Source organism: Pinus tabuliformis, chromosome 7 (assembly GCF_031772625.1).
Source record: "Pinus tabuliformis cultivar Carrire ecotype Pingquan chromosome 7, CPIR1, whole genome shotgun sequence".
Taxonomy (NCBI): domain Eukaryota; kingdom Viridiplantae; phylum Streptophyta; class Pinopsida; order Pinales; family Pinaceae; genus Pinus; species Pinus tabuliformis.
Window position 1 is genome coordinate 2,010,671,143 of NC_142293.1, and position 72,089 is coordinate 2,010,743,231.

Sequence of the window (72,089 nt, forward strand, 5' to 3'; positions counted from 1 at the left end):
TACTAGGTTACTTGGTCCTAGAGATACGCGTATGCAGAGGTGGGTCAAATTGATGGTTGGACATGCAGGTCAGTCAACAATCATTTTTTCCACTACATTCTTCTGTTGGCTCGATCAACAACACATTGTCATTGAGGAGCATACATACTCAGGGATGGATTTTTGTGGAGATCAAGACATTATTTTACCAGTTGGAGCACAATGGGGTGATATAGGTAAATAGTTTTACCAAAGTGTTTTTTGAATTTTCAAGTTTCTACATGTTTTTGTGTTTTTAATGTTTCCAAGACTAAACTAAACTCATTTTTCATGCAAACCTTTCTTAAATTTAATTTTTTCACTTGAAAAGAGGATTACATCTTGAGAGATTTTTCCCAAATTATGTTTGGTAGATTCCAAACTTTGATGGATCCATATTGATTTTTTATAGCCTTGTCATATTGACCCAACAAGAGAATCTATTGACCATGTTTGGTTAACGTATTCCTTTTTCGTAGTTAATCTATCTCAGCCTGAAAAAGGGTTAGACTTATACTGAGAAGATGTCATTTCCAATCTGTTAACGAGCTAAAAAGGAGAAGTTCTCGGTAATATTTTCATGTTTAGAGAGTCTAAAAAGAGCTTAAAGAGGACTCCAAGGGGGTTCCTTTTTCATTACTTAACAGAGCTCGAAAAAGAGATAAAAGTATGCTCTATGGTCAAAGGTAAAATTTACAATCGATCATGTCAAATTCTATAAGTCAACTGTAAAACCTGCTCAAAACATCACCAAATGGATTAAAAATACTTCTTTCATAGGTTAAAATAGGAAAATACTAATCTTTAGTTGATTAATGAACATGAAATAAACATAAACAAGTTTCTACCATGAAATTTTTTAGTTTGAGACTTACCATTCAGTTTTGTGCTCTGGGTTAGTTTTTTACCTTGAACTTCATCATCTAATTATGAGAGATTCTGTGGACCATTTCTCGTGCCATTCAGACCAGGTAGGAGATCTACCCCTCCTATTTCTTTTCAGGTCATTGTTTTACTATTTCGTGCAAATTTTAGGGTTTTTGGGGCCTCTCGGGTTTGATTTTTTCGCCCTGGGATCAACGCAAGGTTTCACATTAAAAAATGCACTGAAGAGCACCCTGATATAAGGTTTCCTGCTCTGCAGCGCACTATCTCTATCCCTAGGCTGTGTTGGGCGAGTTTCCCGAATTTGATTTCGCTGTTTGATACAAAATTTTCCCTATTTTTTGTATGGAAAGGATCCTAACTAAGATTATGACTGGATTTCAGGATTTCATCAGATCAGAATGTTGATTACATGGCCAGAAAGAGAGCATGAAGAAAAAGACATGGTTTCCCTAAACAATCCGGGTACAGTTGAGGCCCTCAAAAATTGTGGGTTAGTCAAATACTTCAGGTTGTCCGGAATGAGGCAACAAATAGAACTATTGCAGTTCCTTGTTCATGCGTGCGATCCGACAGATCAGAATTTTCACATAGGGGAAAAGATGGTCCTTATTACCATTGATGATATTTACTTTCTTACCGGACTGTCGAGGCGAGGTTCCCCCATCTCACTTTCTGGATTTGCCCGTGGAGGTGAATTGGTGAGGGATTACATTCGACAATTGTGTTGTTCACATACATAGCCTAGAAAGGATGGGAAAATAAACATCAGGGATGTAGGTGATTTGCCTTTGAGAACGATCCTCTTCACAATCGTAGAGTTGGCTAGCAGTTTGACTCTTCATCTGGCGAACAAATCATATATGCAGTATGCACTTGAGTGTCTAGAGCCAAAAGTATTCAACTGGTGTGAGGCCGTGCTTTCTTCACTACAAGAAAAACTGACCAAGGTAAAAAGTGGTAAGATGAAGAATTTCTACTATGGTTCAATCTTAATCACTTTTACCTTAGAGAGAATCCCATTGATGCAACCACAACATGTATTACTAGGTTACTTGGTCCTAGAGATCCGCGTATGCAGAGGTGGGTCAAATTGATGGTTGGACATGCAGGTCAGTCAACAATCATTTTTTCCACTACATTCTTCTGTTGGCTCGATCAACAACACATTGTCATTGAGGAGCATACATACTCAGGGATGGATTTTTGTGGAGATCAAGACATTATTTTACCAGTTGGAGCACAATGGGGTGATATAGGTAAATAGTTTTACCAAAGTGTTTTTTGAATTTTCAAGTTTCTACATGTTTTTGTGTTTTTAATGTTTCCAAGACTAAACTAAACTCATTTTTCATGCATGCAGATGTGGGTATTGTTCGACCTGTGGGACACCAACAGGGTGAAGGTGGGCCAACGTGGAGAAACATGGGGAGAGCGGTCCTCTAGGACTTGGATTTGCCTGAGACCTTGGCAGAGTTGCAGGATCACATAGAGGGATTAAGCCTTGGTATTCTGAATGTTTGGATCGAGGAGTTACCTATGATGCTGCAGTGCCACACTATTGGTGTTCCTAGTCTCTGGATGAGGCTTTTGCGCATGACAACATAGACTGTGACTTATTATCATGAACATCACTAGGTCTACTTAGGATGCTTTTGCGTGCATTTTGAGTTTTTGGGTCAGATGACCAAACTTGTCTTGGACACAAATTTTGTAAAAACTTTTAAAACACCTATCTATTTTATTTTTAGAGTTTTCTATGGTTATGTTGCACCATCGGCGTAACTAACAAATGGTTCTGAAGAGTCCAACATCTGCAACAAATGTAAAGCAGATTACTAACCTGATAAAAAAACTCTAAAAGACACACACTAACACACACATATGCAATGAAAGCATATATATATATTGAGTTTTACTATACTCAATTAATCATAGTAACGTTTGAGGTACAGCCCATTTCGGGGCTGAGACAATGGAATCCATCATAATCTACTAACTCGTAGGCACCTTTTTCCAAAACATGCTTGAAAATATAAGGACCCATCCACATTGGTTCAAATTTCCCTACTCCAAGTTTATCAACTTGCTAATCATAAAGTAATACTAGGTCTCCTTCTGAGAAGATATGAGGCTTGACATTTCTATCATATTGCACCTTGATTCGTTTCTTATGCGCTTCGTTAACCAATGCAGAATCACAACGGGTTTCATCCAAATGGATAAGTTCTAAGAAATGCACTTCTTCTTCAGAAGTGTCAGGTAACAAGTCAATCGTGAGTTTGAGAGATGAAATTTCACATTGTATCAATAAGATTGCTTCCAAACCGTACACCAACCGAAAGGGTGTGAATCTAGTTGCATTTCTCACTGAAGTTCGATATGCTCACAAGGTAGAGTACAAGATTAAATTCCAGTTTCATTTATGAACCCATATCATTCTTTGCAACATTGGCTTCAGGACTTTGTTGATGGCCTCAGCTTGTCCATTCGCTTGTGGATAATAAGGGGTAGAACTATCATGTGATAGTCCTAACTTAACAGTTAACTCAGCCATCATGTGATTGCGAAAATGCAACCCATGATTTGTAACTATGGCTTGTAGTACACCAAAATGGGTGACCACGTGGTTGAAAAAGAAAAGAACAGTTGTTTCGCCATTGTTGTTTAATGTTGGCATCGCCTCAGCCCATTTGGTAAAATAGTCAACAGTGACTATAATATATCCATGCCCCTCGATCGAGGTGGGGTTACATGTCATGAAGTCAATGCCCATTTGGCTAATGGTCGAACAACAATGACTGGATGTAATGGTGCAGGTGGTAATCTAGTTTTGTGGTCATATATCTGACATGCATGAGAGCTTCTAACAACAATATTACAATCTTTGAATATAGTTGGCCAGAAGTAACCGGCACGGAGAATTCTCTATGCGGTAGCATATCCAGATAATTTTCCACCACAAGCACCTAAATGGAAATCATTCAAGGCTTTCTCGGCTTCCTCATGTGTGAGGCACCTCCGTAAAATTGTATCGATACCATGACTGTAAAGAGTGTCACCAATGATCAGATAATCTTTGGCTTGGTATCGGATACGTCGTTGTTGCAAGCGAGAGGTTTCAGGCCAGAAAGATTGGGTCTGAAGATAGATCAATATATCTCCATATGACGATATCAGAAATAGAGACTAATCCAAAATCAATGGTTCAAATGTTGAATCAATGGAGGTCGAGGGAAGGTCACAAAGTAACTCAACGAAAACGAGAGATTTATTTGATTTGGAATTGATGAATTCCAGATCAAACTCCTGCAAAATGACTATGCATTTTGAGTATTTTGCCCTCAGCAATTTATGTGACAAAATATATGTCATAGGGTTGCAATCTGAATTGACGGTGGTCTTCCAGAGTAGGATGTAGTGGCGAAATCTCTGAATAGCTTACACTATTGCAAAATCTAGTTTCTCAACATAAGAGTACTTACTTTCTGTATCATTGAGATTGCGGCTCAAATAATATATCATATGTTCAATCCCATTTTTCTCTTGGACTAAAACCATGGCAATGGTTGTATCTGCAGCGACGAGATACAGGTAATAGTCATTTCGATAATTTGTAGAATACATTGATGATGCTCTAATCAAGGCATCTTTAAGAGCATCAAAGGAAGCTTGTGCAACAAGATCCCAATGGAAGGGTATCCCCTTTTTCAAAAGACGTGTAAAACCTTTAGCCATTTCAGTGTAATTAGGAATGAACCTCCTCAAAAAGTTAGCCTTCCCTTGGAGTCTCTATAGCTGTAAAAGATTTGAAGGTGGAGGCAACTCAAGAATTGGTTGAACCTTTAATGGATTGAGTCAAATTCCATCTCTTGACACTACAAAACCAAGCAATCGACTAGAACCAACACAAAACACACATTTGTGCAGATTAAGTCATATCTTGTAGTGTTCGCACCATAAAAATATCGCTCTCGAATGTTGCAGGTGATCAGTCTGCTTTTGTGAATGAGAAGGTAAATCGTCAAGGTAAGGTTGAAAAATGTGCTTGATGTTATGAAAGGCATAGTTCATTTCCCTCTGAAATGTGGCCCCTACATTCTTCAAACCAAATGGGAGTTTCCTATAGTAAAATGTGCCCCATTGACATAGAAAAGCTGTTTTAGATTGGTCCTGTGGACAGATATTGATTTGATTGTCTTCGGAAAAACCATCCATAAATGAGAAAATTTTGCATTCAGAACATTCACCAATAATCTGGTCAATCCTTTGGACATGCCTCATTAACATCCCTATAATCGATGCACACTCAAATTGTCCCCTGTTTTCTCATCACAAGAACAATGTTGGAAACTCAGTCAGTAAAAGGTACAGGGTAAATGAATCTAGCATGCAAAATCTTTTCAGCCTTTGCTTTAATGGCAGCGGATTTCTTTGGATGAATAGGTTGAAGCCATTATCATACTAGTTTGACATCAGGATACATTTTTTGATGTTTAACAATACTAGAGTCTATACCTATCATCTCCTCGTATGACCATGCAAATATATCTGGAAATTCACGAAAGAGAGTACGGTAATTATCAAGTTTTGATGGAGAAAAATATTTTCTGACATGAATGTTTTCTACAACATTAGGTTTGCACAAAATATCAATAGAAATCGTTTCTTCAATATTTGACAGGTTTCACTCGGAATCTACTATGTCTATGAAAACATAATTCAAAAGGAAATCAACAACTGAAGGGTGGTTAAGTTCCTTTGAATAATATTGGATGTCATCTGTAAGATGGGAATGATGATGATAATCTTCCCAAGGTTCTTATCCTATCATCATTGATTGGACAATTCTTTCATCTGTAGAAAATATACATGAAAAAGAATCTGAAGAAGTACCATATTCTAATGAATGGCCTACCCATACTATTGGTGAAAGTGGATTTGGGTTTGCCGCTCAAGCCAAAAAAATTGATTGCTATGCAAGCTCAATGGGGATTAGCGGCATAACTTCAGTATTACTATCAAATTAAGAATTGTTGGTAATCCTCCTTAAATTAGATGAGGTGGAGGAAATCATGTTGCAAGTCTCTACTCTTGCCACTTTCGCCAAATCAGATGGTGATGGTAGCATAAAAGTACCCATTAGGGAAGGATCCTTAAAGAGACCTACACCAACACTTTGAAGTGATAGCGGGGGTCGGTGTACCAACAGAATGCTTCCAGTCGCCTGAGAACTAGATGCAAAGAAGGCAAGTTGATCAATACTTGTGATTCCACCTTTATGAGGGAATGAAATTGTACGCAAGTACGTGGAAACCACAACAACTATAGCATATACCCATGGCCTTCCTAGTAAAATGTTGTAGTCGAGGGATCCATCAACTACCTGAACTTCAATAGTAACTATTTTCCTCCCTAGTTCAATTTGCAGGTTACTCAAAATCCCACAAGGTGTATATGTGCATCCGTCGAAATCTTTTAACATTGTTGGTGATCTTGACAATGGCGGTGAACCATGAGTTTTCTAGTAGCTCATTGAAATAATGTAAGTATATTCCCCCTCATACATAATAGTTCAGTGAACATTCTTATTAAGAGCCTTTACTTGAATTAGGAAAGCTAATTGTGCCCGTAACTGTAGTGTATATCCCGCATGGTTAAAAACCACAAGATTGGAATCTGTAGGGTCTATTCCACCAATTTTTGACAGCAAAGCCTGCTTCTAGGAGGGACACTTTTGTAACACCTCGGGTGTCAACATAGCAAAAGGTGATTGAGAAAGGTCGTATACTATGTTATAGTTCTGATCTGCTGGAGCTCGAGGGCTAAATGTCGATTTATGCACAACTCCCTTTGGTGGTTTTATTGTCAATTCTGGCACAATAGGTGGTGGAATCTTTTCAAATGAAGTTGAAGTCAAAGGATTAGGTTGATCAGTGGCCTGATTATTCAAAGACGACGATGGATTTCCATAATATTTATTTCGTTTGAGGCTTTGTAATGGACAGCATAAGTACTTGGGATATGGAAGCATGGTGTGTCACAACCAAATGTGTCTTCGGGTTTGGAAATGGATCAATAAACACTGCAAATGTGTTAGAAGTCTTTAGAAGCTTATAGACTTCTGAGTGGCGTGGAAAATTGATCTGAAATGGGGCACTAAAGGCTTCTTGTCATGCTTACAAGAACCTCTCCCACTCCAAAGCTTATATATCCCCAAGATCTATGGTTATGATTGATAATTTGCAGAATTAAAAGAACTTGAAATAGGTGTATGCGCGTGTTTGCCTTTAACTATTAAGTGCTTATGTTCATTTGCTTAAACTGATATGAAATGCATATAACAGTAAATAAAGCAGCAAATAAGAAAACCACAGGAAACAACGATATAATATGGAGTTCACCCTGATATCTTGGGCTACATCTCCTTGGACTCTAATCAACTCATTTAGACTCTTTGGGATTATGGCTAAATTCTTTTACAAGATCCACACTCAACTCCAATAGGTTACGACTAAACCATGGGCTTAGAATACCATTTTTATCCCTGGCTGTTTGGCTCTCGGCTCTTGGCTCTAGCTCTCGACTCTCAACTCTGGCTCTCAGCTCTAGCTCTCAGCTCTGGCTCTCGGCTCTGGCTCTCAGCTCTTGGCTCTCGGCTCTGGCTCTCAGCTCTAGCTCTGGCTCTTGGCTCTAGCTCTGGCTCTTGGCTCTCACTTTGGATCTTTGTAAGGGGAATAACTGCCTCCAACCTCTGGTGGCTTCTCTCTATTCTCCTCTTACTGGCTTGAATTATTTCCAATGTGTGAGCTCCCCCTGAGCCTCTACAAAACAATGGGATTTATCCCTCCGATGGCTCGAACTCCTCGAGTCCACAAGAATCATGCCTCTAGATCCCCTGGATGGTTACCAAAACCTCTTTGGTTCCCAAAAACGCCTTCCTTTATGCTGGACCCTTTTGTCCATCTCTTCGCCTTCTCTTATATGTTCTAATTTGTGTTTTCATGACACGTTTTGTTTCATCATTTCTCTGTGGCTCTGCATCTCTTCGACTGGCCCTCTGGCTCACTGGCTCTGCATCTGGCCCTCTGGCTCTGTGGCTCTGCGTTTGGCCCTTTGGCTCACTGGCTCTATGGTTCTGCATCTTCTATAACGCATTTCTATTACAAAACACTCGCTTACAGTGTGGCACAGGTGAATAGGAGCCGTTACAAAGAAAATACACAGACGGCCTTTCTTCGGGCAAATTCCCAAAAATGGAACATAATAACCAATGCATAGGAAATTCATGGAAAAATAGATTAATTCAGATCTCAAGGAATAATAAAATCGGCACTATAACATCATCGTGTCCGCCCATTGCAATCGCATGTCGCATGGTGGATTGGCCCCTTTGCATTATCACTGTCCGATTTACCGATCTTTGATCACTTCAATCGTCGCCTCATCAGCTATCGACATTATCGCTATATCGCTTATCAGCAGTCACTGCTTCCATGGTCTGCATCCCTTAAGCTCCCCCGATTAGCAATCTTCGATCAGATCCTACCTGTTGATTCCTTTTCCGATCCAATGGCTCAAAGTGCTCATCTCCATTAGCCTATCACACATCGCAATACGTAATGGCATGGGTCTTGGTGCTATGCTCCTCCAATCACTGATTGTATCGGTGTATCGCTGTCATTGATCGCACATCGCATCGTCATATGTCAACGACCCTTTGTATTGCACTACCCGATTGGTGATATCGGTGCATCACATATCAGCCCTTGGCAATGCTACGGGTCCTCCCCTTTGGTTATGTACGATGCGATATTGCGATGCGAAATTGGTTATGTCCTCCCTTAAGTCACGTTTAATGAGAAATTGCCTCCTTTTCTAAGGACATTGGGCAAATTTAGTTTTACAATAACTCCTTCATCTAAAGCCCATTTTAGCCCATTCAAATTGCATTAGATTCAAAATGAAGAGATCTACGCAATGATACTATTTCCAAGAGGAATATTTTCCTCTATGAGGAATATTTTTAGACTTAGAGTCTATACTAGATCCATTTTGGATCATGCCTTCCCACTAAAAATATTTTGCACTCTGTTAGTGTCAGTCTTTGTAGCCTTCCTCTAGTGATCAAACATGCTCTTACAAAGTGATTTTAAGGTGTCAAGGTCAAATTTTGTCATTTCAGTGAGTCTTCAAGAAAAATTTGGTCACTAGGTATTAGGTCTGGGGTTTGTTTTCACTCCTTTCAAAGGTTTCCAAATGTCAGTATGTGTCACCATTTAGCTGAGTGTACCATCATTCAGAGGGTTTTCATCATCATGTTAGGTTCCAATGGATCATTTTACACCTTGTTCATGCTTCAGTTGTGCCTAGGTAAGGTTCATTTCCCTCTCCTAAGGTTTTGAAGGTAATTTCTCTTGGATGGTCAAATCATCAGCAAAACTTGTATCCTAATGTTCATACACCTTCCCCTATCCTTAATGTATCATATTAAACACTTCCCATCATTGATATCCCTCAAATTCCTCATTTTTGCACAAACCCTAGTTTCTTGCTACAATTGGACAATTTTCTAGGCTAGGCCTGTGTTTTGTCCTTTTGGACCCCTTCCCCTAACTCAATATTTGAAATTCCACTTTCCCCTGCTTCTTAATATCCCTCCTTACTTCTCAAAATTTTCTCAAGAATTTGGAAGCCCCTTATCCCCTTCATTTCACTTCATTTCGACAAATCCCCTATTCCACACATCGGGATAGGTTTTACTCCACTGCTGTTTTTGAGAAAGAAAAGATGAATTTTGGAAAACTGAGAGATTTTTTTGTCAATAATAGACCAAGGAAGAAAAACCTCCTTCACTTTTTACATAGGTGTCATGGTTTTAGAGAAATTTCGAAAATACAGTTGCCTCAGGAGAATTGATGCACCTCTAAAGTGACCTTGGGAAAATCAATATTTCTCCTAGCTTGGTTGGCCTAATGACTTGCTTAATGAGTCAAATGATAACTATACACAAGGATATTTCCAATGAGCCATCATGATCTCAATTTGGGGTTGAGGAAGACCTTCAAAAGTTGACTGCAACAGCACTCTGCCTTTAGGCAACCTCATTTTGCACATTTTGACCAGTCTTGGGAGATTTGACCTTTTACAAGGAAAATGAACTCCAAATTGAAAATTTCAAGTTGGGTTGGAAATTATACTCGATAAGCTTTTCAAATATCTATCCCGTGCACAATTCAGACATCGGGAAGGCCTCCAAAACTAGTCTGCAAAAAGGCACGGCGCACCTGGGTAGTGACGCGGCGCATCAGTGGTCCGCACCTTTAACACAGAGAAAGTGCGGTCAGGTGCATTGGAGACATGACCATTAGGTGCGGGACTGCAGGTAATAATAAAATAAAGTGTGGAACTAGAAATTTTTGGAGCAAAATAGGTTTTTTCTGCCCGATGCACCGCGCCACTTAGCACTCACTTTTGATGGAGACATCCTTTTGAGGAAAACTCAGCATATTCGGATTTTTCATGAAAAAATATGCATGCATACCAATGGCCAAGAAATTTTGACAGGTTTTGAGCTTCCAAAAAGGTCAAAACCACCTCAAAAATGACCTTTCTGCCCCTTTTTGGACACATAGAAAGCAGTGTTGGGAGAACTCAGTTTTCGAGGGGCAAATGGAGGCAAAATTCAAAAATTCCACTTGTTCTAGAAATTAGACAGGTAGACCTTTCCAACAAGCCCACTTGGAGAAAATGTGGACACTGGGAAGGCCTTCAAATTCAGATACAAAAAGGCACTACGCATAGGGAAATCAGCGCGGTGCATTGGAGGAATTTTGCTTAGTTTGACCAAAAATACTCTATTTTTCGCCTAGTTTCTTGACAGTTTGACTTTTCTCATTCTAATTGTCAAACTCATGATGTAATTTAATGTGACTTGATCAATTTTGATGTAATTATGCTAAATTTTCACTCATAGAGGTAGATTCATCCATGAAAAGGTAGCTTGCAACTGAATGAATCAGTTCCCTAGTTTTTAGACGCAAGTTGTTCCATTGCCTACTTTTTAGTTCTCAATTTAGAATTTGTTGGAACAGCTCCTAAACTTATGAGGTCGACCCCTAGAGGCTAGTATGAGTTGTCATTTGCCTATATCCACTAGTTTTTCAGTCATTAGCAAAGGTTGAAATTTTGAGAAAGCTTGGAGCTTCATTGCATACACATTTCAGCAGTTTGGCTAAGGAATAGACTAGGGTTTGCAGCACTCTATGGGATTCATGTGGAATCTTGCTTTGGTATTGTTTTTCCTCCTTTAATTGTAAGTTTACTTGTGTTTTATGTATGCCATCATCTCTCTTTACTTCATCTTAACTAAAACAAACAAGGATAAAGGTAGAATCCATTGAAATTGCAGTGCTCTACCTAGGGTTTGCTTAGTTATTTATGTTTTCAGCTGTTTGAAGAGGATCCTTGAGATTTTCTTGCCCTCTTCAACTCCTCACTTGTCAAATCTCTCCATTTCATTCAATTTGAAGTGCAAAATCGGTTTCCTACCTTGCCCCATAGAGATCTTTGCAAAACTGAGCCTCATTCCCCAGACCCAAATCTGCCTTTCCATTTGAGCCACAAAACATCATCAAATTCAACCAAACTCTTCTGCACACATACCTATCCTAAAATCAATCTTCACATCAGTCATCTCAAGCCTCATTGATCATATTTTGTTGAGATTGACTAGGAGAGAGCCCTCTCCCGACCTGGTAGAGCTAGCTACCAAGTTAAGCGTGGTTTGATGTTACCCTAGATCCTAGCTTTCTCAACCTGAGGTAGATTTAGGCACTAACACACTCCAAAAGACTGATATAGTGATCTGAACAGTAAATGAGAGTACCTCACCCTCTTCTTTCATCCTCCATACACTTGCCTTGCATAGTGCCTCTGAACCAAAGCCTTTGAACACTTCCTTCCTGGATGTGCATGTCCTCCTGGGAAGAGTTGTCTTCCTCCTTGACTTCCTGCAGAACTCCTGCTGAGAAGGTCACAGAAGGTAGTTTGAACTTCTATGCCTTGATCATTGATCCAAGGTGACTCAAACCAATGTGAAGTTATATCTGCTTCACAAAATTTTCATTTGTACCTGTTTGACATACTGTCAACAACAACTGTTAACAACAATAGGATTACGGACAACAATTGGATGGCCTAAACTCATGCTTCAACAAAAGAAACAGATTTTCACATCTTGTGAATTACCTCCATGTTTTTACATCTGCATACAAATGATTGAATAGATAACAAGTCAGAAAAACATGCCTTTAAAACAATTGACCCTTTAAGTCGAGCATGTAGAAAAATAATTCTATAGTTCTTTTTCAAAGATGAAACACTTCATCAACATCTCCATCTTGGAGACCATATCAACTTTTCTCAAGTCAATATTGCATTACATGCATGTTTACAACAAAGTAATCAAACCTTCAAGTTAATCACACATACATGTTCAAATACAAGGAAATCGTCAACTTCCCTGTGTTCATGCACATCATTCTCATGCATGCATTTCATCCTTCAACTTTCGCTTAAGCACACTGTACTTTTGAAGCTGAAATGAATATAACGTTGCAACAATAAAGTGAGTCTCCTACTCAACTTTTCCATTCACCTTCCTAGTAAAAACTTGCAACTTGATTTCCATTAACAAAGAAATGCATTCTATTGATTTGATGCATTTTCAAAAGACATGCAACCTTAATTGGATAAGAACTCTAACCATTTCTTACCAATCCATTTCAAAGGTGCTACCTTTGTCTGCACATCAACACCAACATGTGAATCATCCTGAAACACATCATTTATGGAATCTTTCTTTCCATTCCTGCCATTTTTTCATTCCACCTACTTCAAGTTTCGTGGAAGCATTGTTGGATTCAGTCCAACATCTTGCAGCAATATGTCCTTGCTTATGGCAGTAAGTTTAACACATGTGCATCTTCTCAACAACATGATTTGCCTTGTCTAATGGACCTTTGGCTTCTTGCTTCTTTTCGTTTCAAATTTTCCTGCATGTGGCCATCTCCTTCCAACAGTTAGAAACATTATGGTTATCCAAACCACAAAAGGAACATGCAATTTTTTTCTAATGCTTATATGGAAATTTACCATGCTTTACATAATCAAAAGGAATATTATTAGAACCAGATTTATACCTTTCTTTTTCATCTTTATTACCTTCATGAGGAGGTGAGTCAAATGAAGAAGTGGCTCCCTTTGGAACACCATAAATCTATTCAAGGTTTTTAGAGTTTCCACAACTCTCTAGTTCAAGTGTATGCTTATGAAACCTTTGTCCTACAAAGTATGTTTCAAACTATTGCATTCCCCTTGGATACAATCTTTACACTCTTGACGTATAAGACCTGAAATGAAACTCCTTCTTGGAACTGTTTCAATTGTCCTCATGGCAGCTTTGGAACTTTCTCTATAAGATTGTCCATATCCAAGACCCAAATACTTAGGCCTTTCCTCAACCATTATTGGCTCAACAATACCTTGTGCATGTTTTCCCAAGCCTTTTCCTTCATAGCCCATCTTGGACATTAACTTGGACCCTATGCCTCTGGTATGTTTTTCGAAAGAACCAACATAAACATTCTTAGAGGAATTCGAAGACAAACTGGAATTTTTTACCTCTTATTCAAGCTGACACTTGACTAAGGCTTCTTTGGTAACAAAGAGCTGTGTCTCCAACTCATGCACCCTTTCCAGGTTCATATTTGTAATATGAAATTGGCCTTCCACTTCCTACAATTAGTTAGAAAGCAACTGCTGCTCTTCCTTCATGGAATTCAACTAATCTTGAAGTCCAACACTCATTTCTCTCACCATATCCATCATGATAAACAAGTCTTGCTTCATATCTTCATCAAAGAATCTTGTGATGAAGGAAGGATTTGAGGACTTACTTGTAGAAGTAGTCATTATCAAAATGAACAAAAGAATTTTAAACAAGATTAACAAAGATCTTATTCAAGCAACCTTTTTGCAACAAACCTCTTATGCTTCAAGTATTGCTCTGAGGTCCTTGGGGATAGAAATAATGCCTTCAACCCTTATTCCTTCTTGTCCTCTCCTAGACTTAGCTATCAATAGCTTTCCCTTCCCCTTTTCAAACTCACACAACAGTCAGTTTACAAACAATCAAACATCTAAATCCTTTCTACTGTTTGAACACCTTTCAATTCAAACAAGCATATAGATTGCACTGTCAATCAAGCATTCTGATCTGACACGACTTGCATCATGATACAACCTACTCTGGTATAACTTACTCTAATATAACCAACTCCGATACCACCTTCTTTGAAGGTGGGGTTAATCAACCTGATGCTCTGATACCACCTGATTTGAAATAGAGCACTAAAGGCTTCTTGTCATGCTTACAAGAACCTCTCCCACTCCAAAGCTAATATATCCCCAAGATCTATGCTTATGATTGATAATTTGTGGAATTAAAAGAACTCGAAATAGGTGTATGCTTTTGTTTGCCTTTAACTGATAAGTGCTTATGTTCATTTGCTTAAACTGATATGAAATGCATATGACAGTAAATAAGGCAGAAAATAAGCAAACCACAGGAGACAACAATATAATATGGATTTCACCCTGATATCTTGTGCTATGTATCCTTGAGCTCTGATCAACTCGATTAGACTCTTTGGGATTACGGCTAAATTCTTTTACAAGTTCCACATTCAACTCCAATAGGTTACAACTGAACCATTGGGTTTAGAATACCATTTTTATCCCTGGCCATTTGGCTCTCTGGCTCTCAGCTCTCGGCTCTGGCTCTCGACTCTCAGCTCTCGGTTCTGGCTCTTGGCTCTGGCTCTCGGCTCTATCTCTAGCTCTCTCTCTTGCTCTTTCTCTTGGCTCTCGCTCTAGATCTTTGTAAGAAGAATAACCGCCTCCAACCTCTGGTGGCTTCTCTTTGTTCTCCTCTTACTGGCTCAAATTATTTCCAATGTGTGAGCTCCCCCTAAGCCTCTACACAAGAATGGGATTTATCCCTCTGATGGCTCAAACTCCTCAAGTCCACAATAATCACACCTCCAGACCCCCTGGACGGTTACCAAAACCTCTTTGGTTCCCAAAAATGCCTTCCTCTGTGCTAGACCCTTATGTCCGTCTCTTTGCCTTCTCTTATGTGTTCTAATTCGTGTTTTCATGACATGTTCTATTTCATCATTTCTTTGCGGCTCTGCGTCTCTTTGATTGGCCCTCTGGCTCACTGGCCCTCTAGCTCACTGGCCCTCTCGCTCTCTAGCTCTGTGGCTTTGCGTCTGGCCCTCTAGCTCACTAGCTCTATGGTTCTGCGTCTTCTATAATGCATTCCTGTTACAAAATGCCTGCTTACAGCGTGGCATAGGTGAATGGGATCCGCTACAAAGAAAATACACAGGTGGCCTTTCTTCAGGAAAATTCCTGAAAACGGAACATAATAATCAATGCACAGGAAATTCATTGCAAAATAGATTAATCCAAATCTCAAGGAATAATAAACTCAACACTATAATCTCGTTGGGTCCACCCATCTCAATCACATGTTGCATGGTGCATTGGCCTTGCATACTCGCAATCTGATTTACCGATCTCCGATCACTCCGATCAGCGCCTCATCGGTTATCGACATTATCACTATATCGCTTATTGGCGGTCATTGCTTCCATGGTCCGCAACCCTTAAGCTCCCCCGATCAACGATCTCCAATTAGATCTTGACCATTGATTCCTTTTCCAATCCGATGACTCAAAGTGCTCATCCCCCTCGGCCTATCGCATATCGCAATGCTCAATGGCATGGGTCTTGGTGCTATGCTCCTCTGATTGCCGACCGCTGATCGCATCAGAGTATTGCTATCACTGATCACACATCACATCATCGCATGTCAATGGCCCTTTGTATTGCACTACCCAATTGCTGATCACCGATATCGGTGCATCGCATATCGGCCCTTCGCAATGCTACGGGTCCTTCCCCTTGGGTTATGTGTAATGTGATATTGCGATTCGACAAATCACAATCGTATATCACTGTGTCCTTCAACCTGTGGTAACTCCGCTCCTTTGCTTTTCATTTGATGCGATTCACTCTAAGGAACATGTATTTCCCTTAAGTCCCATTTAATGAGAAATTGCCTCCTTTTCTAAGGACATTAGGCAAATTTCTTTTTACAATAACTTTTTCATCCAAAGTCCATTTTAGTGCATTCAAATTGCGTTAGATTTAGCATGAAGAGATCTATGCAATGAGACTATTTCCAAGAGCATCCTTTGACTTTCATTTTCCTTTGTGAGGAATATTTTTAGACTTAGAGTCTATATTAGATCCATTTTGGATCAACAATCCCTTGTAAAATGCTTGTCATTACAGATTAGACATGGATGACGAGGTTTCATTGTTGAAGTAGAGGAATCAGATGATTTCTCTTGAGGGGGATCATCTTGATTCTTCTTATTTTTCCCCTTCTTCTTGGCTCCTGATTGCTTTTTATTCTTGCTCTTATCAGATGACACGACATTGACTTCTGAAGCAAGAGTGTTTTATGATGCATTGGAAGTTCAATTAAAAATGGAAAGTGTTTGACCAGATGCTCTACCTACCATTTTTGTGCTCAAATAACCAATCACTCAGCCAAAATCTAATCAGGAACATAAGTCTTAACCATTCGATGACGACGCCGCCACTAATGAATATGATCTGATATATGAGTAGAAGTAGTTTGTTTAAAGTTGGTGAGAGTTCTGTTCCAGTCTCATATCTGATAGCTAATTGGAAGTGGGTTAAAAATGTGGTGGCTAAAGTCATAATGTTGTCAAAAGAATCTCGTGGTAACTCAATGTACCACTTCGTAGCTGAACTAGTAAGCATTCTTTGGAAAAGACAGAGTCTAACTGAGTCATTATTTAAGGAGTTTGATGAACACCACAAATGAAAAGTCATGACATGATTTGATGGGTCTTCTCCAGGATTTCCATTGAATTTCAGAATGTCACAAGGTAACTTATATAGAATTACCGGCCACTAAGGTGCATATAAAATTGGATCATTAGTGAGCCGGTTTAAATCTGGTAATTCAAGAGTTGTTACAAACGGAAATTGTCGATTCAAGTTAGGTTGAGCATACCCAGGATATGATGGAATTTCCTGAGCAATAGGTCTTTGCATACCAACATAGGGCATCTGCATTTGGTAACCTTGATAAGGTGGTTGTTGATAACCAGGTTGAATATGCGGTTGTCGATAAATGGCAAAGCCTTGTTGACCAGGACCTTGGTAAGCTTGATATTGTCCAAACCCAGGTTGCGCTTGTTGGGTAGGTCCAAATTAGGGTTGGAATTGGTGGAATTGAGGCTGTTGATATTTGGGTTGTCATGGTTATTGAATCAACTGTTGTTGTTGTTGGTACAACTATTGTTGATTTAACGGTTGTTGTTGCTCAGCAATGTAAGGTTGACCAGGTTGTGAATAAACTATACCAGTGCAAGCCCGAGTCACTCTGAATAAAGGTACACTAACCTGAGGTTGTTGGACGCTAGACACAAGTGGTTGTTGTATAATAGCCTGAGAAAATTGGGCCTCCTAACCTAAAGCTTGTGCTTGCGAGGTGGAAGGACCAGTTTGTACAGGTTGAGATACAACTGTTTGAACATGTGACTGTGGTACAGTGGTAACAACATGTGTAGTAGGAATAGCTGACATAGCTTGCAATGGTTGTGTTGGATACAGAAGCCTTGGCTGAACTGGCATTGTTGATTGCCATTGACAGACTCGCATTCTAGGCTGACCTGAATACAACAGGATACTACCATATGATGGTCCTCCATGATATGGAGGATAAGAAGAATAAGCATATTTCTCTCTATATGGTGGCAATCCAGTATGTAATGGACACTGGGGCTTCTCTGGGGGAGCAATACCATACCACGTGGGTTCATATTGGGGGACATTTATTGAGGATAAAATCACATAATATATTGGGTGATATATCGGGGTTAAAGGGTTTTTATACTGGCAGGTATAAAAAATGGAGCCCAAAGTTAATGAAAAAATGGATACCTCCAATATCTAGGGAAAGTAGGGGTTTTTAAATTAGGAAGGTGTATTGGGTTCACATTGGTAGGGGGTTAAATAATGTGTTTTTTAGAGGTATTTTCAAATATGTACTCAAATTAAGGGTATTGTTTAATATGCCATGAATGCACATGATATGTATGAGGTTCATTGAGTGAAACCCTTATGGTAATGGATACATAGGTTGTTGTTGACTAGATTTCCCAATTTGATATTGATATGCAAGATCAAACTGTTTAGTTCCCGTAAATGAAGAACCAGGTAAAATTTCGGTTGAGGACATGGGTGATGACCATGGTGTAGAAGCAACCCCTAAGTGGGTTCCAGATAAAGATTCGTAACCAACCGGGACGGATGATTCACCATATAGGTGTGACTCAGGAGTAGTAGAAAACATCGAAGAGGTTGCGACAAAAGATTCTGCCGCAGCTGCATCAGTTGATACAGTCTGGGATGTTGACGGTTGTTTAGCCATAGTTAGCTGACCCAATAGATGTCCTAAAGAATCAACATGTACTTGAAAAGAAGCAAGATCAAAAGGAGCAGTAAAATGAGGAGTATGAGGGTAAAGATAAAGCCCTGTCCCAAAATGGAATGGAGTTTTAGGTGTAGTATCTTCTTCAAATTCTTCCTCAACAACAATTAAACTAGGTGGAAGAACTTCACTGTCTAGTTCGTAATAGACTTCTGGTGTTGGTAAAGAGGAAGTTTCAGTAGTTACTGATGTCTGAGGGTTAACCAATTGATCATTTTCCAGTAACGGAACAACTTCTAAATGTTCAAATTCGAAGTCTGAATGTTACAGTAAAAGAACAACAGCTTCAGGGAGAGGTTCCTGAACAACTTCAGGTTCAGAAGTAACTTTTGATTGAACTGTGATAGGTTCTGGATTAACTTCTGGTTGAACTGATTCAAGTTCAGAAGTAATTTCTTGTTGAGAAACTTCAAGTTGTGGATCAACTTGTTATTGAACAACTTCGGTTATTGTTTCACTAGTATCAGTTACAATGTCCTCAGGTAGTTGTGAAACTTCTTCTTCAGTAATGGATGTACCAGAAATAGTTGGAGTAACTAGAGTCTTAGTACTTACTGAAATGGATGATTATGGTAATTTGGATGAAGAACCAGGATTTATTGATGTACTTGACTCAGTTAAGGGAGACCGTTTTAACCGAATAGGTGTAGCTTCGGGTGGCAAAGGCGATTTTCTTGCTGCTCGCCGTGAATGGCGGGGTAAGGGTTGACGTTCCTCCACGATTTCTGATTAATTTTATTAACAAATGGAAATAAACAAAAAGGGATAAGTGATGCAAAATGTTTACCAAGCAACTGTGAGCTACAAAATACCTCCTAGTGAACCAAGAAGTACGAGCAGGAAATATCCCCGAATGTTGTGTTCAGTGTATCATAGTGTACAAGGCAACTGACTCGGTTACCTAAGGATGGATAGCAACCTAGTGTTGTCCTCCCATATATACCTGAAAGTACATGGAGGCCCAATCCATATAAGTGCTATCTAATGCAAAACCACATAGTGAGAGCGTTCCCATATACTTTGCGTACTGTAACACCGCCCTATATACTCGAAGGTATGTGGACGGGCTATGTTATACTCACGTAAGTGGAATGAGGTATCACACTTAGGATGTATTGCAGACAAGTTAGGGACAACTGCTTTGTTTTATGACGCCGAAACACGTCTCTAGCCAAGAACCACTAAATGTTTTTCGTTAGATGACAATGCTCCATTAGGTAAATTGAGGTTAATTTTAAGTTGATCTTGCTTAGGAATTTGCCTTTCAAGTTCACCACATGATGTATTCTGAAATTCCTAGGAATGCAACTATTATGATAAGCATTCTTTCCATTCAATTTAACAATTAAAATCTTAGCTAATAGGGATAGAGCAATCAGATTTCTTTCGATCAAATAGCAAAGAGCACAATCTAATGCAATTCCCCCAAACTATTCCTCTGAGCACAAACAAACTTTTTCAATGCAAAATTCATGTATATCTTTTCAATTTCCTTAATGTGATTATGAACAAAAAGGAAGCTAATGCACATACAATCAATCAATCTTTAACAATAACAAAGACTTTACGACCGTTCTATTTCGAAGGAAAAGAAGACTTTTACGACACTTTCTTTCGCACAAAGATTAATCGCCTATAATCTAACTTTGACTATGGATCAATAATGACAAAGAAAACATTTAAGAAACATTAATCAACCAAGTCAAATTAGGGCTAGCAAAGGAGATAAACATGTTTTTTCTGAGACATGACATTCATTGATCAATCAACAAGAAATAAAACAGAAGAAAGTTGGTAAAAACGTAATCCAAAGTTGGGAAACTGACCCTAGGAGGATTAGCGCAGCCCTGAATAGGAGATAGTGCACTGTCCATAAGCCAAGGGTGCTCTGCAGTGCATTATGTCCCTCATAAGCCTATGCTGGTGACAGTAAGCCATTTCAAGAGGCAATTTGACACAGTTTTTGACCAAAATTCAATGCAAAAGAACTGAAATACAATCAGTGAACACAAGTAGGGTCTGCAAGAGTGTCCTAGGAGGTGGATAAGCTACTAGGAAAGATGATCTTCCCCAATGGAGTCACCAATTTGTTTTGGAGAATTTGGTATCTACGGATAAATACTAATTCCGTAGTTAAGTAGCCATATCTAGAACAACAGTTTAAAGCACTTTAGCCATTTCCTATAAGCAATAGATAAGACAATGAAGATGAGAAGACCTACTTGTAGTTCCTATTTCCTGTTGTCTCCTTTGTATCAATCCTGTCGCTCCTTCTCGTACTTAACATGCTTGAGAAGTACCTGTAAACACAAGCATAAGACAAAGAACCGTTCAAATCAAAATATCTATTGAATACAAGTAAATGGAATCAGATACATTCACACATATAAGCATCATATAACAAGATAAGCATATGGGAAAAAGTATCAAAAACTTTATTGAATAGAAGAAGGAATTATAACCATCAAGTCTGATTTGAAGTCACTCCTCCAGCTTGGATCCCATCCACATCACATCAAAATCATGACAAACTTGTAGCATAACAATACTTGTTTCAAAGTCAATTCCCATTGAGACATTATCTCCTTACAATTCAACATAGTCAAGCCCCTTGATCACTTAGATGAGTGCTCGATTTCTAGGAAGATGAAGGAGGTTATGTCATAAATGGGGGTATTGACTGGCCTTCCATACTTAGAATTGGTTCCATGGAGGAAGGGATGAGAGGATAGGATGCATATTAACTCATTCATCATCCATTATTGATCTCATAGGTGTTGATAAGTGAGGGGAAATTCTAGATGACTCCAAAAGATAAGAATATTTGCTTGATTCCTCGCTTGATCCCTCTCTCCCTTGACCGATCTCGCTGCTCCTTTCCATACTGAACTCGCTTGGAAAGTACCTATGCAATTACAAAAACAAAGACCCATCAAAGCATAATGATCTATTATTCATAAATAACATAGAATCGAAAGTATGATAAACATATGAATGCATTGACAGATTACACAAACATAAGGGAAAAGTCTTGAAAAGCTTTATTGATAGAAAGAAGGATTACACCCCATGAGTTCGATCCAGCATCATCCTTCCAGCTCCAAACCTTCTTCACCTCATGCACAGCAAGACATTCCAACATTACCACAATACTTAGACTCAATACTAAAACCATCAACATCTCTTTACAACTCAGAACTATTCAACCTCCTGATCTCTCAGATGAGGGATCTATTTATGGATGAGTGAAGGAGGTTGGTTCAACAATGATGATGATGAATGCCTTTCTATTTTTAGAAATTGGTTCCATGAAAGAGGGGATATGAGGTTGATGTTTCCTAATTCCTTTTGTCATCCTTGGGTGAACTCAGAGGGTCAGGTGGCACTTGAGAAGCGTCTAGAGGTTTCCCATGGATAGGGAATCTTCAAACCTTCTCGGAACTTTGCCCAAGTTCACTCATCGCAGGCTAAAGAGGGACTAAGTGTGATGCATAGCACTTAGTTAGTGTGGCACCTGCAATGCATTGCAGCCTGATAAAATGTTTCCAGCAATGATCTCTTTAGAAACATTTTTTGGTTGTATTTTGTGAAGGAAGTTCTTTGGGAGTGAGGCATTCTGATGACTAAATTCATTGGGGCATGTAACAACTATATTAGGGGTTGATGATCCCTAATAACATCAACATGTAAGTTGGGGTTGATGTTCCCAAATAAATCTGTAACAGTTGCCCCCTAAAGTATGAGGTCGTAAATATCTATGTTGGGTGAAATGCTTTATCATTGTTAGGTAAACTTGACTCATGATAGAGTCAAAGTTGACCAGGTTAAATAGTGATGGTTTTGGGGCACATGGTATTGTGCACCCATGGTATTATCCCTGTGGTATTATATGTAATGGAGCTTATAAAAAACTGGAAGGACTTCATTGTAATGCAAGAGCTGGAGGTGAGCGGTGAAGGCTCACTTGGTCGGATTGGTCAGGGTTATGGCCAATGCTAATGATTTTGGCCAATGCTAATGAGCTCTTATTAGGTTGGGTTTTTCCCCGAATTTGGGGTTTTCGCGGATAAACATTTGTGTTTATGTGTTTATGGCTGTTGCTGGTTATTTTTATATTTATTCCTCTCAGTAATTATTTATGTTATGCAGTAAATTTCTTAACAACTGGTATCACAGCCAGAGATTGGCTTCAAAGGGATTCTTTAATGCTAGGGGTTTATTGTGATATTTACTGTTTTGGAACATGTTGACGAATTGTTCGGGATTCATGTGGCTATTTAAAGAAGGTCAGTGCAAGAAAATTGTTCATGCGGCTTCGAATTTTTTTTGTTTTCTACTATGTGAAGCTATTGGTGCTGGAATCTACGAGGTTCTCGTCGGGCTCGCAGTTGGAGTGGTTTGATAGAAGTTTCTGAGAAAATAAAATTGAGAGAGGATGGATCAGAATTGCAACAGCAATAAACAAAAAAAATTAATGAAGTCAAAATTATTGCATGTAAATGGGCATACTACTGTAAGACCTAGTAAGGCATGTGTACCCCTCGGTGATCACCAGTAAAGTCTGGGTTAGACCTAAGTGATAGGGGGGATGTCGGGTTAACAATACCCCGGGTAAAAACTCTGAGGGTGGTAAGAGCCAGAGTGAGCAGGATTGTCTCACATAGCAAATTTGGCTGGAGTTAGTCAAGGAACCCCAAGTCAAGTTTAAGGGGGAAATATTGTTAGGTAAACTTGACTCAGGATAGAGTCAAATTTGACCAGGTTAAACAGTGATGGTTTTGGGGCACATGGTATTGTGCACCCATGGTATTCTCCCCGTGGTATTATATGTAATGGATCTTATAAAAAACTGGAAGGACTTCATTGTAATGCAAGACCTGGAGGTGAGCGGTGAAGGCTCACTTGGTCGGATGGGTCAGGGTTTTGGCCAATGCTAATGAGATCTTATTAGGTTGGGTTTTTCCCCAGATTTGGGGTTTTCCCGGATAAACATTTGTGTTTATGTGTTTATGGTTGTTGTTGGTTATTTTTATATTTATTCCTCTCAGTAATTATTTATGTTATGCAGTAAATTTCTTAACAATCATGAGGATAGGGAGTTTTGAAATGTAAGGCGACCTGCATCAATTACAATACAATACATCATGATAATTTGATTTTTCTCATGAACTAGCTGAGGGAGGCATTCCCATGCTCAACTTATAAACTTTCATTACATGTACATAGATCAAATAGTCGTCTATAGATATAGACTTATGATTCTACAGATATAGATTTGTGATCCATGATTAGGATGACCATCTGTGTAAAGCCTTTGTACATTTGATTTGGTAATCCTGAATATATCGCAACCCGGATGGATGAAACTAGATCTGGGGTCTTCAATCTCGTTCAATCTTCACTCAATGTACAAGTCTAACCATGTGAATAGATGTTCTGAGGTCGAACATGGAGAGACATCGCCTGATTACTAGCAAATGATGTAAGTTGTTAATAGACACAAGAGGGATCACCGATAATAGTGATGATCCTCAAGGTACTACAATACATTTCACATGGTGTGAATAAATGATTTGATGTCAAACACCATGCAAAATCTTTCAGTCGAAGGCCATTGATATCAACCTGTCGCCGAAAGCGAGAAACCTGCCATTGATGTATGCAAGATTCAAAGCACTGAAAGGGTGTTTCTAAGTCAACTTCTTGGATGATGAGCTGACGTTGAAAAGAAATGACTCATTGTAGGAGGGCCTTGATGTATCCCACATCTACGACACGAAATGAAGTAAATGATTTTGGAGATGAGAATCAACTGACGACACAAGGTTCAGGAATGGTGGTCATGAAAATGAAGGTTCACAATATTGCAATGGATGAAGATTTAACTCGATGACTTCTCTTGAACATATTGGTGACACTGAGATGAATTGGTAGTGTTCACCCAAAAAGTGATGGATGGTGTGATAACCATCAAGTTGAATGACCCAACCCAAATAGTCACGGAGATGAGGTGAAAGTTTCATGTTCAAGAGCGACTTGCTACCATAACTTTTTCAAGACTTGTCCCATTTTCCCTAGTCATTGTTGACCAGTACCTATTTATTTTTATCAAGCTTGAGGAGGATAACATATGCTTGTTCTATAATTCACCCTTTAGGCGAACCCATCGCTATTTGATGTTTTAACGAGTCTAGCGAAGGTGAAACTTGGTGTTGTCTAGATGGACAAGTTTGTCGCTATTATGATATTTTAACGAGTTTAACGACAAAGATAACCCGGTCCTTTTCAAGTTTAGAGAGTTTGAAAAGGGATGAAAAGAAATCTCTATAAGTTCTTTTTTGTAAAATAATCCCTCAAGTAAGAAAAAGCATAAAATCATACAAGAGAGATGTCGTTTCAATCCTTTAATGAGTTGGAATGGACAAGCGCTCGACAATCTTTTCATATTTAGAGAGTCTGAAAAGATCTTAAAGAGGACTCCATTTTGAGGAATGAGTGGTGTCTAGGGTAGCAACTAGTTCTGGTGATGTTGGAACTTCTCAAAACATGTTGATTTATGTTAGGAGGTTGGCTAATAAGACCACTCATTGCAGCTATTCCTCAAAAAGGGTAAAACAACTAAGTGAAAGCATATGAACAGCCAAAGGGATGGTGGTGATGGGATAAAAACAAACAAGGCTCATTTGATGAAAGAGGCTGATAGAATGGAAATTATGAGGGTTAAAAATGAAAATGGGTTCTTTTTTATACAAGCTTGAACGATAGGGAACTATGCTTTTTTTATACAAGCTTAAACGATAGGGAATTATGCTTGGATTCAGTTTCATGTTTACACAAGATTGAAATGAAAAACTATTCTTGGCTTCAGTTTCATTTTTACACAAGCTTGAAATAAAAAACTATGCTTGAAAATGGTTTACATGCCCCCAGCATGATGAAATGGAGAGTCTCCTGTAACCCGATGGAAGTCACTGCGGTGAAGCAGGATGGTTATCCAACACCTTTTTGGCTTCGTCCAGATAGGGACAAAGGTGAATGGGGTGGTTCCCTTCACATAACCTACAGGGAAACTTAACTTTACCACTAGGTGCATGCCCCCCAAGGTTCATTACATTCACCTAAGTATACTACTCATGGCTATCAGGTGGATGGCATGAAGGTTCTTTTACGAGATCAATTGAAAGACTCGACTAGGATTTTACGAGATCTACTCAAAGACTCGACTTGGAACTTTTCTCCAGGGGACCATGTTTCATTTTTAAAAGAGATTGACACAAGACAAGGAACTCTGCTCTGATTCCTTATTTCATTTCTTAACGAGCTTGACACAAGACAAGGAACTATGTTCATGAACCTGTTTCATTTTTTAATGAGGTTGACACAAGACCAGGAACTTTCCTCATACTCCTTATTTCATTTTTTAACGAGGTTGACACAAGACAAGGAACTATCCTCAAAGTCAATCACAACTCATAAGAGGTCATGAAGGAGAAATATAGTTCCAATGCCTCCAGTACATGATGTACAACTTCACTAAATTAATTGTCAGTGGATGTAGGTATGGAACATGTTGCCACATAATTAACCCGTGGTGGGGATGATACCATTGGTATAAAAGGACCACTTAGGGAAGATGGTTGACTAGAAACCATATTTGGACCAAGAAATGAAAGCTAGTCAATAGTGACAATTCTACATTCATGAGGGAAACAAATCACTCGAAAGAGTGTTGAAACAATAGCTCCCATGTCATAAAAATAGTCGCACCCAAGAAGTAAATTGTAATCTAAAGGTCCTAGGACTACCATCACGTTGTGATAAACGTTTTTTTTCTCCCAAAGTGATAGGTAACTATGGAAGGATCCATAATGGTTTACTGGTTCCTCTGTTAAAACCCAACAAATTCTGCGTAACAAGCACAAGCGGTGGCGAACCAAGCGCTTGCCAAGTAGTTGAGGAAAGGATACTCATTGATGCACCTTCATATATAATAGTGCCAGATACAATCATATTACAAACTTGTACTATGATCTGAAAAGGCACATAAGAAGGAAGGTTGAATCCTGCCAGTCAATTCCAATCAAAGGAAGTGACTAGACTACTTGGAGGGGGTACCGCAGAAATGGGAGAATTAACCCCTCGAGTTATGAGAACTGGAGGATTTTCCTCCTAACTTGATGGAACAGATGGATTTCCCCCAAGCTCATTTGAATCTAAAGAAACAAAAGGAACCTATGTGTTATCATGTTCACTCACTTCGGGAAAGGTACGATTTACTGAAGGTGGAATCGGATCAACTGTTGCCTCAAACTGTTGATTTGGGTCAGATATAGACTCATAGGATTCACTTTCAGAGAGAGTGGGCTTGACCGATAGTTGATTTTGGTCAATTAATTCATCAACTAGTGAAGGATTAAGGGATAGTTTCCTGTAACTAGACGGAAGTCGTTGCAGTGAAGTAGGACAGTTATCCAACACATTTTTTGCTTCATCTAGATAGGGACAATGGTGAATGGGATGATTCCCTTCACATAACCTACATGGAAACTTGACTTTTCCCTTCTTTCCATCTAGTTGATGGTATGTCACCAACATGATCTCTAGAAGTTGATGACACAGGATGATGTGAACAGGAAGACCATTCTTCTAAGATCTGAGGAGTATCAGGACAATCGAAGAATATTGTCTCCCGCACAAATTTTGCATGGATATCGAACTTTGTGAGGCTTGATGGACGACTTCTCGTCAGATGTTGCATTCAAAGCAATGGTTGCTTGGTTTCCCTTCTGCTGAATATGTTTCTTCTTCTTCTTCTTCTTCCCTTCTTCTTCTTAGCCACTTGGTTACTAGTACTAATACTTTCACCAGGCGAAGAGGAAGAAGGGGAGGAAGAAACAAACGAGGAATAAGGAAAAGGGTCAACTAGAGGTTGATTTGGTCCAGTTGGAGGTGTACTCAATTACAGAGAAATCATGACATTTTGAACCAAGGAGGTTGAAAACAACCATATTGGCAAGCCAATGGTAAATCCTAGAAGGGACAATGTAGCCATATATGGAGCACCAATATTTCCAAATGGAGGAAAAAGACTAGGATTTCCATCAAAAGGAATTCCTTGATTGGTGGACTCCGGATTTGTTGCCATATGTTTCAACCTAAGATCAACTAAGGAGCGAGTGTGGAGGATGTTATCCACAGTCAATTAATTTTTACGACACTGGAACACAACTTTTCATTTTCATTTTTAAAGAGTCGAGAAAAAGCAAAAGATAGCTCTAGTCACCTTCCATGTTTAATGAGCCTAAAGGGATAAGTGCTCAAATGATCCTTTTACCTTTAAAGAGTCAAAAAGGAATGAAAGTGACAACTCTAGAGATTCTAGACAAGAGGTTTTACCAAACTAATCGCAAAACTGCAATATACACCTTGGTGATAAATGAAGGAGAAATTACCAAGGACTTTACATACAGTAGTCAATCTTCCCGAATGCTATGTTTGATGCGTTTCGATCGGTAAGGCGGCAGACTCGGCTTCCTAGGGATAAAGGATTTCAACCTATTGGAGTCTCCCACTATATACTTGACGGTACAGGGAGCACAAGCATGTACTAGTACTTATCGAATCAGAGAGAAGGAATCACCCAACCTCAATGAAAACGACAGCCACTAGGTTTTAAGACGCTGGAACACATCTCTAGCCTAGACACCTCTAGATGTTTGCATTAAATTCCAATGCGTTATTAGGTTAATTCAGATAAATTTTAAGTTGATCTTCCTTAAAAGTTTTCCTTTGAAGATTCACCACAAGATGATTTTCGAAATTCCTAAAAATGCAAATAGAATGAGAAGCACTATTTCCATTTAATTTCAGTAATGAAAATCCTAGCTGTGAGGGATAGAGCATACAAGTACTTTTTGAAAAAGAAACAAAGAGCACAAAGTAATAAAATTCCCTAAACTATTCCTTTCAAGCATTCAAACTCAAGCTCTAAAATGAAAATGCATGTATTTCTTTTCAGTTTCTATTAATGTGAATGATGCAATAAGAAAAACTAATGCACAAATGATTCAGAACTCTTTTCATACAAAAATGATGATTGCAACAATTTCTTTCAAAGAGAGGGGAAGACTTATATGAACTTTCAATTTTGAAGAAATGAAGCTTTTCGACACTTTGAATGAAAATCAGATCAAATGCACAAAGACAGATTGATAAATAATCTATGAAGGAGGACTTTACGACACTTCACTTTTCGACAAAAAGGACGACTTTATGACACTTTTCAATTTGACATGACAATCGATCAAAACTACTTTTTGATAATAGATTGCAAATGATAAAACAAATACACAAAACATTATACAATCCAGTCTATGTGAGGCCAAACTAAGGAGATGGGAGGTTGATTTCAAAAATGAGACATCATTTATATCCACTAAACAACCTAAAAAATAATGAAAATTGACAAAAACTTCAGTTCCTAGAAAAAATATGGTCGGTAACCAATTGGTATGGATGGATAAAGGGGATTTGAACTTCAAGGTCACTTACATGATTTGCCTCAATGTTAAGAAAATTTGCTTCTGAAATGGACCGAGGTAAATTAACATTCACAGAAGATCATATTCAAAATTTCTATATGTCCTTAAGATTAATGAGTGTTTAATATAAGGATGTGGCATGTAAATTATTTTCTGACGCTTTTGAGAATAAAGCTTCCACCTAGCATTATAATCTTCGGGTGGTTTCCATTATAAATTGGGAGTAATTTCAAAATGTGTTTATGGATAAGTTTGGAGAAGAGAAAATTTCATCTACACTATTAAAAGATCTAAGTGTTTTGAAAATGGAGAAAAAATATAAAGTTAAATATTTTGACGAACGCTTCACTATGAAATTGAATAAATTCATCGCCAATGTACACCCTCATTATTCAATAACTATTTCATATTATACATTAGCCCTACATTCTAACATAGTAATGTTTGTGAAAAGCGATAATAAGGCAGTCAAAAAATGCATGCTCTCTATTGGTGTACATCACATACAAGAAGATTTGAAGGCTAGTGGGAAGAAGCCTTAGGAAACTGCGAATAAACAGGCTTAGAAAGAGGCTAGTGACCTAGTGAGTGTCATTAAAATGATGAAGAAGATAATCAATGAAATTACAGATTTGAAGAATAGTGTTGGCGAAAGTTCTTCAAGCAATAGATATTTCAAATTCCTTTCTTAAGCATAAAACAACCCCCTGGCTAAATCTACCTAGAACTCTAGTGTAAACATGAATGTTGAAGAGCTTGGGTTGGATAATTTCTATTTGGATCATCAAGCAAGTCACTTGGAGAAAACTTGTGTACAATGGATTAATTTTATGACTTTGGTAATAAATAAATTGTTGGATGATAAATCCATTGAAGATCAATCTGAACAACAGGTGGAAGAAGAATCCAACCCCGCATATGATAACTCTAATGTAGGATCAACTATGCCATTGTGGGATGTAGTGGTTGACAAAGAGTAAAAAACAATCAAATAAGTTTCAGTTGGAGAAAGGCCTCCAAATCTTACAACATACGAAGTAAAAGGCTAGTAGATTGAATCTAATCCTCAACCATAGGGTAAAGATTTATTGAGACAGATACTTCCTACAAGGAACAATAATCAAAATTCGCCTTCTCAACCTAAAAGAAGTCAACAAACCAAAGATGCATACAAAAATACCATAGAAAATCCAAAAGCTCCTGAAGCATCTGTGCAGTTGTGCCGAGTATGTTTGGTTATGCATTCGCCAATTCTGGCAATACCACATCAGTTGCTCGAACCAAGGCTACATAAACTAACAAGGTTATAATTAATGAAACGAGTATTGGAGTTCATTCTAGATCATAAAATTTAACTTTTCTATTTACTTTTGCGATATTTAATCATAATGTTCATAATTGTCTAGTATATTTTGGTGCTTCAACTAATGTTATCCCATGGTCAATTTGTAATAAAATAAACACCACACTCGAGAAAAACAATTCCAAAATTACACAACTAGATAGGACTGAAGTACAAGTAATTGGTGAACTCAATGTACTCATTCGATTATCATCAAATGCGATGGTTGTCCAAGCTATCGATATAGTGGTGGTTAACATTCCTGAAGCCTGTGGTATTATTTTGAGTGGATATTGGTCAAAGAAACTTCAGGAATAATTTGATATTGATTGGTCTCAACTGTGGCTCACATTCAAAGGAAACAATAATCAAATAACAATTGATAGTGAGCCACACATGAAGTATATAGTGAGGGAATTAGAAGGACCCAACATACCCATCAATTTTTCTCAGGATATTGTGGGAAATTTATTTTCGGAATCAAATATTGGTTGCTACACAACATATCCATCATCGAAACTTTCAAGAAGATAGTCTGAACTCCTTCCCTATAATCTCACTGTTGCAAATGAAAAACATATTATATATGGGAATAGGCTTAGTGAAGATAATAACAATGATGTAAATAATAATAGTATTTGGACTCTATATTATAGCGGATCTAAAACAAAAGATGGAGTTGGTGCAGGTTGCATCTTGGTGGACCCAAAAAATAAGATGCTCATCTCATCTCACCTAGAATTCAAATGTGTAAGGAGATAGATTCTATTGAAAATAGCAACAAGAAATGATAAAAATAGAATCCATAATATTCCAATTTTAATTTTTCCTTGAATTAAAATTGAGAATTAAAATTCGAATTTAGTCTCACCAGCTACTTGAAAAATAATTAATTAATTCATCTTGGATTAATTAGTTGGAGAACTTCAAGCTAGAAGTCCTTGTGAAGTCATGCAACAGTTATCCCTTAAATTAAGGAGATTATCCCTTAATTAAGGAGATAAGATTGAGTTGTATTTGAGTTGTAATTAGTTAGCCTAGTTAACTGAGTTATGTCCAGTTAGATTAGTTCCAAACTGTTTGAGGAAGTAGTTGTGAGTTCAGCCAGTTAATGCATGCATGCATCGAACTAGTGTACTCTAGATAACTGAAGATTCTTTCATAAATAACTCATGCATGTCTATTCAGAGAAAGACCCAGTTGAGATTAAAGACAGGGACATTGTACTATCAGTTGCATGAGTTTTCCTATAAAGGAAACTCATCCATGCAGAAGGTGAATGTTCCTTCAGGATTGCGAAGCTTTAGAGGGTGTAAGGTGAGTGTGAGTGATCAGTGTTACACATGGTAATAGTAGGATCACCCAGGAAAAGCTGCACAAGGAAATAGGAGCTTGGAGGGCAGAGGAGAAGGCTTGTGAGAAGATTTGATTGCCTATGAGCATCTAGGAGGATTGTACTGAGAGTTGGCTAGCTGTGAGAGCTAAGGCTTTGTATAATTATGATGTATTTCCAGCTTGTATGATAATACAAATAGTGGGGTTTTTAGCTAAGGCTTTCCCCTGAGAATTTTCTGTGTTTCATGTGTGATTGAATCTTCTTTTCTGTTATATACACGTGTTATGTATGATCTTGCTAAAAATCGATTAAGCTTCCGCAAGTTTGATTGTAGAAGTAGATTAAGTATTTTGATTTAGTACATTGCATAATCAGTTTAATCTACAATGAGAATTTCTACAGATTCAAGTATGCAAAGTGTTTTCAAGAATTTGATAATGAGATTCCACATCTTGAGTGGGGATCCCTATACTAGATCAATGAGTGTAAGAGAAAGGCAAATGAATTTGGTTTATCCCTAGAGTTAATCAAATGTCCGAGTTGATTCTTGCTTCCTTAATATTTAGTGTTATGTTGTATATTTTTTATTGTGTATTAATGGGTTATTTGCTGAAGTTCATATATGAATCATTATATAGATATGTGGTCAAAATGGGATAAATATATGAAGCATTATATAGATGTGTGGTCCAAATGGGATAATGAAGTGTTGTATGTATCTTTATTGTTGAATCTTGTACGTTAAAGTTGAATGTGTTTATGGAAATGCTTTCTTGAGTATACTTTGATATGAATCTAATAATTTAGAATAGCCTTATAAAGAACTTTGTTATTTTGTTTTTGCAATTCAAATAAGACCATCTCCATTTCCTAGAAATTGAAAATATTGATATTTATGGGCTAGTTGTTCACCATAATTTAAAGCCTCAAGTTAACAAAACCCTTTTCATAAAGTTTGACAAATTTTATATTTTTAAATATTTGGTATTACAAACTATTTTATACAATTTGTTTGTTATTCTATTCTATTTATTTTGTTATTCTATTCCTTTTATTTGTTTTTGTATAATTAAAACAAAAACAAAAAATTAATTAGCTGGTAGTGGTAGATGTTGTTTATTTCTCTTATTAAAAAATAAATAAATAAAAACTAACGGGATTAAAAAAAAATAAAAACTAACTTTATTGAATAGAAGAAGGAATTATAACCATCAAGTCTGATTTGAAGTCACTCCTCCAGCTTGGATCCCATCCACATCACATCAAAATCATGACAAACTTGTAGCATAACAATACTTGTTTCAAAGTCAATTCCCATTGAGACATTATCTCCTTACAATTCAACATAGTCAAGCCCCTTGAACACTTAGATGAGTGCTCGATTTCTAGGAAGATGAAGGAGGTTATGTCATAAATGGGGGTATTGACTGGCCTTCCATACTTAGAATTGGTTCCATGGAGGAAGGGATGAGAGGATAGGATGCATATTAACTCATTCATCATCCATTATTGATCTCATAGGTGTTGATAAGTGAGGGGAAATTCTAGATGACTCCAAAAGATAAGAATATTTGCTTGATTCCTCGCTTGATCCCTCTCTCCCTTGACCGATCTCGCTGCTCCTTTCCATACTGAACTCGCTTGGAAAGTACCTATGCAATTACAAAAACAAAGACCCATCAAAGCATAATGATCTATTATTCATAAATAACATAGAATCGAAAGTATGATAAACATATGAATGCATTGACAGATTACACAAACATAAGGGAAAAGTCTTGAAAAGCTTTATTGATAGAAAGAAGGATTACACCCCATGAGTTCGATCCAGCATCATCCTTCCAGCTCCAAACCTTCTTCACCTCATGCACAGCAAGACATTCCAACATTACCACAATACTTAGACTCAATACTAAAACCATCAACATCTCTTTACAACTCAGAACTATTCAACCTCCTGATCTCTCAGATGAGGGATCTATTTATGGATGAGTGAAGGAGGTTGGTTCAACAATGATGATGATGAATGCCTTTCTATTTTTAGAAATTGGTTCCATGAAAGAGGGGATATGAGGTTGATGTTTCCTAATTCCTTTTGTCATCCTTGGGTGAACTCAGAGGGTCAGGTGGCACTTGAGAAGCGTCTAGAGGTTTCCCATGGATAGGGAATCTTCAAACCTTCTCGGAACTTTGCCCAAGTTCACTCATCGCAGGCTAAAGAGGGACTAAGTGTGATGCATAGCACTTAGTTAGTGTGGCACCTGCAATGCATTGCAGCCTGATAAAATGTTTCCAGCAATGATCTCTTTAGAAACATTTTTTGGTTGTATTTTGTGAAGGAAGTTCTTTGGGAGTGAGGCATTCTGATGACTAAATTCATTGGGGCATGTAACAACTATATTAGGGGTTGATGATCCCTAATAACATCAACATGTAAGTTGGGGTTGATGTTCCCAAATAAATCTGTAACAGTTGCCCCCTAAAGTATGAGGTCGTAAATATCTATGTTGGGTGAAATGCTTTATCATTGTTAGGTAAACTTGACTCATGATAGAGTCAAAGTTGACCAGGTTAAATAGTGATGGTTTTGGGGCACATGGTATTGTGCACCCATGGTATTATCCCTGTGGTATTATATGTAATGGAGCTTATAAAAAACTGGAAGGACTTCATTGTAATGCAAGAGCTGGAGGTGAGCGGTGAAGGCTCACTTGGTCGGATTGGTCAGGGTTATGGCCAATGCTAATGATTTTGGCCAATGCTAATGAGCTCTTATTAGGTTGGGTTTTTCCCCGAATTTGGGGTTTTCGCGGATAAACATTTGTGTTTATGTGTTTATGGTTGTTGCTGGTTATTTTTATATTTATTCCTCTCAGTAATTATTTATGTTATGCAGTAAATTTCTTAACAACTGGTATCACAGCCAGAGATTGGCTTCAAAGGGATTCTTTAATGCTAGGGGTTTATTGTGATATTTACTGTTTTGGAACATGTTGACGAATTGTTCGGGATTCATGTGGCTATTTAAAGAAGGTCAGTGCAAGAAAATTGTTCATGCGGCTTCGAAATTTTTTTGTTTTCTACTATGTGAAGCTATTGGTGCTGGAATCTACGAGGTTCTCGTCGGGCTCGCAGTTGGAGTGGTTTGATAGAAGTTTCTGAGAAAATAAAATTGAGAGAGGATGGATCAGAACTGCAACAGCAATAAACAAAAAAAATTAATGAAGTCAAAATTATTGCATGTAAATGGGATACTACTGTAAGACCTAGTAAGGCATGTGTACCCCTCGGTGATCACCAGTAAAGTCTGGGTTAGACCTAAGTGATAGGGGGGATGTCGGGTTAACAATACCCCGGGTAAAAACTCTGAGGGTGGTAAGAGCCAAAGTGAGCAGGATTGTCTCACATAGCAAATTTGGCAGGAGTTAGTCAAGGAATCCCAAGTCAAGTTTAAGGGGGAAATATTGTTAGGTAAACTTGACTCAGGATAGAGTCAAATTTGACCAGGTTAAACAGTGATGGTTTTGGGGCACATGGTATTTTGCACCCATGGTATTCTCCCCGTGGTATTATATGTAATGGATCTTATAAAAAACTGGAAGGACTTCATTGTAATGCAAGACCTGGAGGTGAGCGGTGAAGGCTCACTTGGTCGGATGGGTCAGGGTTTTGGCCAATGCTAATGAGATCTTATTAGGTTGGGTTTTTCCCCAGATTTGGGGTTTTCCCGGATAAACATTTGTGTTTATGTGTTTATGGTTGTTGTTGGTTATTTTTATATTTATTCCTCTCAGTAATTATTTATGTTATGCAGTAAATTTCTTAACAATCATGAGGATAGGGAGTTTTGAAATGTAAGGCGACCTGCATCAATTACAATACAATACATCATGATAATTTGATTTTTCTCATGAACTAGCTGAGGGAGGCATTCCCATGCTCATCTTATAAACTTTCATTACATGTACATAGATCAAATAGCCGTCTATAGATATAGACTTATGATTCTACAGATATAGATTTGTGATCCATGATTAGGATGACCATCTGTGTAAAGTCTTTGTACATTTGATTTGGTAATCCTGAATATATCGCAACCCGGATGGATGAAACTAGATCTGGGGTCTTCAATCTCGTTCAATCTTCACTCAATGTACAAGTCTAACCATGTGAATAGATGTTCTGAGGTCGAACATGGAGGGACATCGACTGATTACTAGTAAATGATGTAAGTTGTTAATAGACACAAGAGGGATCACCGATAATAGTGATGATCCTCAAGGTACTACAATACATTTCACATGGTGTGAATAAATGATTTGATGTCAAACACCATGCAAAATCTTTCAGTCGAAGGCCATTGATATCAACCTGTGGCCGAAAGCGAGAAACCTGCCATTGATGTATGCAAGATTCAAAGCACTGAAAGGGTGTTTCGAAGTCAACTTCTTGGATGATGAGCTGACGTTGAAAAGAAATGACTCATTGTAGGAGGGCCTTGATGTATCCCACATCTACGACACGAAATGAAGTAAATGAATTTGGAGATGAGAATCAACTGACGACACAAGGTTCAGGAATGGTGGTCATGAAAATGAAGGTTCACAATATTGCAATGGATGAAGATTTAACTCGATGACTTCTCTTGAACATATTGGTGACACTGAGATGAATTGGTAGTGTTCACCCAAAAAGTGATGGATGGTGTGATAACCATCAAGTTGAATGACCCAACCCAAATAGTCACGGAGATGAGGTGAAAGTTTCATGTTCAAGAGCGACTTGCTACCATAACTTTTTCAAGACTTGTCCCATTTTCCCTAGTCATTGTTGACCAGTACCTATTTATTTTTATCAAGCTTGAGGAGGATAACATATGCTTGTTCTATAATTCACCCTTTAGGCGAACCCATCGCTATTTTATGTTTTAACGAGTCTAGCGAAGGTGAAACTTGGTGTTGTCTAGATGGACAAGTTTGTCGCTATTATGATATTTTAACGAGTTTAACGACAAAGATAACCCGGTCCTTTTCAAGTTTAGAGAGTTTGAAAAGGGATGAAAAGAAATCTCTATAAGTTCTTTTTTGTAAAATAATCCCTCAAGTAAGAAAAAGCATAAAATCATACAAGAGAGATGTCGTTTCAATCCTTTAATGAGTTGGAATGGACAAGCGCTCGACAATCTTTTCATATTTAGAGAGTCTGAAAAGATCTTAAAGAGGACTCCATTTTGAGGAATGAGTGGTGTCTAGGGTAGCAACTAGTTCTGGTGATGTTGGAACTTCTCAAAACAGGTTGATTTATGTTAGGAGGTTGGCTAATAAGACCACTCATTGCAGCTATTCCTCAAAAAGGGTAAAACAACTAAGTGAAAGCATATGAATAGCCAAAGGGATGGTTGTGATGGGATAAAAACAAACAAGGCTCATTTGATGAAAGAGGCTGATAGAATGGAAATTATGAGGGTTAAAAATGAAAATGGGTTCTTTTTTATACAAGCTTGAACGATAGGGAACTATGCTTTTTTTATACAAGCTTAAACGATAGGGAATTATGCTTGGATTCAGTTTCATGTTTACACAAGATTGAAATGAAAAACTATTCTTGGCTTCAGTTTCATTTTTACACAAGCTTGAAATAAAAAACTATGCTTGAAAATGGTTTACAAGCCCCCAGCATGATGAAATGGAGAGTCTCCTGTAACCCGATGGAAGTCACTGCGGTGAAGCAGGATGGTTATCCAACACCTTTTTGGCTTCGTCCAGATAGGGACAAAGGTGAATGGGGTGGTTCCCTTCACATAACCTACAGGGAAACTTAACTTTACCACTAGGTGCATGCCCCCCAAGGTTCATTACATTGACCTAAGTATACTACTCATGGCTATCAGGTGGATGGCATGAAGGTTCTTTTACGAGATCAATTGAAAGACTCGACTAGGATTTTACGAGATCTACTCAAAGACTCGACTTGGAAATTTTCTCCAGGGGACCATGTTTCATTTTTAAAAGAGATTGACACAAGACAAGGAACTCTGCTCTGATTCCTTATTTCATTTCTTAACGAGCTTGACACAAGACAAGGAACTATGTTCATGAACCTGTTTCATTTTTTAATGAGGTTGACACAAGACTAGGAACTTTCCTCATACTCCTTATTTCATTTTTTAACGAGGTTGACACAAGACAAGGAACTATCCTCAAAGTCAATCACAACTCATAAGAGGTCATGAAGGAGAAATATAGTTCCAATGCCTCCAGTACATGATGTACAACTTCACTAAATTAATTGTCAATGGATGTAGGTATGGAACATGTTGTCACATAATTAACCCGTGGTGGGGATGATACCATCAGTATAAAAGGACCACTTAGGGAAGATGGTTGACTAGAAACCATATTTGGACCAAGAAATGAAAGCTAGTCAATAGTGACAATTCTACATTCATGAGGGAAACAAATCACTCGAAAGAGTGTTGAAACAATAGCTCCCACGTCATAAAAATAGTCGCACCCAAAAAGTAAATTGTAATCTAAAGGTCCTAGGACTACCATCACGTTGTGATAAACGTTTTTTTTCTCCCAAAGTGATAGGTAACTATGGAAGGATCCATAATGGTTTACTGGTTCCTCTGTTAAAACCCAACAAATTCTGCGTAACAAGCACAAGCGGTGGCGAACCAAGCGCTTGCCAAGTAGTTGAGGAAAGGATACTCATTGATGCACCTTCATATATAATAGTGCCAGATACAATCATATTACAAACTTGTACTATGATCTGAAAAGGCACATAAGAAGGAAGGTTGAATCCTGCCAGTCAATTCCAATCAAAGGAAGTGACTAGACTACTTGGAGGGGGTACCACAGAAATGGGAGAATTAACCCCTCAAGTTATGAGAACTGGAGGATTTTCCTCCTAACTTGATGGAACAGATGGATTTCCCCCAAGCTCATTTGAATCTAAAGAAACAAAAGGAACCTATGTGTTATCATGTTCACTCACTTCGGGAAAGGTACGATTTACTGAAGGTGGAATCGGATCAACTGTTGCCTCAAACTGTTGATTTGGGTCAGATATAGACTCATAGGATTCACTTTCAGAGAGAGTGGGCTTGACCGATAGTTGATTTTGGTCAATTAATTCATCAACTAGTGAAGGATTAAGGGATAGTTTCCTGTAACTAGACGGAAGTCGTTGCAGTGAAGTAGGACAGTTATCCAACACATTTTTTGCTTCATCTAGATAGGGACAATGGTGAATGGGATGATTCCCTTCACATAACCTACATGGAAACTTGACTTTTCCCTTCTTTCCATCTAGTTGATGGTATGTCACCAACATGATCTCTAGAAGTTGATGACACAGGATGATGTGAACAGGAAGACCATTCTTCTAAGATCTGAGGAGTATCAGGACAATCGAAGAATATTGTCTCCCACACAAATTTTGCATGGATATCGAACTTTGTGAGGCTTGATGGACGACTTCTCGTCAGATGTTGCATTCAAAGCAATGGTTGCTTGGTTTCCCTTCTGCTGAATATGTTTCTTCTTCTTCTTCTTCTTCCCTTCTTCTTCTTAGCCACTTGGTTACTAGTACTAATACTTTCACCAGGCGAAGAGGAAGAAGGGGAGGAAGAAACAAACGAGGAATAAGGAAAAGGGTCAACTAGAGGTTGATTTGGTCCAGTTGGAGGTGTACTCAATTACAGAGAAATCATGACATTTTGAACCAAGGAGGTTGAAAACAACCATATTGGCAAGCCAATGGTAAATCCTAGAAGGGACAATGTAGCCATATATGGAGCACCAATATTTCCAAATGGAGGAAAAAGACTAGGATTTCCATCAAAAGGAATTCCTTGATTGGTGGACTCCGGATTTGTTGCCATATGTTTCAACCTAAGATCAACTAAGGAGCGAGTGTGGAGGATGTTATCCACAGTCAATTAATTTTTACGACACTGGAACACAACTTTTCATTTTCATTTTTAAAGAGTCGAGAAAAAGCAAAAGATAGCTCTAGTCACCTTCCATGTTTAATGAGCCTAAAGGGATAAGTGCTCAAATGATCCTTTTACCTTTAAAGAGTCAAAAAGGAATGAAAGTGACAACTCTAGAGATTCTAGACAAGAGGTTTTACCAAACTAATCGCAAAACTGCAATATACACCTTGGTGATAAATGAAGGAGAAATTACCAAGGACTTTACATACAGTAGTCAATCTTCCCGAATGCTATGTTTGATGCGTTTCGATCGGTAAGGCGGCAGACTCGGCTTCCTAGGGATAAAGGATTTCAACCTATTGGAGTCTCCCACTATATACTTGACGGTACAGGGAGCACAAGCATGTACTAGTACTTATCGAATCAGAGAGAAGGAATCACCCAACCTCAATGAAAACGACAGCCACTAGGTTTTAAGACGCTGGAACACATCTCTAGCCTAGACACCTCTAGATGTTTGCATTAAATTCCAATGCGTTATTAGGTTAATTCAGATAAATTTTAAGTTGATCTTCCTTAAAAGTTTTCCTTTGAAGATTCACCACAAGATGATTTTCGAAATTCCTAAAAATGCAAATAGAATGAGAAGCACTATTTCCATTTAATTTCAGTAATGAAAATCCTAGCTGTGAGGGATAGAGCATACAAGTACTTTTTGAAAAAGAAACAAAGAGCACAAAGTAATAAAATTCCCTAAACTATTCCTTTCAAGCATTCAAACTCAAGCTCTAAAATGAAAATGCATGTATTTCTTTTCAGTTTCTATTAATGTGAATGATGCAATAAGAAAAACTAATGCACAAATGATTCAGAACTCTTTTCATACAAAAATGATGATTGCAACAATTTCTTTCAAAGAGAGGGGAAGACTTATATGAACTTTCAATTTTGAAGAAATGAAGCTTTTCGACACTTTGAATGAAAATCAGATCAAATGCACAAAGACAGATTGATAAATAATCTATGAAGGAGGACTTTACGACACTTCACTTTTCGACAAAAAGGACGACTTTATGACACTTTTCAATTTGACATGACAATCGATCAAAACTACTTTTTGATAATAGATTGCAAATGATAAAACAAATACACAAAACATTATACAATCCAGTCTATGTGAGGCCAAACTAAGGAGATGGGAGGTTGATTTCAAAAATGAGACATCATTTATATCCACTAAACAACCTAAAAAATAATGAAAATTGACAAAAACTTCAGTTCCTAGAAAAAATATGGTCGGTAACCAATTGGTATGGATGGATAAAGGGGATTTGAACTTCAAGGTCACTTACATGATTTGCCTCAATGTTAAGAAAATTTGCTTCTGAAATGGACCGAGGTAAATTAACATTCACAGAAGATCATATTCAAAATTTCTATATGTCCTTAAGATTAATGAGTGTTTAATATAAGGATGTGGCATGTAAATTATTTTCTGACGCTTTTGAGAATAAAGCTTCCACCTAGCATTATAATCTTCGGGTGGTTTCCATTATAAATTGGGAGTAATTTCAAAATGTGTTTATGGATAAGTTTGGAGAAGAGAAAATTTCATCTACACTATTAAAAGATCTAAGTGTTTTGAAAATGGAGAAAAAATATAAAGTTAAATATTTTGACGAACGCTTCACTATGAAATTGAATAAATTCATCACCAATGTACACCCTCATTATTCAATAACTATTTCATATTATACATTAGCCCTACATTCTAACATAGTAATGTTTGTGAAAAGCGATAATAAGGCAGTCAAAAAATGCATGCTCTCTATTGGTGTACATCACATACAAGAAGATTTGAAGGCTAGTGGGAAGAAGCCTTAGGAAACTGCGAATAAACAGGCTTAGAAAGAGGCTAGTGACCTAGTGAGTGTCATTAAAATGATGAAGAAGATAATCAATGAAATTACAGATTTGAAGAATAGTGTTGGCGAAAGTTCTTCAAGCAATAGATATTTCAAATTCCTTTCTTAAGAATAAAACATCCCCCTGGCTAAATCTACCTAGAACTCTAGTGTAAACATGAATGTTGAAGAGCTTGGGTTGGATAATTTCTATTTGGATCATCAAGCAAGTCACTTGGAGAAAACTTGTGTACAATGGATTAATTTTATGACTTTGGTAATAAATAAATTGTTGGATGATAAATCCATTGAAGATCAATCTGAACAACAGGTGGAAGAAGAATCCAACCCCGCATATGATAACTCTAATGTAGGATCAACTATGCCATTGTGGGATGTAGTGGTTGACAAAGAGTAAAAAACAATCAAATAAGTTTCAGTTGGAGAAAGGCCTCCAAATCTTACAACATACGAAGTAAAAGGCTAGTAGATTGAATCTAATCCTCAACCATAGGGTAAAGATTTATTGAGACAGATACTTCCTACAAGGAACAATAATCAAAATTCGCCTTCTCAACCTAAAAGAAGTCAACAAACCAAAGATGCATACAAAAATACCATAGAAAATCCAAAAGCTCCTGAAGCATCTGTGCAGTTGTGCCGAGTATGTTTGGTTATGCATTCGCCAATTCTGGCAATACCACATCAGTTGCTCGAACCAAGGCTACATAAACTAACAAGGTTATAATTAATGAAACGAGTATTGGAGTTCATTCTAGATCATAAAATTTAACTTTTCTATTTACTTTTGCGATATTTAATCATAATGTTCATAATCGTCTAGTATATTTTGGTGCTTCAACTAATGTTATCCCATGGTCAATTTGTAATAAAATAAACACCACACTCGAGAAAAACAATTCCAAAATTACACAACTAGATAGGACTGAAGTACAAGTAATTGGTGAACTCAATGTACTCATTCGATTATCATCAAATGCGATGGTTGTCCAAGCTATCGATATAGTGGTGGTTAACATTCCTGAAGCCTGTGGTATTATTTTGAGTGGATATTGGTCAAAGAAACTTCAGGAATAATTTGATATTGATTGGTCTCAACTGTGGCTCACATTCAAAGGAAACAATAATCAAATAACAATTGATAGTGAGCCACACATGAAGTATATAGTGAGGGAATTAGAAGGACCCAACATACCCATCAATTTTTCTCAGGATATTGTGGGAAATTTATTTTCGGAATCAAATATTGGTTGCTACACAACATATCCATCATCGAAACTTTCAAGAAGATAGTCTGAACTCCTTCCCTATAATCTCACTGTTGCAAATGAAAAACATATTATATATGGGAATAGGCTTAGTGAAGATAATAACAATGATGTAAATAATAATAGTATTTGGACTCTATATTATAGCGGATCTAAAACAAAAGATGGAGTTGGTGCAGGTTGCATCTTGGTGGACCCAAAAAATAAGATGCTCATCTCATCTCACCTAGAATTCAAATGTGTAAGGAGATAGATTCTATTGAAAATAGCAACAAGAAATGATAAAAATAGAATCCATAATATTCCAATTTTAATTTTTCCTTGAATTAAAATTGAGAATTAAAATTCGAATTTAGTCTCACCAGCTGCTTGAAAAATAATTAATTAATTCATCTTGGATTAATTAGTTGGAGAACTTCAAGCTAGAAGTCCTTGTGAAGTCATGCAACAGTTATCCCTTAAATTAAGGAGATTATCCCTTAATTAAGGAGATAAGATTGAGTTGTATTTGAGTTGTAATTAGTTAGCCTAGTTAACTGAGTTATGTCCAGTTAGATTAGTTCCAAACTGTTTGAGGAAGTAGTTGTGAGTTCAGCCAGTTAATGCATGCATGCATCGAACTAGTATTGAATGAAAGGGGGGGCTACTCAGGAAAGGGGGGGCTACTTTGTATTGAATGATGTGGTTAGATACAAGTTGGATGAAAAGAAAAATTTTGTTGAATATTCAATCAAACCAAATCCCAATCCCAATCCCGTCTCAGAGCCAGAGCCAGTTGTTAACTTTCAACCATTCGCTGAAGCTCAAGCTGAGAATGGTGCGATTGAGCCATCCACGGCGGTGGTGGAGGAGATTGCTGATGGGGTTCACGAAAACGAAAATGACATGCCGCAGAGTGAAGTCCCACAAGAATCAACAATTGAACATTTTCAGAAATTCATGCCCAAGAAACTCAAGAAGAAGGAAACTCCAGTTGCAGTTCAAGAAGAAGAAACTCCAGTTGTAGTTCAAGAAACTCCAGTTGCAGTTCAAGAAGAAGAAACTCCAGTTGTAGTTCAAGAAACTCCAGTTGCAGTTCAAGAAGAAGATGCAGATGCAGCTCAGAATGGAGGGCCAGCTAAAACTCCAGTTGTAGTTCAAGAAGCACCCAAAGAGTCCTATGCTTCCATTCTTAAGAAAAATGCAGCACAACAACCGACTGTTGCAATTAAGAAACCACCTCTTGTGAGAACCATAACCAGAACCAGGGCTCAGCCAAATTCTGCTCAACTTTCACCAAATTCTAATTCTACTCCTGTCAATACGCCAGCTAATTACAGCACTGCAGGTGGAAACGGTAAATGCTCTGTTTTTATCGACAACTTACCTCTGAATATTACTCCTCCCCAGGTTGAAGAAGAGTTGGATAAGTTTGGGGCCGTAAAACCTTGTGGCGTTCAAGTTAGGAGTAGGCCAGGAGGTCGACCTTGTTTTGGTTTTGTCGAATTTGTAGAAGCAGCTTCAGTCCAAACTGCACTACAGTCTTCCCCTATTCTAATTCGAGGATGTAAAGTATTTGTCAGCCAAAATGAAAAACCAACTGGCAAGTCCACTCCTTTCAGATTCAGTGGTAGTAATTACAACATTGCAAAAGGAACTGGCCAGTGTTCTGTTTTTGTCAACAACTTGGCTGCAAAAATTACCCCTTCCCAACTCGAGGAAGAGATGAAAAAGTTTGGCGCAATAAAGCCTTCTAGTGTCCAAGTTAGGAACAGGCCAGGAGCCCAAGCCTGTTATGGGTTTGTGGAGTTTAAAGAAGCAGTTTCGGCACAAACTGCTATACAAGCATCTCCTATTCTAATCAATCATCGTCGAGCTTATATCTATAAGCGAGAGAATGGCCAAAAATAGTATAGGGAGAAGTGATTTTGCAAACAACAACAGAGCTGTAGGAGGTTCCTTGCCTGCACGTCAAACAATGGCTACATAGTGTAATAATAATTACTTTTATTTATGAATTTTATTTTATTTTATTTGATGGTGAGACAAATGTTGAAGTGAAGTGAAGGAAGGGTAAATGAAAAGTTAAATAAAAATTAATAAGAAAAATATATACGATTATTTATATAGTTTCAAAAAAATTTAAAAGAAAATTGATTTTATTATAATTCTTTTCCGCGCAGCCAATTGGATTGATAGGTTTGAACATTTAATATATATTAACTACATTTACTAACGACATTTCCTAAACTATTTATATTAATATATTATTAATCATATTTTAATTTTGATTCCAGAATCTCACTTTCAATTATACTCATTTATATTATTTTTCATGTGAGAATCTGTATTGTTAAATGCTTGAGATCACATACTAGCTCAATGCTATCTCTAATTAAAACTATGACAACTTTAGTCAACATACATGTGGACTAGACTCAAATCCAATTCCCACCAAATTCTCACAAAATGAAATGTTCCATTATTTTTCATTGGTTATGTTGCAAATCATTCAAGAAAGATATGAATTCATTATGATTTTCGTGCCTTGTTGCACAAACTAGCAAGCCTTGTAGAGAGGCAAAAACTAGAGGGCACAACAACACCTTAATGCTATACACATTACATTAAAACGTTTATAAAATATATCAAAAATAAAAATATCAAATGCATATATTCTATATAGATAAATGTAAAATTTATCTTAATTTAATTTTAAAAATGTCAAAATATTTTCATATGCAAACCTTTCTTCCCTCATTATGTTTGGTAGATTCCAAATTTAGATGGATCTATATTGATTTTTTATAGTCTTGTCATATTTGTTTGTGAATGCATTTTAATGTTTAAAATTAATATCTATGATTTTATATCAATTTTACAGAGAAGTGGGCAAAGTAATGAAGGGGATGTGTGGCATAAATGAAATATTTCAATATCAAATATATATATATATATATATATATAGAGAGAGAGAGAGAGAGAGAGAGCGCACAAATGAATAATATTTTTAATGATAAAAAACAAAGTGGAGGATATATAGATCTATGTGGGTTAATAAAATAAATAATGTTTTAAGAATACAATATAATGTGTTGAGTGAATAGTTTATAAGTTTAGTGATATTTTTCTAATTAGTTAACTGATACTTAATTTTTATAATATAATTAAATAAATTATATCAAAAAAGTATGTGCGGGTCATTTTTTTTTGTAAGTGGAAATTTTCTATTAAGTGCTCAAAATATTACATTGTGGTTGGTTCTCTGTCAAAATATCTCCAACCTCATTCCGACCAGACTTGATGGCTTGGAGATAATGATGAAAATACATAGACCAAAGCAAGATAAAACTAGTTTATCTCATGCCTTCAACCTATAGTAGACAAAATTTATCCAATAGATCCTGCCTATCTGGAATCTGCTTCTGCCTGTGTCAGAGAGAAACCAATCTATCCATTATTTTTCATTGGTTATGTTGCAAATCATTCAAGAAAGATATGAATTCATTATGATTTTCATGCCTTGTTGCACAAACTAGCAAGCCTTGTAGAGAGGCAAAAACTAGAGGGCACAACAACACCTTCAGACAGAGGGCCTTTGTCCCAAGGTGTTGTTGTGCCCTCTAGCTTTTGCCTATTCACACGGACTGCTAGTTTGTGTAGCAACATGCTTATCTTGTGCTAGTGGCTCAACCATATGACTAATATGACTTAGCTAGGCTTCAAAAGAGTCAAATGGGGGAGGAAGGTCCACCCTACTAGGGGATATGTCCTATCAGTTGGCTTCTGTGCCTTGGGTCCCACTGGCTACCCAGATGCATCACTCCAATGCCTCAATGGCCGACACCTCTACATGCCAAACCTCTCCACTTCTGCATCATTTTCCAAATTCTCCTTTGAACTTAAGCTCCACATGACCCCCCTTCGTGGACTCCCTCGAATTCATCTCACAAACATCCCAATCCTTGGACCATCACTGTCACACAAACGTCAAGCCCATACCCCACTTCACCCTCGACCTTCCTAACTACTCACTGTTCCCATACTATAAGGCATAACAAGCTCACACCGCACAAAGCTTCCCACACACCCAGGGCCACTAGACCCCACAACATAATTCCACCTCCAATACCACTGCCTTTCAAGACCGACGCCCCCAAAAGGACTCCCAAAAATCAACAATATATTAAAGTAAATTAAAAAATTGGTAAAATTAAGAAATTTATATGCGTTTAGTTCATTTTACTCATATACAATGATAAGTTTGAACTCCTTTTTTGTTATATGTCATCATAGTTTGTGATGATTGTGGTATATCATTTAGTTTGAACATGTTATGCATAAAAATATGACCAACCATGGAAGCTTTGAAATGGTGTTCGAGTCTGCAAAAATGATCATATATGTGGATCGGCACCCCTACCCGCTCGGCCTCTCTGCATCTGTATCGTTTTCCAAAGCCTCCTTTCAACTTAAGATACAAAGGACCCCCCTTCACGGACTCCCTCCAATTCATTGCACAAACATCCTAGTCCTTGGACGAACACTATCACACAAGTGTCAAGCCCATACCCCATTTCAGCCTCGACCTTCCTAACTTCTCATTGTTCCCATACTTGAAGGAATAGCAGACCCACACCACAAAAAGATCCACACACCCAGAGCCACCGAACCCCACAAAAAAATGCCACCTCTAATACCACTACTTTTCAGGCCTGACGCCCCCAAAAGAACCCCCACAAATGAACAATATATTAAAGTAAATTAAAAAACGGAGTTGTCTATAATGCGACTTTTTGGAGATTCCGGTGACGGAATCCGGCGGAAGAAATTGAGGTTAAATCTTGATTTCTTGCAGTTAAAATGGTTTTTTAACTGCATATTTGGATTCAGCACCCTCGAAAACCCCTGGGACGCTTTCATTGTGCAGAAACTAGCTATCAAACTTGTGATTCCAATAAATTCCTGTCGGATTTCGACCGGAAAAACCCGCCGGAAAAGCTTTCAAAAAGTCACGTTATAGACAACTGCTTAAAAAACTGGTAAAATTAAGAAATTTATATAAGTTGATTTCATATTTCTTATATACAATGATAAGTTTGAATTCCTTTTTTGTTATATGGCATCATAGTTTGTGATGACTGTGGTATATCATGAAGTTAACCCTGCAATGAAGTTCATTAAAATATGGGTCCATAATGGAAGGAATTACTGGAGGTTATAGTGAACTATGATATAACCTCAAAATGTCCCTTTTAAAGGAGTTTTTCCATGTAGTGAGAATTGGTGATCTCAGGAAAACTAACTATGATTCCTTGGAAAGTGTAATGATTTCCTCCCTATTAGAATATCATGTATGACTTCTTCAAGTCCGTGGTGATGGGACCTAGTGTCTGCAGTGATTCAAACACCAAAACAATGTCACAAAATCCCATTTCAATGGAAAACATGTATGATTTCAAAGGGTACTTACCAATTTGAAGGCACACTTTTTTACAATGACCCCCACATTTCATGTATCTTGTTGGTCAACAAGATATCTTCACATGAGAATGGCATTAATTTCTCTTCTTGAGGTATCACACTCCAACCAAATGTTTTAGTGAAGTTAGGTAGAGCCAGGGTGGGTGTTAGACACACAACATCCTTCAATTCTTGGAAAGCATGATGTATTATTGCATTACAACTAAAAACATCTTTCTTAAGCAAGGCGGTGAGGGGAACAACAAATTTTCCATAATTATAAATAAATTGTCATGTGTAAATTGTTAGGCCAAGGAAATTGTGTGTACTTTTAAGACTTGTAGGATGGGGCCATTCCTTCTTAGCTTAAATTTTCTTATGGTCCACTTATACGCCATCCTTTCCAAAAATATGGCCCAAATATTCTACTTATGAGACTCCAAAGGCATGTTCAAATCAAATGGGAAAGAGTTAATGATGAGATAGTAGTTGTAAGACAAGATCCACATGGGTAGCATGATTCTTTTAATTTTCACCGTAGATACAGATTTCATCAAAAAACACAATTACAAAATGAAATAGAAAGGGTTTAAATATGTGATTCATGAGATGGTGGAAAGGGGGGGTTGTGGATTACAAATGACATAGGGCATCACCAGTAACTCATAGTGGGCCTCATGACTATGAAAATTTGTTCTGGGAATGTCAACCTTCTTCATATGAATTTGGTGATACCCTAATTAGAGATTGAGTTTGGTAAAAAATTGAGCACCTCTGGGTTCATCCAAGACATCATCAATGGTTGGAATAGAAAAATTATGCTCGATAGTGATTATAGTAAGAGCATGAAAATTAGGACACATGCACCAAGTTTCTTCTATTTTTAGTATAATGACAATAAGGGAGGAACAACTACTTGTACTAGGACGGATGCAACCCATAGCTGAAAATTCTTGAACAATAATTTCAATTTCATTTTTTTGAGCAAATGGTTGATGATAAGGGTAGACATCAGGGGGGAGGCTACTAGGTATGAGTGAAATATAATTATCATGCAAATCACCAGGGGTGGAAGCCATTCGGGGTTTCAAAAACTGCTTGGTGTTTGGACAACACTAATCACAGGTCATACTTAATCGGTTAGGAAGGGTTTGAAAGGCTTTAGTGCCATTGAACTGTGATATAACCTCAAAATGTCCCTTTTAAAGGAGTTTTTGCATGTAGTTAGAATCGGTGATCTTATGAGAACTATCCATGATTCCTTGGAAAGTGTAATGATGCCGTCCCTATTATAATATCATGTGTTACTTCTTGATGTCCATGGTGATGATACCTAGCGTGTTTAGCCATTCAAACCCCAAAAAAATGTCACAAAAACCCATTTCAACGGTAAACATGTATGATTTCAAAGAGTACTTACCAATTTGAAGGCACACGTTTTTTATAATGACCCCGTTTTTTGTTTTTCAAATGGTAAACATCCTTGTCTAGCTCTACGTTAATAAGGTGAATGTTGTTACAATTGTAAATAATTGAAAGTAGCTTAGTGCATCACTCTCTAGTAGCTTAGTGCATCTCACATCTTATTAGTGCCACGTTGTACATCTTCCTAACACATCAAAGTGCATCCTTTGATTCTTAGTGCATCGCCTTTAATCAGTGCCTAAGACATCTCACAAGATAGTAATTAATTTGCATTAAACCCCTTCACATGTGCGAAAATATATATAAAAAAAGTTCAATAATTAAACTAAACGGCTTAACTTTGCGGCCTTGTTAATAGTTCATAAGGGATAGTTTAGTTTCCCATTCAATGTAAATTGTAAATTATTCCATTCAATGTTCAAATTCTTTCGTGAGTGAAACTAAAGAAAAAACTTGTTTTTTTAATTAATATTATAAACCATATATATATATATATATATATATATATATATATATATATATATATATATATATATATATATATATATATATATATATATATATACATTAAAACGTTTATAAAATATGTCAAATAAAAATATCAAATGCATATATTTCTATACAACTAAATGTAAAATTTATCTTAGTTTTGAATTTAAAAGATGTCAAGATCTTTTCATATGCAAACCTTTCTTAAATTTAATTTTTTCACTTGAAAAGAGGATTACATCTTGAGAGATTTTTCCCAAATTATGTTTGGTAGATTCCAAACTTTGATGGATCCATATTGATTTTTTATAGCCTTGTCATATTGACCCAACAAGAGAATCTATTGACCATGTTTGGTTAACGTATTCCTTTTTCGTAGTTAATCTATCTCAGCCTGAAAAAGGGTTAGACTTATACTGAGAAGATGTCATTTCCAATCTGTTAACGAGCTAAAAAGGAGAAGTTCTCGATAATATTTTCATGTTTAGAGAGTCTAAAAAGAGCTTAAAGAGGACTCCAAGGGGGTTCCTTTTTCATTACTTAACAGAGCTCGAAAAAGAGATAAAAGTATGCTTTATGGTCAAAGGTAAAATTTACAATCGATCATGTCAAATTCTATAAGTCAGCTGTAAAACCTGCTCAAAACATCACCAAATGGATTAAAAATACTTCTTTCATAGGTTAAAATAGGAAAATACTAATCTTTAGTTGATTAATGAACATGAAATAAACATAAACAAGTTTCTACCATGAAATTTTTTAGTTTGAGACTTACCATTCAGTTTTGTGCTCTGGGTTAATTTTTTACCTTGAACTTCATCATCTAATTATGAGAGATTCTGTTATCACTTAAGAATTCTAATTTCAAAACCGCTCACATTAGTTTGATGGTAAAAAAAAAAAAAATTCAGTGCTAGTCTAGTTTTGAGTTTTTATTTGCCTTAGAGTCTGAGTCTAAGGAGTCCACTATGCATCCTCATTCACCACTAGTCTCATAATTTACACAATTTCCATGTGTCAACTTTGTTCAAAGGTTATTATGTGCTACAAAGCTCTTTAGGTGATTTCGTAGCGCATAAGTCAGTTTTAGTTGTTTTCGTAGCACAACATGTTTCTGGTGATTTCGTAGCGAAACACGGTCTAAGTGATTTTGTGCTGATCCATAGCAAATCTCACCCAGCTGTCATACTTATCAGAATCCGCTGTGTTTTAGATCGTTAGGTGTCGTGGTACTGGCACATGTTGCAGTTGTTGCTGAGAAGGAGACAAAGTGTTCTGTTTACTATCTGAATGCATTTAATGGAAAGTTGTTTGCTGGCATCAATCAAAAGATTCAGTTATACAAATGGGAGCTCCGTGATGATGGTTCAAGAGAATTGCAGTCTAAATGTGGCCATCATGGGTACACTGCAGCAGCAGAGGCCATAATATTATTAATGTTAACAATACCTGGATTGGACCGCCTGGGAAAGGGCCTCAATGCGGTGGCCCGGAGCGCGTTGAAGCCATTATTGACTGGGGTGCCCTTCTGCCTATTCCTGTTGATGGATATCTACTGAGAATTCGAGACTCGTGCTCAAGAGAAGACCCAATGGCCATGAATTCATGCTTTAATTCTGATCTTCAGCAACAATGCGAATGCATCAAAGATATCTCACAGGCTTCTTTTCCCAATAGAGCATATCTTCGGTTTTCTAGATTGCTCAATGAAAATTCAGAACGGAGGAAAAAATACCAGAAGCAGGGGAAGTCTGGTTCTCTAAGTTGCATTGTGTGTGGCAGGTATTCAAAGGATTTTGTTGATACTCACAGCCTTGTTATGCATGCGTATTATTCTCAAGAGGCTGATCGGTTGGCAGAACACAAGGCACTATATAAAGCTGTGTGTGTCCTTGTGGGGTGGAATCAAGATGTGCCACCTGATAATGCAAAGTCATATCAGTCGTTGTGTTTGATTGAAGCAAGAGCTAAACAAGAAGACCTTATTTTATGGCCCCCATTAATTATTGTAAATATTCAGACGTAGAAACCTCTAGGCGGTACAAGATGAGAACTTTTGCCGATGATAAGTCACACAGCGATGCTCCCTCGAGATCACAAACACATGGTGGATCTCATTATATGCACGACTACCCACCTGAAACATCTCTGTCTAGGACCGGTGTTGATAGATGTACAAGAACAGGCACTAAAAAGGATTATTATACAAGGATCCCAGAAATGAAGATGAATACTGATCAAGGGAAAGAACAAAGAAGATTTGTATCTACCTATGAAAAATATCCAGAGGCAGAATCTCCAAGTTACCGAAAGAAGAGATCTTTCCATGATTATAGTTCAGGCAGAGTTTGGACTTCAGGCCTATCAATTGATAATGGATCGGATCATGTGCTTGGACAACGGTCTGAGAAATGGGTGTCTTGCATTAGAATTAGCAGTCCTTCTAAGGGAAAGAGGGGCAGTCATCTGCTATATGATGATGATTTTGTGGGGGAGATTGAGAGAGAACAAAGTTGTTACTATGAGAATGAAAGTAATGATAAACACATGCCATGGAATGAACATTCTGCAAAATATAGTTCTTTGCCTGGACACAGTAAACCTATTGGGCATCCTGATTTGAATGAGAATAGGCAGCCTGATCTGGACGAGAATTCTGAGGAATTCAAAAAACGTATGTAACAAAGATCCGTTCTCAGAAGGTGCATGCTTCGATTTTATCAGTAAGGGTAAATGTGAAAGAGGTGCAGAGTGCAAGTTTCGCCATAGTTCAGATGATGGTTGTTCCCATACCTTTGTCCAAAGCACCAGCTGTGTGAAGTGAATTTTTAAAGGCAGGGAAGAAGTTAGGATTTGAGTTTGATGTGATTAGACCTGGAGAGAATGATATTGATGTCAGAATGTCATTGAAGAAAGTATTACATGGAGGAATGTGCTAGTTCTTTGTGGAGCTCCCAGAGGGAACTATATTAGCACATCCCCTTGCACCTGAAGAGAAGATGCCTATACAATTTGCACGTAAAATGATCAAGGGAGTAAGGTGCTTAAGCCATGAACAGTGGCGATCATTTAGCTATGAAAGGAAGACTGTGTTTTTGAAATTACACAGCAGTTTCGTAGCGCGCTACGAAACTGCTGTAGCTACATATTACAATTGAGTTGATCAATTATGATTGACAAAGCAGCAAATCTTTTTGAAAGGTTTTGTCATCACACAGGTACATGGGAAAGGCTTACAGCACATCAAGGATGTGGCAGTCTGCTCCATTTTGGGTAATTAAAGGATAAAGGACATGCTTCTTTGGATTCGAATATCTTTGAGGAAAACAAAGGCATAAAAACAGGGACAGTTTCCTGTTTCTCAGCAGAGGTAAAGGGATACGACATTAAGGACTAGTAAGAAGCTTCGAGCACCTACCACAGCCAAACTAAAAGAGACCACTTGTCAGGGAATCAATCCTGATTGTAATAAATGCTACATTCAGCATGATGTAGAATTAGAATCCTAATTGTTTTAGGATTCTAGAGCTGTCAATTAGTAGTCAGTTGTATTTATTAGTTAGTTAAAGGGTTAATAGGTGTCAATAGAAGTAGTTTTCGAATTCCCCTCATGCTGGAGGAGGAATCTCGATCAGTTAGAATAAGAAGCTCTATATATAGCTGAAACAGCAATGTAATCAAGGTTGGAAATTTTATGGAAAAGCTTGTATTTGGCCTATGTAAGACTCATTTTCAGTAATACATGCTTGACTTTACATCTCAGGATTCATGAAGGATTTTTTATGTTCAGGATATGTGATGTTGTCCTTTTCTTAATTCTTACAGTGGTATGGATGTATAATCACTCAGAATTCACTGAATATGCTCTGACTTCCTGTATACATTTATAAACTGTGTGGTCCCATATGAGTTTATGTTCTGAATGTTTAAATGCTGAATGCCCTGACTTCCATGTAAGGTTGAGTTCATTGTTATATTGAGGTGTTGTTGACTCCATAAGCCCAATGGATAGTTTTGTTTAATGTGTTTCCACCATTCATATTTTTCACAGTTGTTCTATAAGAGTTAGCCATCTTATCTTTAACCAAAATCATTAATCCATCAAGAGAGAGCCCTCTCAGGTTGAGGAGGCTAAACCTCAGCCTAAAGTCGGTTTGAAATAGTTACTTGAAGTCTTCCTGGTCTGCAGCCTTCCAGGGCCTGATTTTGAGATAACAGATTCTGTGGACCATTTCTCGTGCCATTCAGACCAGGTAGGAGATCTACCCCTCCTATTTCTTTTCAGGTCATTGTTTTACTATTTCGTGCAAATTTTAGGGTTTTTGGGGCCTCTCGGGTTTGATTTTTTCGCCCTGGGATCAGCGCAAGGTTTCACATTAAAAAATGCACTGAAGAGCACCCTGATATAAGGTTTCCTGCTCTGCAGCGCACTATCTCTATCCCTAGGCTGTGTTGGGCGAGTTTCCCGAATTTGATTTCGCTGTTTGATACAAAATTTTCCCTATTTTTTGTATGGAAAGGATCCTAACTAAGATTATGACTGGATTTCAGGATTTCATCAGATCAGAATGTTGATTACATGGCCAGAAAGAGAGCATGAAGAAAAAGACATGGTTTCCCTAAACAATCCGGGTACAGTTGAGGCCCTCAAAAACTGTGGGTTAGTCAAATACTTCAGGTTGTCCGGAATGAGGCAACAAATAGAACTATTGCAGTTCCTTGTTCATGCGTGCGATCCGACAGATCAGAATTTTCACATAGGGGAAAAGATGGTCCTTATTACCATTGATGATATTTACTTTCTTACCGGACTATCGAGGCGAGGTTCCCCCATCTCACTTTCTGGATTTGCCCGTGGAGGTGAATTGGTGAGGGATTACATTCGACAATTGTGTTGTTCACATACATAGCCTAGAAAGGATGGGAAAATAAACATCAGGGATGTAGGTGATTTGCCTTTGAGAACGATCCTCTTCACAATCGTAGAGTTGGCTAGCAGTTTGACTCTTCATCTGGCGAACAAATCATATATGCAGTATGCACTTGAGTGTCTAGAGCCAAAAGTATTCAACTGGTGTGAGGCCGTGCTTTCTTCACTACAAGAAAAACTGATCAAGGTAAAAAGTGGTAAGATGAAGAATTTCTACTATGGTTCAATCTTAATCACTTTTACCTTAGAGAGAATCCCATTGATGCAACCACAACATGTATTACTAGGTTACTTGGTCCTAGAGATACGCGTATGCAGAGGTGGGTCAAATTGATGGTTGGACATGCAGGTCAGTCAACAATCATTTTTTCCACTACATTCTTCTGTTGGCTCGATCAACAACACATTGTCATTGAGGAGCATACATACTCAGGGATGGATTTTTGTGGAGATCAAGACATTATTTTACCAGTTGGAGCATAATGGGGTGATATAGGTAAATAGTTTTACCAAAGTGTTTTTTGAATTTTCAAGTTTCTACATGTTTTTGTGTTTTTAATGTTTCCAAGACTAAACTAAACTCATTTTTCATGCATGCAGATGTGGGTATTGTTCGACCTGTGGGACACCAACAGGGTGAAGGTGGGACAATGTGGAGAAACATGGGGAGAGCGGTCCTCTAGGACTTGGATTTTCCTGAGACCTTGGCAGAGTTGCAGGATCACATAGAGGGATTAAGCCTTGGTATTCCGAATGTTTGGATCGAGGAGTTACCTATGATGCTGCAGTGCCACACTATTGGTGTTCCTAGTCTCTGGATGAGGCTTTTGCGCATGCCAACATAGACTGTGACTTATTATCATGAACATCACTAGGTCTACTTAGGATGCTTTTGCGTGCATTTTGAGTTTTTGGGTCAGATGACCAAACTTGTCTTGGACACAAATTTTGTAAAAACTTTTAAAACACCTATCTATTTTATTTTTAGAGTTTTCTATGGTTATGTTCAATCATATTCAACTAATGATGTGAATTGAAAATGTTACTTTTACATGTGTCACAAATGTCTATTTAACACATAATTTGCTAGATAATCAGTTAATGTGTTAAAGTTTCTGGAAATATGTTGATATTGAATGTATTCAAAATTCATTTCCAAAATATGAAATCTAAGGAACATACTAAGAATTGTTGCATTTTGGATGGTATACACACTTGTAAGTTATAGTACGATGAGTTGTGAATCTAGCCTAACGATGATTCGGCCAATGCCAAGTGAAATGAAATCAGAGAGAAGTTCGATCAATGCGCTATACTCAACTATATTATTTTTCGATCAACCGATACAAATCCCTTGAAAACTCACTAACTTGCCACTTGGAGAGAAAATAACCCATACTGCAGAAGATAGGTTCTGTATATTACGACTAGCACCATCGGCGTAACTAACAAATGGTTCTGAAGAGTCCAACATCTGCAACAAATGTAAAGCAGATTACTAACCTGATAAAAAAACTCTAAAAGACACACACTAACACACACATATGCAATGAAAGCATATATATATTGAGTTTTACTATACTCAATTAATCATAGTAACGTTTGAGGTACAGCCCATTTCGGGGCTGAGACAATGGAATCCATCATAATCTACTAACTCGTAGGCACCTTTTTCCAAAACATGCTTGAAAATATAAGGACCCATCCACATTGGTTCAAATTTCCCTACTCCAAGTTTATCAACTTGCTAATCATAAAGTAATACTAGGTCTCCTTCTGAGAAGATATGAGGCTTGACATTTCTATCATATTGCACCTTGATTCGTTTCTTATGCGCTTCGTTAACCAATGCAGAATCACAACGGGTTTCATCCAAATGGATAAGTTCTAAGAAATGCACTTCTTCTTCAGAAGTGTCAGGTAACAAGTCAATCGTGAGTTTGAGAGATGAAATTTCACATTGTATCAATAAGATTGCTTCCAAACCGTACACCAACCGAAAGGGTGTGAATCTAGTTGCATTTCTCACTGAAGTTCGATATGCTCACAAGGTAGAGTACAAGATTAAATTCCAGTTTCATTTATGAACCCATATCATTCTTTGCAACATTGGCTTCAGGACTTTGTTGATGGCTTCAGCTTGTCCATTCGCTTGTGGATAATAAGGGGTAGAACTATCATGTGATAGTCCTAACTTAACAGTTAACTCAGCCATCATGTGATTGCGAAAATGCAACCCATGATTTGTAACTATGGCTTGTAGTACACCAAAATGGGTGACCACGTGGTTGAAAAAGAAAAGAACAGTTGTTTCGCCATTGTTGTTTAATGTTGGCATCGCCTCAGCCCATTTGGTAAAATAGTCAACAGTGACTATAATATATCCATGCCCCTCGATCGAGGTGGGGTTACATGTCATGAAGTCAATGCCCATTTGGCTAATGGTCGAACAACAATGACTGGATGTAATGGTGCAGGTGGTAATCTAGTTTTGTGGTCATATATCTGACATGCATGAGAGCTTCTAACAACAATATTACAATCTTTGAATATAGTTGGCCAGAAGTAACCAGCATGGAGAATTCTCTATGCGGTAGCATATCCAGATAATTTTCCACCACAAGCACCTAAATGGAAATCATTCAAGGCTTTCTCGGCTTCCTCATGTGTGAGGCACCTCCGTAAAATTGTATCGATACCATGACTGTAAAGAGTGTCACCAATGATCAGATAATCTTTGGCTTGGTATCGGATACGTCGTTGTTGCAAGCGAGAGGTTTCAGGCCAGAAAGATTGGGTTTGAAGATAGATCAATATATCTCCATATGACGATATCAGAAATAGAGACTAATCCAAAATCAATGGTTCAAATGTTGAATCAATGGAGGTCGAGGGAAGGTCACAAAGTAACTCAGCGAAAATGAGAGATTTATTTGATTTGGAATTGATGAATTCCAGATCAAACTCCTGCAAAATGACTATGCATTTTGAGTATTTTTCCCTCAGCAATTTATGTGACAAAATATATGTCATAGGGTTGCAATCTGAATTGACGGTGGTCTTCCAGAGTAGGATGTAGTGGCGAAATCTCTGAATAGCTTACACTATTGCAAAATCTAGTTTCTCAACATAAGAGTACTTACTTTCTGTATCATTGAGATTGCGGCTCAAATAATATATCATATGTTCAATCCCATTTTTCTCTTGGACTAAAACCATGGCAATGGTTGTATCTGCAGCGACGAGATACAGGTAATAGTCATTTCGATAATTTGTAGAATACATTGATGATGCTCTAATCAAGGCATCTTTAAGAGCATCAAAGGAAGCTTGTGCAACAAGATCCCAATGGAAGGGTATCCCCTTTTTCAAAAGACGTGTAAAACCTTTATCCATTTCAGTGTAATTAGGAATGAACCTCCTCAAAAAGTTAGCCTTCCCTTGGAGTCTCTATAGCTGTAAAAGATTTGAAGGTGGAGGCAACTCAAGAATTGGTTGAACCTTTAATGGATTGAGTCGAATTCCATCTCTTGACACTACAAAACCAAGCAATCGACTAGAACCAACACAAAACACACATTTGTGCAGATTAAGTCATATCTTGTAGTGTTCGCACCATAAAAATATCGCTCTCGAATGTTGCAAGTGATCAGTCTGCTTTTGTGAATGAGAAGGTAAATCGTCAAGGTAAGGTTGAAAAATGTGCTTGATGTTATGAAAGGCATAGTTCATTTCCCTCTGAAATGTGGCCCCTACATTCTTCAAACCAAATGGGAGTTTCCTATAATAAAATGTGCCCCATTGACATAGAAAAGCTGTTTTAGATTGGTCCTGTGGACAGATATTGATTTGATTGTCTTCGGAAAAACCATCCATAAATGAGAAAATTTTGCATTCAGAACATTCACCAATAATCTGGTCAATCCTTTGGACATGCCTCATTTACATCCCTATAATCGATGCACACTCAAATTGTCCCCTGTTTTCTCATCACAAGAACAATGTTGGAAACTCAGTCAGTAAAAGGTACAGGGTAAATGAATCTAGCATGCAAAATCTTTTCAGCCTTTGCTTTAATGGCAGCGGATTTCTTTGGATGAATAGGTTGAAGCCATTATCATACTAGTTTGACATCAGGATACATTTTTTGATGTTTAACAATACTAGAGTCTATACCTATCATCTCCTCGTATGACCATGCAAATATATCTGGAAATTCACGAAAGAGAGTACGGTAATTATCAAGTTTTGATGGAGAAAAATATTTTCTGACATGAATGTTTTCTACAACATTAGGTTTGCACAAAATATCAATAGAAATCGTTTCTTCAATATTTGACAGGTTTCACTCGGAATCTACTATGTCTATGAAAACATAATTCAAAAGGAAATCAACAACTGAAGGGTGGTTAAGTTCCTTTGAATAATATTGGATGTCATCTGTAAGATGGGAATGATGATGATAATCTTCCCAAGGTTCTTATCCTATCATCATTGATTGGACAATTCTTTCATCTGTAGAAAATATACATGAAAAAGAATCTGAAGAAGTACCATATTCTAATGAATGGCCTACCCATACTATTGGTGAAAGTGGATTTGGGTTTGCCGCTCAAGCCAAAAAAATTGATTGCTATGCAAGCTCAATGGGGATTAGCGGCATAACTTCAGTATTACTATCAAATTAAGAATTGTTGGTAATCCTCCTTAAATTAGATGAGGTGGAGGAAATCATGTTGCAAGTCTCTACTCTTGCCACTTTCGCCAAATCAGATGGTGATGGTAGCATAAAAGTACCCATTAGGGAAGGATCCTTAAAGAGACCTACACCAACACTTTGAAGTGATAGCGGGGGTCAGTGTACCAACAGAATGCTTCCAGTCGCCTGAGAACTAGATGCAAAGAAGGCAAGTTGATCAATACTTGTGATTCCGCCTTTATGAGGGAATGAAATTGTACGCAAGTACGTGGAAACCACAACAACTATAGCATATACCCATGGCCTTCCTAGTAAAATGTTGTAGTCGAGGGATCCATCAACTACCTAAACTTCAATAGTAACTATTTTCCTCCCTAGTTCAATTTGCAGGTTACTCAAAATCCCACAAGGTGTATATGTGCATCCGTCGAAATCTTTTAACATTGTTGGTGATCTTGACAATGGCGGTGAACCATGAGTTTTCTAGTAGCTCATTGAAATAATGTAAGTATATTCCCCCTCATACATAATAGTTCAGTGAACATTCTTATTAAGAGCCTTTACTTGAATTAGGAAAGCTAATTGTGCCCGTAACTGTAGTGTATATCCCGCATGGTTAAAAACCACAAGATTGGAATCTGTAGGGTCTATTCCACCAATTTTTGACAGCAAAGCCTGCTTCTAGGAGGGACACTTTTGTAACACCTCGGGTGTTAACATAGCAAAAGGTGATTGAGAAAGGTCGTATACTATGTTATAGTTCTGATCTACTGGAACTCGAGGGCTAAATGTCGATTTATGCACAACTCCCTTTGGTGGTTTTATTGTCAATTCTGGCACAATAGGTGGTGGAATCTTTTCAAATGAAGTTGAAGTCAAAGGATTAGGTTGATCAGTGGCCTGATTATTCAAAGACGACGATGGATTTCCATAATATTTATTTCGTTTGAGGCTTTGTAATGGACAGCATAAGTACTTGGGATATGGAAGCATGGTGTGTCACAACCAAATGTGTCTTCGGGTTTGGAAATGGATCAATAAACACTGCAAATGTGTTAGAAGTCTTTAGAAGCTTATAGACTTCTGAGTGGTGTGGAAAATTGATCTGAAATGGGGCATTAAAGGCTTCTTGTCATGCTTACAAGAACCTCTCCCACTCCAAAGCTTATATATCCCCAAGATCTATGGTTATGATTGATAATTTGCAGAATTAAAAGAACTTGAAATAGGTGTATGCTTGTGTTTGCCTTTAACTATTAAGTGCTTATGTTCATTTGCTTAAACTGATATGAAATGCATATAACAGTAAATAAAGCAGCAAATAAGAAAACCACAGGAAACAACGATATAATATGGAGTTCACCCTGATATCTTGGGCTACATCTCCTTGGACTCTAATCAACTCATTTAGACTCTTTGGGATTATGGCTAAATTCTTTTACAAGATCCACACTCAACTCCAATAGGTTACGACTAAACCATGGGCTTAGAATACCATTTTTATCCCTGGCTGTTTGGCTCTCGGCTCTTGGCTCTAGCTCTCAACTCTCAACTCTGGCTCTCAGCTCTGGCTCTCAGCTCTGGCTCTCGGCTCTGGCTCTCAGCTCTTGGCTCTCGGCTCTGGCTCTCAGCTCTGGCTCTGGCTCTTGGCTCTTGCTCTGGCTATTGGCTCTCACTTTGGATCTTTGTAAGGGGAATAACTGCCTCCAACCTCTGGTGGCTTCTCTCTATTCTCCTCTTACTGGCTCGAATTATTTCCAATGTGTGAGCTCCCCTTGAGCCTCTACAAAACAATGGGATTTATCCCTCCGATGGCTCGAACTCCTCGAGTCCACAAGAATCATGCCTCTAGATCCCTTGGACGGTTACCAAAACCTCTTTGGTTCCCAAAAACGCCTTCCTTTATGCTGGACCCTTTTGTCCATCTCTTCGCCTTCTCTTATATGTTCTAATTTGTGTTTTCATGACACATTTTGTTTCATCATTTCTCTGTGGCTCTGCATCTCTTCGACTGGCCCTCTGGCTCACTGGCTCTGCATCTGGCCCTCTGGCTCTGTGGCTCTGCGTTTGGCCCTTTGGCTCACTGGCTCTATGGTTCTGCATCTTCTATAATGCATTTCTATTACAAAACACTCGCTTACAGTGTGGCACAGGTGAATAGGAGCCGTTACAAAGAAAATACACAGACGGCCTTTCTTCGGGCAAATTCCCAAAAATGGAACATAATAACCAATGCATAGGAAATTCATGGAAAAATAGATTAATTCAGATCTCAAGGAATAATAAAATCGGCACTATAACATCATCGTGTCCGCCCATTGCAATCACATGTCGCATGGTGGATTGGCCCCTTTGCATTATCACTGTCCGATTTACCGATCTTTGATCACTTCAATCGTCGCCTCATCAGCTATCGACATTATCGCTATATCGCTTATCAGCAGTCACTGCTTCCATGGTCTGCATCCCTTAAGCTCCCCCGATTAGCAATCTTCGATCAGATCCTACCTGTTGATTCCTTTTCCGATCCAATGGCTCAAAGTGCTCATCTCCATTAGCCTATCACACATCGCAATACGTAATGGCATGGGTCTTGGTGCTATGCTCCTCCAATCACTGATTGTATCGGTGTATCGCTGTCATTGATCGCACATCGCATCGTCATATGTCAACGACCCTTTGTATTGCACTACCCGATTGGTGATATCAGTGCATCACATATCAGCCCTTCGCAATGCTACGGGTCCTCCCCTTTGGTTATGTACGATGCGATATTGCGATGCGACAAATTGCAATCGCATATCGTTGCATCCTTCGGCTTGCGGTAAGTCTGCTCCTTGGATTTTCCTCCGATGCGATTTGCTCTAAGGAACATGTATTTCCCTTAAGTCACGTTTAATGAGAAATTGCCTCCTTTTCTAAGGACATTGGGCAAATTTAGTTTTACAATAACTTCTTCATCTGAAGCCCATTTTAGCCCATTCAAATTGCATTAGATTCAAAATGAAGAGATCTACGCAATGATACTATTTCCAAGAGGAATATTTTCCTCTATGAGGAATATTTTTAGACTTAGAGTCTATACTAGATCCATTTTGGATCATGCCTTCCCACTAAAAATATTTTGCACTCTGTTAGTGTCAGTCTTTGTAGCCTTCCTCTAGTGATCAAACATGCTCTTACAAAGTGATTTTAAGGTGTCAAGGTCAAATTTTGTCATTTCAGTGAGTCTTCAAGAAAAATTTGGTCACTAGGTATTAGGTCTGGGGTTTGTTTTCACTCCTTTCAAAGTTTTCCAAATGTCAGTCTGTGTCACCATTCAGCTGAGTGTACCATCATTCAGAGGGTTTTCATCATCATGTTAGGTTCCAATGGATCATTTTACACCTTGTTCATGCTTCAGTTGTGCCTAGGTAAGGTTCATTTCCCTCTCCTAAGGTTTTGAAGGTAATTTCTCTTGGATGGTCAAATCATCAGCAAAACTTGTATCCTAATGTTCATACACCTTCCCCTATCCTTAATGTATCATATTAAAGACTTCCCATCATTGATATCCCTCAAATTCCTTATTTTTGCACAAACCCTAGTTTCTTGCTACAATTTGACAATTTTCTAGGCTAGGCCTGTGTTTTGTCCTTTTGGACCCCTTCCCCTAACTCAATATTTGAAATTCCACTTTCCCCTGCTTCTTAATATCCCTCCTTACTTCTCAAAATTTTCTCAAGAATTTGGAAGCCCCTTATCCCCTTCATTTCACTTCATTTCGACAAATCCCCTATTCCACACATCGGGATAGGTTTTACTCCAATGATGTTTTTGAGAAAGAAAAGATGAATTTTGGAAAACTGAGAGATTTTTTTTCAATAATAGACCAAGAAAGAAAAACCTCCTTCACTTTTTACATAGGTGTCATGGTTTTAGAGAAATTTCGAAAATACAGTTGCCTCAAGAGAATTGATGCACCTCTAAAGTGACCTTGGGAAAATCAATATTTCTCCTAGCTTGGTTGGCCTAATGACTTGCTTAATGAGTCAAATGATAACTATACACAAGGATATTTCCAATGAGCCATCATGATTTCAATTTGGGGTTGAGGAAGACCTTCAAAAGTTGACTGCAACAGCACTCTGCCTTTAGGCAACCTCATTTTGCACATTTTGACCAGTCTTGGGAGATTTGACCTTTTACAAGGAAAATGAACTCCAAATTGAAAATTTCAAGTTGGGTTGGAAATAATACTCGATAAGATTTCCAAATATCTATCCCGTGCACAATTCAGACATCGGGAAGGCCTCCAAAACTAGTCTACAAAAAGGCACGGCGCACTTGGGTAGTGACGCGGCGCATCAGTGGTCCGCACCTTTAACACAGAGAAAGTGCGGTCAGGTGCATTGGAGACATGACCATTAGGTGCGGGACTGCAGGTAATAATAAAATAAAGTGTGGAACTAGAAATTTTTGGAGCAAAATAGGTTTTTCTGCCCGATGCACCGCGCCACTTAGCACTCACTTTTGATGGAGACATCCTTTTGAGGAAAACTCAGCATATTCGGATTTTTCATGAAAAAATATGCATGCCTACCAATGGCCAAGAAATTTTGACAGGTTTTGAGCTTCCAAAAAGGTCAAAACCACCTCAAAAATGACCTTTCTGCCCCTTTTTGGACACATAGAAAGCAGTGTTGGGAGAACTCAGTTTTCGAGGGGCAAATGGAGGCAAAATTCAAAAATTCCACTTGTTCTAGAAATTAGACAGGTAGACCTTTCCAACAAGCCCACTTGGAGAAAATGTGGACACTAGGAAGGCCTTCAAATTCAGCTACAAAAAGGCACTACGCATAGGGAAATCAGCGCGGTGCATTGGAGGAATTTTGCTTAGTTTGACCAAAAATACTCTGTTTTTCGCCTAGTTTCTTGACAGTTTGACTTTTCTCATTCTAATTGTCAAACTCATGATGTAATTTAATGTGACTTGATCAATTTTGATGTAATTATGCTAAATTTTCACTCATAGAGGTAGATTCATCCATGAAAAGGTAGCTTGCAACTGAATGAATCAGTTCCCTAGTTTTTAGACGCATGTTGTTCCATTGCCTACTTTTTAGTTCTCAATTTAGAATTTGTTGGAACAGCTCCTAAACTTATGAGGTCGACCCCTAGAGGCTAGTATGAGTTGTCATTTGCCTATATCCACTAGTTTTTCAGTCATTAGCAAAGGTTGAAATTTTGAGAAAGCTTGGAGCTTCATTGCATACACATTTTAGCAGTTTGGCTAAGGAATAGACTAGGGTTTGCAGCACTCTATGGGATTCATGTGGAATCTTGCTTTGGTATTGTTTTTCCTCCTTTAATTGTAAGTTTACTTGTGTTTTATGTATGCCATCATCTCTCTTTACTTCATCTTAACTAAAACAAACAAGGATAAAGGTAGAATCCATTGAAATTGCAGTGCTCTACCTAGGGTTTGCTTAGTTATTTATGTTTTCAGCTGTTTGAAGAGGATCCTTGAGATTTTCTTGCCCTCTTCAACTCCTCACTTGTCGAATCTCTCCATTTCATTCAATTTGAAGTGCAAAATCGGTTTCCTACCTTGCCCCATAGAGATCTTTGCAAAACTGAGCCTCATTCCCCAGACCCAAATCTGCCTTTCCATTTGAGCCACAAAACATCATCAAATTCAACCAAACTCTTCTGCACACATACCTATCCTAAAATCAGTCTTCACATCAGTCATCTCAAGCCTCATTGATCATATTTTGTTGAGATTGACTAGGAGAGAGCCCTCTCCCGACCTGGTAGGGCTAGCTACCAAGTTAAGCGTGGTTTGATGTTACCCTAGATCCTAGCTTTCTCAACCTGAGGTAGATTTAGGCACTAACACACTCCAAAAGACTGATATAGTGATCTGAACAGTAAATGAGAGTACCTCACCCTCTTCTTTCATCCTCCATACACTTGCCTTGCATAGTGCCTCTGAACCAAAGCCTTTGAACACTTCCTTCCTGGATGTGCATGTCCTCCTCGGAAGAGTTGTCTTCCTCCTTGACTTCCTGCAGAACTCCTGTTGAGAAGGTCACAGAAGGTAGTTTGAACTTCTATGCCTTGATCATTGATCCAAGGCGACTCAAACCAATGTGAAGTTATATCTGCTTCACAAAATTTTCATTTGTACCTGTTTGACATACTGTCAACAACAACTGTTAACAACAATAGGATTACGGACAACAACTGGATGGCCTAAACTCCCGCTTCAAAAAAAGAAATAGATTTTCACATCTTGTGAATTACCTCCATGTTTTTACATCTGCATACAAATGATTGAATAGATAACAAGTCAGAAAAACATACCTTTAAAACAATTGACCCTTTAAGTCGAGCATGTAGAAAAATAATTCTATAGTTTTTTTTCAAAGATGAAACACTTCATCAACATCTCCATCTTGGAGACCATATCAACTTTTCTCAAGTCAATATTGCATTACATGCGTGTTTACAACAAAGTAATCAAACCTTCAAGTTAATCACACATACATGTTCAAATACAAGGAAATCGTCAACTTCCCTGTGTTCATGCACATCATTCTCATGCATGCATTTCATCCTTCAACTTTCGCTTAAGCACAATGTACTTTTGAAGCTGAAATGAATATAACGTTGCAACAATAAAGTGAGTCTCCTACTCAACTTTTCCATTCACCTTCCTAGTAAAAACTTGCAACTTGATTTCCATTAGCAAAGAAATGCATTCTATTGATTTGATGCATTTTCAAAAGACATGCAACCTTAATTGGATAAGAACTCTAACCATTTCTTACCAATCCATTTCAAAGGTGCTACCTTTGTCTGCACATCAACATCAACATGTGAATCATCCTGAAACACATCATTTATGGAATCTTTCTTTCCATTCCTGCCATTTTTTCATTCCACCTACTTCAAGTTTCGTGGAAGCATTGTTGGATTCAGTCCAACATCTTGCAGCAATATGTCCTTGCTTATGGCAGTAAGTTTAACACATGTGCATCTTCTCAACAGCATGATTTGCCTTGTCTAATGGACCTTTGGCTTCTTGCTTCTTTTCGTTTCAAATTTTCTTACATGTGGCCATCTCCTTCCAACAGTTAGACACATTATGGTTATCCAAAACACAAAAGGAACATGCAATTTTTTTCTAATGCTTATATGGAAATTTACCATGCTTTACATAATCAAAAGGAATATGATTAGAACCAGATTTATACCTTTCTTTTTCACCTTTATTACCTTCATGAGGAGGTGAGTCAAATGAAGAAGTGGCTCCCTTTGGAACACCATAAATCTATTCAAGGTTTTTAGAGTTTCCACAACTCTCTAGTTCAAGTGTATGCTTATGAAACCTTTGTCCTACAAAGTATGTTTCAAACTATTGCATTCCCCTTGGATACAATCTTTACACTCTTGACGTATAAGACCTGAAATGAAACTCCTTCTTGGAACTGTTTCAATTGTCCTCATGGCAGCTTTGGAACTTTCTCTATAAGATTGTCCATATCCAAGACCCAAATACTTAGGCCTTTCCTCAACCATTATTGGCTCAACAATACCTTGTGCATGTTTTCCCAAGCCTTTTCCTTCATAGCCCATCTTGGACATTAACTTGGACCCTATGCCTCTGGTATGTTTTTCGAAAGAACCAACATAAACATTCTTAGAGGAATTCGAAGACAAACTGGAATTTTTTACCTCTTATTCAAGCGGACACTTGACTAAGGCTTCTTTGGTAACAAAGAGCTGTGTCTCCAACTCATGCACCCTTTCCAGGTTCATATTTGTAATATGAAATTGGCCTTCCACTTCCTACAATTAGTTAGAAAGCAACTGCTGCTCTTCCTTCATGGAATTCAACTAATCTTGAAGTCCAACACTCATTTCTCTCACCATATCCATCATGATAAACAAGTCTTGCTTCATATCTTCATCAAAGAATCTTGTGATGAAGGAAGGATTTGAGGACTTACTTGTAGAAGTAGTCATTATCAAAATGAACAAAAGAATTTTAAACAAGATTAACAAAGATCTTATTCAAGCAACCTTTTTGCAACAAACCTCTTATGCTTCAAGTATTGCTCTGAGGTCCTTGGGGATAGAAATAATGCCTTCAACCCTTATTCCTTCTTGTCCTCTCCTAGACTTAGCTATCAATAGCTTTCCCTTCCCCTTTTCAAACTCACACAACAGTCAGTTTACAAACAATCAAACATCTAAATCCTTTCTACTGTTTGAACACCTTTCAATTCAAACAAGCATATAGATTGCACTGTCAATCAAGCATTCTGATCTGACACGACTTGCATCATGATACAACCTACTCTGGTATAACTTACTCTAATATAACCAACTCCGATACCACCTTCTTTGAAGGTGGGGTTAATCAACCTGATGCTCTGATACCACCTGATCTGAAATAGAGCACTAAAGGCTTCTTGTCATGCTTACAAGAACCTCTCCCACTCCAAAGCTAATATATCCCCAAGATCTATGCTTATGATTGATAATTTGTGGAATTAAAAGAACTCGAAATAGGTGTATGCTTTTGTTTGCCTTTAACTGATAAGTGCTTATGTTCATTTGCTTAAACTGATATGAAATGCATATGACAGTAAATAAGGCAGAAAATAAGCAAACCATAGGAGACAACAATATAATATGGATTTCACCCTGATATCTTGTGCTATGTATCCTTGAGCTCTGATCAACTCGATTAGACTCTTTGGGATTATGGCTAAATTCTTTTACAAGTTCCACATTCAACTCCAATAGGTTACAACTGAACCATTGGGTTTAGAATACCATTTTTATCCCTGGCCATTTGGCTCTCTGGCTCTCAGCTCTCGGCTCTGGCTCTCGACTCTCAGCTCTCGGTTCTGGCTCTTGGCTCTGGCTCTCGGCTCTATCTCTAGCTCTCTCTCTTGCTCTTTCTCTTGGCTCTCGCTCTAGATCTTTGTAAGAAGAATAACCGCCTCCAACCTCTGGTGGCTTCTCTTTGTTCTCCTCTTACTGGCTCAAATTATTTCCAATGTGTGAGCTCCCCCTAAGCCTCTACACAACAATGGGATTTATCCCTCTGATGGCTCAAACTCCTCAAGTCCACAATAATCACACCTCCAGACCCCCTGGACGGTTACCAAAACCTCTTTGGTTCCCAAAAATGCCTTCCTCTGTGCTAGACCCTTCTCTCCGTCTCTTTGCCTTCTCTTATGTGTTCTAATTCATGTTTTCATGACATGTTCTATTTCATCATTTCTTTGCAGCTCTGCGTCTCTTTGATTGGCCCTCTGGCTCACTGGCCCTCTAGCTCACTGGCCCTCTCGCTCTCTAGCTTTGTGGCTTTGCGTCTGGCCCTCTAGCTCACTAGCTCTATGGTTCTGCGTCTTCTATAATGCATTCCTGTTACAAAATGCCTGCTTACAGTGTGGCATAGGTGAATGGGATCCGATACAAAGAAAATACAGAGGTGGCCTTTCTTCAGGAAAATTCCTGAAAACGGAACATAATAATCAAAGCAAAGGAAATTCATTGCAAAATAGATTAATCCAAATCTCAAGGAATAATAAACTCAACACTATAATCTCGTTGGGTCCACCCATCTCAATCACATGTTGCATGGTGCATTGGCCTTGCATACTCGCAATCTGATTTACCGATCTCCGATCACTCCGATCAGCGCCTCATCGGTTATCGACATTATCACTATATCGCTTATTGGCGGTCATTGCTTCCATGGTCCGCAACCCTTAAGCTCCCCCGATCAACGATCTCCAATTAGATCTTGACCATTGATTCCTTTTCTAATCCGATGACTCAAAGTGCTCATCCCCCTCGGCCTATCGCATATCGCAATGCTCAATGGCATGGGTCTTGGTGCTATGCTCCTCTGATTGCCGACCGCTGATCGCATCAGAGTATTGCTATCACTGATCACACATCACATCATCGCATGTCAATGGCCCTTTGTATTGCACTACCCAATTGCTGATCACCGATATCGGTGCATCGCATATCGGCCCTTCGCAATGCTACGGGTCCTTCCCCTTGGGTTATGTGTAATGTGATATTGCGATTCGACAAATCACAATCGTATATCACTGTGTCCTTCAACCTGTGGTAACTCCGCTCCTTTGCTTTTCATTTGATGCGATTCACTCTAAGGAACATGTATTTCCCTTAAGTCCCATTTAATGAGAAATTGCCTCCTTTTCTAAGGACATTAGGCAAATTTCTTTTTACAATAACTTTTTCATCCAAAGTCCATTTTAGTGCATTCAAATTGCGTTAGATTTAGCATGAAGAGATCTATGCAATGAGACTATTTCCAAGAGCATCCTTTGACTTTCATTTTCCTTTGTGAGGAATACTTTTAGACTTAGAGTCTATATTAGATCCATTTTGGATCAACAATCCCTTGTAAAATGCTTGTCATTACAGATTAGACATGGATGACGAGGTTTCATTGTTGAAGTAGAGGAATCAGATGATTTCTCTTGAGGGGGATCATCTTGATTCTTCTTATTTTTCCCCTTCTTCTTGGCTCCTGATTGCTTTTTATTCTTGCTCTTATCAGATGACACGACATTGACTTCTGAAGCAAGAGTGTTTTATGATGCATTGGAAGTTCAATTAAAAATGGAAAGTGTTTGACCAGATGCTCTACCTACCATTTTTATGCTCAAATAACCAATCGCTCAGCCAAAATCTAATCAGGAACATAAGTCTTAACCATTCGATGACGACGCCGCCACTAATGAATATGATCTGATATATGAGTAGAAGTAGTTTGTTTAAAGTTGGTGAGAGTTTTGTTCCAGTCTCATATCTGATAGCTAATTGGAAGTGGGTTAAAAATGTGGTGGCTAAAGTCATAATGTTGTCAAAAGAATCTCGTGGTAACTCAATGTACCACTTCGTAGTTGAACTAGTAAGCATTCTTTGGAAAAGACAGAGTCTAACTGAGTCATTATTTAAGGAGTTTGATGAACACCACAAATGAAAAGTCATGACATGATTTGATGGGTCTTCTCCAGGATTTCCATTGAATTTCAGAATGTCACAAGGTAACTTATATAGAATTACCGACCACTAAGGTGCATATAAAATTGGATCATTAGTGAGCCGGTTTAAATCTGGTAATTCAAGAGTTGTTACAAACGGAAATTGTCGATTCAAGTTAGGTTGAGCATACCCAGGATATGATGGAATTTCCTGAGCAATAGGTCTTTGCATACCAACATAGGGCATCTGCATTTGGTAACCTTGATAAGGTGGTTGTTGATAACCAGGTTGAATATGCGGTTGTCGATAAATGGCAAAGCCTTGTTGACCAGGACCTTGGTAAGCTTGATATTGTCCAAACCCAGGTTGCGCTTGTTGGGTAGGTCCAAATTAGGGTTGGAATTGGTGGAATTGAGGCTGTTGATATTTGGGTTGTCATGGTTATTGAATCAACTGTTGTTGTTGTTGGTACAACTATTGTTGATTTAACGGTTGTTGTTTCTCAGCAATGTAAGGTTGACCAGGTTGTGAATAAACTATACCAGTGCAAGCCCGAGTCACTCTGAATAAAGGTACACTAACCTGAGGTTGTTGGATGCTAGACACAAGTGGTTGTTGTATAATAGCCTGAGAAAATTGGACCTCCTAACCTAAATCTTGTGCTTGCGAGGTGGAAGGACCAGTTTGTACAGGTTGAGATACAACTGTTTGAACATGTGACTGTGGTACAGTGGTAACAACATGTGTAGTAGGAATAGCTGACATAGCTTGCAATGGTTGTGTTGGATACAGAAGCCTTGGCTAAACTGGCATTGTTGATTGCCATTGACAGACTCGCATTCTAGGCTGACCTGAATACAACAGGATACTACCATATGATGGTCCTCCATGATATGGAGGATAAGAAGAATAAGCATATTTCTCTCTATATGGTGGCAATCTAGTATGTAATGGACACTGGGGCTTCTCTGGGGGAGCAATACCATACCACGTGGGTTCATATTGGGGGACATTTATTGAGGATAAAATCACATAATATATTGGGTGATATATCGGGGTTAAAGGGTTTTTATACTGGCAGGTATAAAAAGTGGAGCCCAAAGTTAATGAAAAAATGGATACCTCCAATATTTAGGGAAAGTAGGGGTTTTTAA